The sequence below is a fragment of the Gymnogyps californianus genome, chromosome 14 (genome assembly GCF_018139145.2).
Source record: "Gymnogyps californianus isolate 813 chromosome 14, ASM1813914v2, whole genome shotgun sequence".
In the NCBI taxonomy this organism is placed as follows: Eukaryota; Metazoa; Chordata; class Aves; order Accipitriformes; family Cathartidae; genus Gymnogyps; species Gymnogyps californianus.
This window is the reverse complement of record NC_059484.1, coordinates 14,790,225-14,849,056: the sequence shown is the minus strand read 5'-3', so window position 1 is coordinate 14,849,056 and position 58,832 is coordinate 14,790,225. Positions and strand designations below refer to the sequence as shown.

The window sequence follows — 58,832 nt, the reverse complement described above, 5'->3', positions numbered from 1 at the left end:
ATACTTTCCAAAAATCAACAACAAAAAAGTTACATCAAACAACCAACCAAAGAAAACCTGTCACGAAGAAACAATAAATTTCCAAGCACAAGGACATACAGGCAAACCCACGCTCAGTAGCCTCGGTGCCCCATCTTGGGTCGGAGATGCCACATGGTGCTGGCCAGTCTTTCTGGGATACACCAGGGAGCCCCAGCTGGGTGGCAGGACCACGTACCGCTGCATTCAGCATGGGACCACGACAGCCACGGGGACACGTCTGCGCTCGCGTCCTCAGGGCAGGGTCTCCCTTATTCCCGCAAGTGCAGCCCAACTGGGCAGGGGTCTTGCTTTGCTGCTGGCTGCACTGGTTTGAGTCTGTGGGTGGTTCCTGGTGTGACAAAGGACGAAGCTTGTTGCTCGGTTTTTCTACAGAAATGGACTTTTTTTTTTTTTTTTTTTCTTTCTTCCCTTGGACTTCTGTTGGCCAAGTGAGGGATGTGCTGATGGGACCAGCTGCATTCCCTGATCTCTCTCCCTGCCTCGGGAAGCAGACATGGAAAAGGGTTTGCACCAGCTGATCCATTCCACTGGGCAAACTGTTGGCTTGATGCAAGCCCTCGGAGCCAGAGCTGGGGGCAGGGAGCCTCTGTTATCCCGCCTGGGGCACTCCTCGGCTGTGCATTGCTAGTCCTTTCGCACCTTCTCCACCACGACTGCTGCCATGCTTGCAGTGCTTGCCTTCTTCCTCCTCATCATCCCTGTGGCCAGGGAGCCCGGGGTGGGAGGAGGTGGCATGCTGCGGTCCTGCGCAGTGTCGGAGGAAATTCCCTTGGCAAGGAGGCAGGTTAGTCATTGGCATCCCAGGAGCATCCTCCGTGTCCCTGCAGTGGCTGGAGCATTTGCCCTCCATTTGCAGCAGGAGCACTGTGGAGGGCAGCGGGGGGAAAGATCCAGCCAAATTACAACCCAGCCGTGCAGGGGGAGATGCTGCAAGCTGGGGGGGGACACACACGTAAGCCTCCCTTTAGTGGCACGTGGCAGCCCCCCTGCACACTGTTCTGCGTGGAGATGCGCTTCTCTTCTCATCTTGAGAATGAGCCCCCCGTTAAAACATCACCTCCTCGCAGCTCCCGTAGTCACTCTCCACCATGTCGGAGCCCTCGTAGTTGGGGGGTGGAAGGGGCTGGGCTCGGATGCTGGGCTGGTGGCCCACCTCGCAGTCCGCATAGGAGGGCTGGGCCACGCTCAGGCGCATGCTCACCCGCTTGTAGCCGGGGTCGGGCTGGTACGGGACGCCCTCGCCCTGCACCAGCTGGGCTGGGTAGTAGCTGATGGCCGTATATTCGTTCTGGCACTGGGAGGCTCCCACGTCCACGGGGCCGAGCGGCAAGAAGTCCTCCAGGTTCTGGTTGCTGTAGCGGGGCGGGATGGGGGCCCGCTTGTTGCTCTGGTCCAGCGGGAAGGGAAAGCCCCCGTAAAGAGCGACTGACTCCGTGTCTGCCGGTGGAGGGGGTGGCGGGGGGAGAGGAGGGTGGGAGGAGGACGCAGGGGGCCCTTGAACGATCTCGTAGTGGGAATATTCCTGGACGTCTGATGACAGGTACCGGGGGGGCCAGTAGGTTGTTTCTGCTGGGTAGACTGGAACAAAACAGAGTTGTGTTAGCTGCAGTTCAAGCTGGTTTTTTCCCCTCCCTTGCCCTCCCACTAATTCCTTCTGTAGACTCTGAGCCTGCAGGAGATGTGGCAGACCAGGGAAGAGAGGAGACGTGGGGACAGGGGAGTTGTAGTTGCTGCTTTGGGAATTGAGGGGGCCTGAGGGCACCCCTGGCTGTGCTGAGGCAGTGTTCCCACCAGCCTTCAGGCGCCCACTACTCTAGCACCCAAAAGACGCATTTCATCATGCCATTCGGATGCAAGAAGCTTGCATGATGAAGGGATGGGAGCAGAGCAAGTGATCACTGGATCTCTCCCTTTCCCTGTAGTTACTCTTGTGAACTCTCTTCTAACAGTGTACTTTGGTGATGAACTTCTGCATGGAGAGAAAGCAGTAAGCTTGCTGTCTGGAGCCATGCAAGGTGTTTCCCTGAGGGTGTGATCCCTCTGCCTAGGAGCATTGATGCAAATGTCGTCACTAAAACTCACACTGACTTTTAGGATCCTAATTTTTTTCCCCTTAGCTTCTTTATTCTCTTTTATAGGGTCTTTTGACCCAGGATGTGTGGGAATCCAGGCTATGCATTAATGGTTTCCCTGCTGATTGTGTACAAGACTGAGCGGGTTAAAGCTGAAAGCTGGGATGTACTGGTGAGCAGGGAGGGAAAAGCCAACAAAGGACCTGCAGCAGGGCCCGTGGTTTGCTTGGCTTTAGCCAACACTGTTGGTCCCCCATGCTTGCAAGCCTTAGATCCACTTCACAAGGGGAAGGAGGGATGTGTAAGAGCAAGAAAAAGCTGTGGCTACTGACCCATCTCCTCCCTGGCCCATGTGCACTTGATGAAGGACTCGTTGTCAGAGTTGGAGGGGGGTGCAGCGGGGGGCAGGTTGGGTGCCACACTGCACACGATGGTGCCCCGGTGCTTTGGGGCATTGGCAGAGTTGAAGGTGACGAATTCAGGGGTGCTGGTGGGTTTGCACTGCTCCGGTGTGGCCCGGTCCAGGTTGTTGTGTGCTGCATCACTGAGGATGTTGAGCTCGATGGGTGGCACGGCTTGGGTGCCCACACCCACGCTCTTGGAGAACTCACTCTTGGTGAGCAGGTCGGGGTCCTCCCGAGCCACGGGCTTGTGTGCCTTGGCCCGGTGGCAGTAGCGCTTGCGGATGAGCACAAAGGCCGCGGCCAGGATGGCCACCCCCAGCACGCCGGCTACGATCTCCGCGATCTCCTCGGGGCCCACCGCCCACTGCGTGGGCACGATGGCGGGGGTAATGATGGGCTGTGTGCAGTAGTCCCCCTGGTAATCCGATGGGCAGATGCAGTGGATGGAGCCTTGGTTGCTCACGCAGCGCCCGGCGTTTCGACATGGGTTTTCTTTGCACTCCTCAGCCAGCTTCTCGCACCTGTGGGGAGGAAAGGAGGGAGACAACCACCGTTAGCCTGGGGATACAGCTAGAACTGCGTCATTCTATTCAGGGCACTGACTTATGCCAGCCAAGGATGCTCCATCCTGGTCTGCTCTCCCTCCCTTGCTAGACTAGTGCTACCTGCCTCTCCTGGCAGAGGGCCATGATCCTTGAGTATAAAATGACACTTTTCAGGAGACCACGTTTTACAGGACGGTCCTATTTCTCAGTCATAGGCAACAAATTAAAATGGGGGACCTCCTGCCTCAGAGGAGTATTTGGAGTTTCTAGGGCTAACACTGCATAGAGAGATGCTCCCACCCTGTTAAATTAGGGACCCCAGGATCACTCTGCAATGTGTCAACCTCTTATGAAGTCTCGTATGTCCTCCAGGCTCTGTGGGGTCTCAGGGTGACCTGTGGATGTCTGCAGGTTGCAGCAAGCATTTGGGGAACATCCAGCCTGAGAAGTGGTGAATGGGCATCCTTGCTGGAGAGGCTTTTCTGGCATTTTATGGAGCACCTGCAGAACTGAGACTGAATTTCTGTTTCTCTGTCTTGCTCCACCCCACACAAACTAAATGTTCCCCAACAGTACAGGGGACCTTTCCTTCCAACAGTAATGACCTCCTCGTGCTAGGGGGAATATGCAACGCTTTGCTGGCTTTCCTTTTTTTTCTTGTTGCAGAACAAACTCTGTGAGGTTTGGGCTCCTTTTGTTTCTTAGCCAGTGTTTTAGGATGTGTGACCTGGCGTGTGCAACATGCACCCACAGGCTCCGGCTGAACGACCGGTGATTTCGGATATTACACTGCCACCTAATGCTCAGCTACAGACTTTTATTCCAAGAGCTGCACGAATAGTTTCTGCCTTTGTATTGATTCAAATCGATGTTCATCCTGTGTTCATGCTGACTAAATGGCTAAGGCAGAAGGAGGAACTGGATGTGATGATGTTTGAGCCTGTGCTGGGCATCTCTCATCAGGCTGGGCTGGAGGCAGGGCAGGGGGCTTGGAGGGGGTGCGTGGCTGCGGCCGGTAACGCTGAGCAGCAGAGCAGCCTCTGGGCCTGGGTTAATTCTCTAGCTGAAGATATTTGGCAAGCGTGCACTGACACTTCATATATGGGAAATGTATGCAAGCTGTAACAGTGATGGTGAGAACTTCAAAGTGATACGAACCATAGGGTTTAGGGCCAAAGCCAAACACTCTGACGCCTCTTCATAACGGGGATCCGTAGGCCATCTGACAGGAGAGCGGGAATGGCATCCTGCCCCTGCTTTTCAGCGTAGCCCACTATCCTGAGCTGAGCTTTGAATTGGATGAATAGTGGCTGTGACCTGGGTCAGAAATTCCCCTTGAATGAGCCCTGCAGAGCTGGTCCTGGGCAGAAATAGCCCCTTCAGCACCCAGGGTGGGTGTCCCAGCTACTGAAGGAGGGGGCAGCTTGCAACTGTGCTAGCCAGCCTCCCCCCAGCCTTGGGGCATCCTCCTGCCACCCAGTGCAGTGCCTGCCCGCACCCTGATGCCAGGGTGCCCCCATCCCAGCCAAGCTCAGCTCACACGGCGGGGAGGAGCAGCGTGTGGGGAGAGACTCTCTCCTCGCAAGGAGAGGCTTTGAACCTGCACCAAGCATAGCATCTGCAGGCATTCAAAGCATCTGTAAGGAGAGGAGATTTTTTCTTTTTCCTCCTGCTCAGAGGAGATGGGCACAGAGGGGCAATGACCACATGATGGCGGAGCTATTTATGTCCTGGTCTGCTCAGCTCTGCCTTTGGACACTTCCCTGCTGTAATGCTCAGGCACATGCAATTTGCAATTAGTCCCAGAGTGTCTGGATCTGCTGAGCTCCAGAAATGTGCAATGCTCGTTGGTAGAGATCATGTTTTCAGCCCACCAGGGGAGATCACCAGTCCCGAAGCCTTCCTGGACCTTACCTTTCGCCCAGGTACCAGTCAGGGCAGTGGCAGGAGTAGCCGGTGGCGGAGAGGGTGCAGGTTCCCCCGTGCAGGCAGGGCTTGGACTCGCAGGGACTGTCCCCTAGCTCACAGCGCTCACCAGAAAACAGCCCGGGGCAGATGCAGGTGTAACCTGGAGAGGGTGAGAGAGTGTCATACAGAGACCGTATCTGTATGGAAGAACTAGCAAGAACAGGGAGGAGCAGTGCCTGGTGCTGATGGCACCCACAGAGGGCTCAATCCGGCTACCTAAGCATAGGTACTTGCTGCCGCAGCAGGTGCTGTGGGGCACCCAAGCCGTCCATGGAGGGCTGGTGGGTACGTTACAGGACCTGGAGCAGTTGCTGGAGGCTGGGTGGCCACTCTGGGGCAATGCAATGGCACTAGAGAGCTATTTAAGCAATAAGTCAAGCCTGTCCTTTCCTGATACAGACCCTCTCCTGCCAGGGATGCATTCAGGGCCCAGCTTTATTGCATGGAGAAGCTGGGGGACAAATTCAGGTTAAAGGAAGGGGAGCCTGGTGGGCTGATTCACAGCTTCTGACTCTGCTAAATGCAATCCTCTGTAACTTATTGTTCTCTGAAGTCTTTGGTCCTGTGAGTTCTCGCGGTATGAAGTGCCTGTCTCAACACGTCGGGTTTCTCTTGCCTACAGATGTCTGCTCACAGCCAGAGAGAAACCCAGCATAGGCAGGGACTCGGAGGGGGCTGCTGCTGTTCGCATTTTTGGCTGCTGTTTAGTGTAGCCCTAAGCATGGGAATGTCCCTGGCTGTGCCGTGCTCCTGCTAGTCACTCGGCTCGTGGTGCCATGCAAGAAGTTCAGAATTTCCACCTTGCAGCACGCTTGAAAAGCCTTTGCTACTCATCCACAAGCTAAACATCCCTGCTTTGGAGCACAGGGTGAACAAATGTAGACCTGTTTCCACATGCGTGTTAGTGGTTGTACAACAAGGACATGCTGACGCTTGTGCAGCAGGTGCTGGACATTGCCTGTAGGGCTGCGTGTGCCCAAACACACGTGTTCCTGGATGCGGGGGTTCACATGTGTTTGCACCTGTGGTCCTGAGTGCTGTGGTTGATGTGGTGGCTGGTCTGGCTTTGACCCTTTCCGCACAGATGCGTTCTCACACGGCCACGTGGCTTACCCGGGCTCACTTGCACAGACGTGTCTTTGCCTGTGCATGTAATCCCACGCCCGAGATCCCTGGGCAAAGCTTTGCATAAACTCGCGCTGCATGCCCGTGGTCTCCGGGACTGAGCCTGCAACGCTAAAGGAAGCCAAGCACCCAGGATAACCTCACAATCTAAATGTCCCTTGAACAACCCCTTCCCCACAGCAGTGTCCTGCGTTTTTCTGCCTGGGGCCATGTCCCACAGGCTCTTTCCTGGGCAGCTGGGCCATTTGCAGGAGAAGGTGATCACCTTGGAAGGAAACTATGGGAAGGGCACTGGATGATTACTAGATTATTAGTGAGGCAGTGATTTTCCTCCTCCTCCCTCCTATTGTATGCTCTCTGCAAAGCAAGCAGGTGATGCCTTGACTTAAAGCAGAGATGAGTTTTCACCTCGTGGGCTTTGAGCCCCTTCCAGCCCAGCCAGAGGGGTTTTCTGTGCGGAGGGCCTCAAGGGTAAGGCTGAGGTGTGAGTGCCAGCCAGGCTAACTGTTTGGTACAGATGCACCTCGTGTCAGACAAGTTCACCTGAACCAGGCAGCTGCTGAGTCGACAGGGCTGGGAATCTTGTTCCCAGAGGCTGCGGGTAGGGCAGGAGGAGGTGTGCTCTCTCCTCCGTCCTCGCTTGCTCGCCAGGCTGGGTGTGGGCTTTGGCAACGGCCCCAAAGAGCACAGAGCTGCAGGAGGAGCTTCTGCCCCACGCAGCAGCCTGGAAAGCACCCCTCTGTCCCAAGGAAGGGCCAAAGCGCAGACAGTATCTATCTTGGTAGATGGGGCGTTACGGGGTGCAGCCCTGCTGTGCTGGAAGCTAGGACATGGGTGTAGGGCAGTGACTCAAGGGTGGACATCACTGGGAGCAGTTCTTCTCCCCGAGGCCTCTGCAAACTAGCCCTGTCCCTGTGATACAGCTCGTTGCAGGGAGACCCTCTGATGGGAGGAATGGGGCTGTGGTGAGAGTGTCTTGGGCAGAGCCTGGTATCAAACCTCTGTTGAGCATGTGCACCCCGTGTTAGCCTGAGACTCTTGGATTTGAGCTTACGGTTTTCCCATATCCCTTCCCACAGCCCTGGGGAGTCACTGACTGCAGTGGGAATAGACTAAGATCTTGACTTGTTTCTGCCCAGATACCATCGCTGCATGATCCCATCTTGCCTGATTCCAGCCTTGCTAATGGCTCCTTAAGCAAAGAGGATGCAGAGGGGTGGGTGGAATTTCTATTTGCATTTGAGTTTTTGGCAGCGCTGTGCTCTTCTAGGTCATGCGCACTCCTTAGAAACACCTTCCTGCCCTCCAGGCCATGGTCTGCTGGTGAGAGCCAGGATGATGATCTCATAACCCCCCAGCTGCTGCTGCACTGAGTCAGCTATCACTTGAGGTCCCCCGGGACAGGGGACCTCTGATTCTCCTCTGGAGTAGCCCCTCGCATAGGGATGAATGAAGAGGTTGCATCTTTCCCTCCCCTCACTGCTTATTGCTCTCCTATTGCTCTGCGTGGGATGTTCACGTACCTCCTCCGTGAGTTTCGGAGCACATCCCATTGTTGAGGCACGGGTTGCTGCTGCAGGCGCCGGTGGGGGAGCAACACTGCTTTATCCCCACCTCCTCCACGACTTCCTTTGATTGCCCTTTCCCGGGCAGGAGAACCACTTCTCTGCCGTTGATTGCAACCACGTCCAGGCAGCCCCTGAACCCCCATGTGACTCTCTGGGACTGGAGCGGCTGCCGAAGTCCCCCAAAAAGCAGGTCTCGTCTGCCTCGGGAGATACTACACGTCCCTGGCAGCTGGAGAGAGGCGTTTCCCAGGCCATCGATGAGCAGGTGGACAGACGTATTCTTCACCTCCAGGAAGACTGAGTGCCACTCACCGTCGCTCACAAAACGTGAGGAGGAGAGGTTCCCGGTGTAGTTCTCCCGGCAGCTGTACCCAAGTTGAGGCACTCCATTAACCATCTGCAAAACACGTCCCAGAAGTCACGGTTAGCTGTGATACAGGCGGCTGCTGTTCATGGAGGCTTTCAACACTTCTCCTGCTGCTTGTTCCCTTCTCTCCCTGCCTAAGCATTGAGAGTCAAGATGAATCCCAACTTTCGGACTCCAAGAATTACCAGCTAGGCAAATGCAGCCCCTTTCACCCATATTAAGGTATGCATGGATCAATTAAAGCCTGTTTAAGTGACTGCAACCTCCTTTATTTGGCAAAACACCTTCATCTCTCTGGCGCAATTTCACCCGTGGTCCTTCCCTGCAACCTTTGACCAGTGTGCAGAGTGGGAAGCTCATCTTTCCATATAACAGGGTGCAGAGCCATGTGATCATGCTCCTGCAGCTGCTTGCCCCTTCTCCCCACTTCCTGAGCCTAATCAGAGCCCTGGTACTCAGACTATTCATAACTCCATCACCAGTCACAGATGGACTCTTGTTTTGGGCCACGTGGCCTTTATGCTGTTCTCACTGTCTCGTTAGTGGTGGGGAAGGTGCTGGAGCGGTTGCCACTTTGGCATGGGTGAGGGTGCTGAAAGGACCTCATTGAGGAGGAGCCCTGGCAGCTTTCTCTGGAGGAGGCAAGGAGGAGCTGGGAGGCAGAGAAAGGAATTACTGTTGTACCCAGCTCCTAACCAGCATGTTGGAAAGCCAGGCCAAAGCTGCTGATAGGTGTTGCAATCCAATCCTTGATCTCCAGCAGATGGGAGGGAGACAAGATATTGAGCTGCTAAAAATGAACCACACCAGTGTCTTCTACATTAAACTGGGATGTCAGAAATTCCTATTTGTGGTCCAAGATTCATCTTTAAAACTTATATGGAGGAAGGAGAAAGGAGAGGTTAGCTGTGTTGTGTCAAGGGTAAACCTCTCTTTCACTTTTTTTTCTCTCCAGTGCTTTGTTGATAAAACCTCTCTCTCACAGAAGCCAAGAGCCTATGGAGGAGAAAAGAGATGGAACAAAACATTCATGGGAAACCTGCAGAGCTTGCTACGTAACATCAAGCAATTCATCCCAGGCAAAAGAGATCTTCACGGGGGGCATTAGAGACAGCGAGGAGTGGTGGTGCTTGGAAGAGGCTAGAAGAGGAGGAGTGATTATGGGCTACACTGAACTCTAGAGGAACCTACATATGATATGATGGGGCTACTCTGGAGGGGTCAAAAGCAGAGCAAGACAACAGTTAACTCTTAGAGAAGCCCATGGTATAGATAAATCCTAGTGGGAGGAGAGAGCAACTGCTGAAGGAAGGAAGAACTAGATGCAGCTGGCACACGCCATGGAAGGGCCTCAGGGCAACATATGTGTGAATCTCTTTGCACAGTTGGCAAGCGCACCAGAGAACTTTGTCACTTCACTTTATCTGGAAGAACATGATTTCACTTCAGATGGGTCTGTAGATTGGGCTTATCAATTTCTGGGGCTGGGAGACAGCTGAGAACTCAATTCCCTGGAGCAAGAACTGACAGACTGCCAAATCTTTCCCAGCTTGCCTGGCTTGCCATCCTCTTGCTGCAACCTATTTCTGAACATCAGGAGAGCTTAGTGATTGGAAGGGTGATGATATGCATGCCCTTGGGAGAACTGACCCTCTTCACCAAATCTACAAACCATCGGTTATGATTCTTTCAAAGCTTTGGCTCATACCTAGAGTACTGCAGTTTACAAAGCTTAAAATCTTGAGGGATTCCTTCAGTTTTTTCAGGCCAGATGGTCTAGAAAAGGTTTGATCCCTGAGATATTGTTAATAAAGTGAGTCAGGGAAGAAATGATTCGCAGGCAACTTTATGGTGGAGGCTTTATGAATGTTTCCTATTGAAAAGCTTGTGGAGACATTTGGGTACAGGAGATCGTGGGCACACTGAACTCCATCAATAATGAGTCTTTTCTCCCTTGACTCTGTGTGTTAGGCCTGGCTTAGTAGAGCTTCCTGCCATCTCATCCTTTCTGAGCACCATCTGGAGTGCTGGAATGCTTCTGCTGAAGTACTTGGTGACTCTCCTTCCCAGAGAAGGGGTAGAAAGCTAGAGACCCTTCTTGAGAAGTTTTTCTCATCAGCCCTTTACAATGCAGATTAAAGTCACTCTCGGAGATGGGTACAGGACATATGGATGATGTTTCTGTGCTCTTGCTCTTAAGGAGCGATGGCTGTGGCAGCAGGAGCTTGCAATATGTACTTTGGGCAGGTCCCTGGGTGTTGGCTGCTGTGCAGCTCTCTGTCTGTGTGCGTCTTTTATAACAGCAGAAAGAAAAGTATTTCAAAATAGGAAGATGGGGTTGTGAAACCATGAGAAGGGATGAGGGAATTCAGGGACAGGATGAACACTTCCAGGCAGGTTACAGTGTGTAGATCTCAATGTGATTAGTCTTGGGGACAAACCTCTGTAAGCTGGTAAGTATGTCCTATGATCTTGGTCTCCTATTAGTCCGAACTTAATTGATGAGGAATATACAAAACCCCTATTCTTTAGTCATCTGCTGCTTTCCTTCTTTTGCCAAAGTGGAAGAGGGAGATAATCTTTGAATGCTGGGTCGATTCAGTGTGCAGCCAGAGGGAGGAGAGTGATCAGACTGAAATGTTCCTGGCTCTGCAGGTGTCTTAAACAGTGAAACCACCTGAAGAAAGTGGTTGAAAAGAATGGGGGGTTGAGAAACAGCATTTAAGACTCCTGTTTTGTCTGTTCTGTCCATTACTGTAAAGGACCTTTAATTTGACGTCCATTTGATTAGATGCATGACCCGACTGGTATATACTGTGATGCAGGTAAAGGCTGGTGATATCATTCCCAATCTCAGAGCTCACCTGTGCCCTCCTCATCTCTACCCTGTTACCCCAACCCTCTAGCCCAATGTGGCTGCCTCCTCTGTGTTGGACTGAGCCATAACGCGGTCTGGCAAATGGTTTGTTTGTTCAGTGGGAGACTGACCCCACTCCTAAGCTCTGGGGGGAAGTTTGCCCTTTGCTACAGTGGGAGCAGACTGGTCTGGGGAAAATTCCACCTGGTAAATTCTTTGCCCTGAGATATGTGATATAAGAGAGGGATGGAGAAGCAAGCTGTAAGGGAAGATGATGTAGATCTGATATGGGTGTGTGCTGCCTTCATACCAGAGACTAGCATGTGCATTCACAGATGTAAAAAAACGATTCACTAGCTGTGGTTGCAGCAATTGCCAAACTGTGCTTGGCTCTCACTTGGTCTTCCCAAGTCTTGTATTTTAGCTAGATGAATTACTAAGGGTACATATTATTCCATCTTCTTTCTGTGATTCCCTTCCCTGAAAGAGTAAGTCTTTTTTTTACGCTGGAAAGAAATCCCCATGCATTGCAATACATACCTCCAAAGTGGCATGGTCAGTCCCGTTAGCGTAGAACACGACAGCGTGCAGCTGGTGGGTCTTCAGGCGAAAGTGCATGTGCCAGGAGCCGCTCTGTGAGTGCTGGTACCAAATGTAGCTGTGGCCCCCAAACCTCACAGCCGTTCCTGGAAGGAGAATGAGCAAAAGGTCTCATCTTTGTCACGCTTTGAGACTATGGACTGTATCAAGCCTTGCCTCTTTTCCCAGCCTGACACCATAACTGTCCAGGAACAGTCTCATCCATGGCAATCCATGTACCGCTGCACTGCATCTCCCACAGCTCCCGTTTGGAGCTCCCAGTATTTCTTCTATGTACTCAACTGTAAAACAATCCTGCAATAGCAGCCTGGCTATTTCTGTCCTATAGCACCTTCAAGGTGCCTTCAGCGTGGTCTACAACACCCTTGAATTTCCTCATCCTTAATAAGTCTTTGTGTTATTCTATGGTATCCCTCTACCATTCCTGCCCAAGTGATGGTAACCTCTATCCCTGCTCCCTCCATTTATTTCTCGAAGTATTCTAGAGCGAGTATAACAAATATGCTTTATTCGGCTTTCCTCAAATTTATCAGTTAGTCTGTGCTTTGCTGAGTCTAGGATCAACACAGGAGCTCAGAGATTGAAATTCTGAACACTAAGCTTCATTACCTGCTAAGTATGAGTGACTTTTTCCAATGAGATAGATAGATGTTGCTGCTATTAACTGCTACAGGAGATTAATTAAAAAAAAAAAAAGAGCTTGAAAGTTTCACATAGTCTAAAGAGTCTAGATTTGGCTTTGAAATTGCAGGCAAAGTTGTTGGTCATTGGGCAACCCAATTCCATGGAAAGTCCAGGTGCTTTACAGTGTACTGAAGGAAAACACAATATGCCCAGGTTTATAGGGTGGGATGCTGCTAAGAAGGATTGCTCACCATTGCAAGAACAGATTTGCTCCAAGCTGTGCCGTGGGGTGAGAACACTGAGTCGGGCAGTGCTGTAAGTAGACATCATGCCTGGATCCAGCTGAATGGTTTCCTTGCAGACACGGTGGGCGCAATCTGACCCATGACACGGCACATGAATTGCTTTCTTCATCCGGAGACCGACGAGTTGATCCATCTCCCCAGCTGATACAGTGATCTTATTTGCGAGGACCCGAGGCTCATACAAGGAGCCGTGTGGCTCTCCAACAGCCAAGAGCAGGTCCACTCCGTCAGAGGTAGCTGCAGGCTGTAAGCTGGCCATGTGGATGTTTTGGCGCCGGGTGACAAGGATGTTTCCCAGAAATCTCTGTAAGTTGCGCCAATGGTCCCCCACAAACTCCTCAGGGGAGAGGTGGCGGAAGTGTAGCACCACCGCCTTGTCCAAGGCCTCCTGCGTGAAGCACCACACGTGGACGTTGACGCTGGTGGTGGCTGTGAACGTACCATCGCTGACTGTCACGTTCAGAGCATAGTGGCCATGGGGAAGCTTGTCCCCAGCAATGATCTTCCCATCCGCAGCCCCAACAGAGAAGAGCCCCTTCTTGGGCACTTCCGCCACCAAAGTGTACACCAGAGTGTCATGGGGGTCTCGGTCTGTGGCATGGATCTTGCCCAGAACGCCACCTCGGAAGGCTTCCTCGTTGGTGGTGATGAATATTTCCAGGGGAAGGGCTGAGGGGGCATACTGGCTTTGCTCAGTCACTTGGATATTTATGAATGCTGATGAGGACAGGGGAGGGATACCGCTGTCGGAGACCTGTCAATGAAAACAGAAGGATCTGTTATAGCCACATGCTGACTTACTGTCACCTCACCTGACTGGACGGGCTGATAAGGTCTTGCAAAGGAGAGTGCCTTGCGGGTAGCAATGGGTGGAAGCTGTCAGGCAGCGGGTCGGGAATGAAAAGGGAATGGGAAAAATTGGCAGAAGGGTTGGACCTCCGCCTGGAGATGGCCCCAGGGAAACGGCAGCATGCCTTCCAGCATGGAGACTGATTGAGACCTTCTGTTAGCGGTGGGGTCATGCTCATTTCCATGTGCGCTCATCAGCAGCTGAAGGACACCTGAGTGGCTCTGATTTCCTGAGGATTAATCATCTTTAGAGATGTTGCCAATCTTTGGGGTTCCATGCGTAACTGAGTGTACAAAGATATAAAGCAGTTACGCACGTCAACACATTTGCTCACCTTCCGGACTATTTAAGCCCATGTCCCACCTCTGACAATGTCTGTCTAGCATGAGTCAAGGAACCTCAAAATAGAAAAATGCGAATAATCAGATTATAGGATAAGTTTCTCCCTAATCTTAGGCAGTTAGTGGTTGAGGTTTATAATATAATAGTACCTAGCTTTTAGAACAACTACCATTACTGAAGAAGTATGTACTTTACGTGTTGTTATCCTTTTGTTTGTAATGGACTATCCTTACTGATAACATTAAAAAATAATAAATTTACTCTTCAAAGAGGATTTCTATTGTTGCAGAGGAACTTAAACCACTTCTTAAATGACAAGGATTCTTGGAGAAAGTTTGTAGGGCCAGATCCAGGTCTCACTTTAAACTGGAAGTCACTAGAATGGTGCTGGGAAAAGCATACGTCTAAGGAAACTGCTGACAGAGTATTTCTCATGATTGTATTATCTGATTTTATCAATGCAGAAGCTGGCCCCCTGCTTCTTGTGGGCAGACTGTGTAGAGAAAGGAGCTCTGGAACTGGCTCCAAGCTGCACAATTTGTGCCTGGATTGGATTTCTCCAAAGCCAGAGACGTTTCCATCCAGCTGTGCCATTCTAATCTCATTTTGTTGCTACTTAATCTGGCTGGGGAATTCAGATACCGGGACAGTAAGGCATGCTCTACCTGGACTTGTAATAGGTACTGTTCTTTCGTTCTTCTGTTCAGGATAGATGATGTCACTAGCAGACCATTTTGGGTGACATCAAAAGCCTTCCCGTCATTGCCCTGGGTGATCTGGAATGAATACGGCGGTCCATTTTCTGGGGAGTCTCTGTCACTCATAATCAGCTCCAGGACACTTGTACCCACGGGAGCATTCTCCTGAAATGGGGAAAGATGCTAGTGGAGAAAGGCAAGTAAAGAGAAAAGGCCCAGGGGAACCCACAGTGCCCCTAGAGCTACTGGATCAGGAACCGGGAAACAAATCCTACACCCCACGTGCATCTCTCTAGTACACACAGACTGAGACTCTTGCCAGCAATAGCAGAGATCCAGTGGTGGCAAGGGACTCCCTTTCATGGCATTACATATGCGGCAGCTAAGCGTAGACAGTTGAGCTGATGCCCTTGCTTTCCCCTTGAGTCATGCCAGCACAAGAGCAGATGAAAGCATGTTTTGTCTATGTTTCTTTCTGACTACGTATAGGGGTGCTGGGTCCAAGTGACAACTGGGCGGCATCCAGCAGACATGATGATGCTTGACCATGGGCTTGGGTCTGCTCTTTATGTTGTGGTGTAGACATGGATGATTGCAAGGGAGAAAGGGGCTGCAGGTCAGGCTTGGAAAGTGTGAAAACCTCTGCACTCTCTGTACTGAAAGGACAGCAGGTGCCTGAAGCTAATCGAAAGAGAAAATGGCATCTGTTGGCAGAATATCTGCCCCTGTAGATGCTACCAGTTCTTTGTGGCAATGAGCACAAAGCAGCAGCATGCTTCATCGCTGTCTTATCCCTCTGCTCCAACAGCAGCCCATGCATGAGTACCTTAGTACCCTGAGGCAGACTGGGAGAACAAACTGCCTCCTAGCTTACCTGCACCACCACGCTGTAGTTGAGCTGGAAGAACCGAGGAGGGTTGTCATTGACATCAGACACGTGGACACGCACGTCGACGTCACTGAACTGAGCAGGGTGGCCGTTGTCCATGGCTCGAACTGTCAGGGAATAACTGGGGATCTGGAGGATTTGTAGTGCATGATTACTTGGAGAAATGGAGGAATGGTGGCTTTTTCACATTGATGTTTTACTTTGCTGCAGCTTGTTGAAATGCTTGAGGCCATGGATTGCACTGTAACAAGAGCTTTGCCCTTGGCTAAGGCTCTCCATCCATAAATCTCAAAGCACATTGCTAAAGAAAATCAGCCTCACAATAGTTGCAGAGAAGGGAAACAACTTGCTAAAGATGGATGAGACTAAGCTGGGCAAACATCTGTCAACAGTGGTTTGAGCTGCTACTGTTTTATGAATGAGAGATTGTCCAGATGACCTTTCCATCTCCTCCCCATACCTGTTTTCCGTAATGCTCTGATGCAGAGAAGCAGAAACCAACCATGTTGGCTTCCAGTTTGGGGCTGACTCTCACCCAGCCAGCTTGAAGCACCAGTGGAGCAGACCAAAGCTCAGAGTTGTGACCACTGAAGGCTATATTGTCTTCCCTAAAGCCCAGCATTCCTACAGCCATATCTACGAGTCTAGAAAATGAATGAATGAAAGACTTGCCTTCTGCTTACAGTATTTTGAGTAGATCATTCAGAAAACAGGAGGTAGCTGAATATACTGTGCTCCCTCAGTCTTTTGGGGCACATCTGTTTTAGCCTTTCTGTTCCCATTTTCTTGAACTCACCTCCTCCCTGTCCAGATGCTTGGCGATGCTGATTTGTCCGCTTTTGGGTTGAATGGCGAAGTGTCCCAGCGGGTTCCCTCCCACGATTGAATATGTGATCTGATTGTTCATTGCTCCATCCAAGTCATCAGCTGACACCTGTTAGGAGAAAAAAAAGCTAGGACCCCGGCCCAAAAAGGCCTTGCCATGGAGGAATGGGGGCAGGACCTCCTTGTCATTTAAGGGTATTGGTTTGAGCTTGCCTCAAATGAGGAGGAGGAAGGAAGGTGGTTTACATAAGTGTCATTCATTAGTTTTTTCAAGATAAAACTCAACACAGCTACAACAATGGCTTTCTCCTTCTCCCTTTCCTGACTTTACCAACCCTGTGATGGTAACACGATGGTAACATGGCAGGGAACTCCACATGGAAATACCTTGGGCTCCGCTGTTCTGCCCAGGGAAGCCTCTGCCTTCCCCAGGTCACAAGGGTATTGGCCTTCTGCAGGCATTTTAGCTCTCTTGGGAGGTCCTCAAAGCTCCTGAGCCCCGCTTAGGTATCTCAAGCTTTCACTTAAAGATGTCTTATAAGACAAAGTGTTCTCCCTGTCTATGGAGTGTCAGGAATTCTGGCAATCATCCTTTTTTAAAGTCATGCTTAAATCTTAGATGTTGAATGTCACAAACCTACTGAATTGAGTAAATAATGCATAGCACAAGTAAAAGAATAGGTATAGACAGGTGGTCTGGTTCATAATCATACCGTGAGGATGATTTCTCCAACTGCAGCATCCTCCCGGATATCAGTGAAGTAAAGGTCTTGGATGAACTCTGGTGCATGGTCATTGATGTCGGTTATGTTGATCACCACCATGGTCACATCGCTGAGAGAAGCTGAGCCCTTCCTCGTGCCCTCGATGGATAAGTAATACTCGTGACTCGCTTCAAAGTCCAAGCTCCCATTTATGTATAAGGCACCTGCATTGGCAGACAGATAGAAAAGGACAGAAGATACTTTGAACGAATGGCACGTGAGGTTTCTTGGAATGCTGGAGATATACCGAGACGATTGCTGAACTGCCAGCTGAAAAGGTGCAGTTGACCTAACTTTGACCTTCTCTGGTTAAATCAGAATACTGAAGGTCATGGTATCACATAAAACAAACTATAATTGAATTGATTCTGCCATAACCTGCCTCATTCTGGTATTAAGTGTTTAAAGAGGTGAAATAAACTTTCATTTTGGAAGGTCTCCAGCAATCTTGATTGGAGGAGATCTGGAACAAAGTAGGATGAGAGTCCAACAGTGCTATTGAAAGCTGCGACCGAGGCAGTAGTAGAGCATCACTGAACTGTGTCATGGGCAGGATGAAAAGGTATGAGATGTAGATGCGGAGCTGTACAGGAGAAAAAGCTGTGCAGCAAGATGCTGTGATTTGTAAGTGAGGCTTGGGATGCAACACAGAAAGGAGGAGGCGGCGGCTGTTAATCTCAAAAAACAAGTGAGGAAAGCAGACTGAAGACATGAAGTGAAAGCGGAAAAAAAAAGGGGGGGGGCACGATAGAATGTGCCTGTGTACTTCAATGCTTTCCTGGGTTCAGCACTGAAACTGTCACAAAATTATTCCCTGGAAATGACACTGTTCTGTATCTTTTAAGACGTACAAACTAACAAGAAGATTGGTGTGGAAAAATTAGCGAGAGCCTTGGGGACAGAGAAGCTGAGGAAGGTGCCGTGGATGAGGATGTTACAGCCAAGGGCAGAAGGCCATTGATGACGAAGCCAAGGGCTTGTTTCAGGGAGTTAACATTGGCCTTCTGAAAACAGCTCGTATCAGATCACTGTGCAAACAGAGCAGCGCTTTATTTGGGTAGTAAACCTGGCTCAACACCTGCTTATGGTTAACAGATTGGTATTATCCACATTCACTGAGTGCTACCTAATAAAGCTGCCTGTAACGGTGGGCTGCAGGTTCCTTGTGGGATCAGGATGGAGAGACTTTTTAAATGAAACCACCTTCTCCTGCATTTTGAAGTGGTAAAATTTCTCCATCCTGTTCTCCGTGTATTTCTCATTCCCATGGACCTGTCTCAGGTCCCATACATATAACAGGAATCTTTCCATTAATTTCAGTAAGAATTGGATCACTCCTTAAGTGACTTGGCTGGCAAAATTTAGGGTAGAAGAGAAGACTGTATTCCCTACCCTTGTGCTGGCTAAAGACAGAGGGGAACAGAAGTGCAAGCCAAATGGAGAAGAACCAGAGAAGACACATACAAGGACAGCCTTTGATGCTGGGTCAACCTGGACCTGCTTGGGCATGAGATCGTCTTACCTGTGTTTGAGTTGAGCTGAAATTTCCCGTGGTCATTGCCATTCACAATTTCATACTTGATCTCCGTGTTTTCTGCATTGTCCCTTGTCAAGGCTGACAAATTGAGGACCTCCGTACCCACAGCCACATCTTCTTTTACCATGGCCACGTATTCAGGGGCCAGGAAAACAGGCAGATACTCATTTAGATCCACAACAGAGACAGTGACAGTGCCAAGAGCAGAGAGGGGCTCCGGGGTGCCCCGGTCAGTAGCACAGACTGTCAGCTCAAATGCTGAATGCTGAGAATCCTTCAGAGGCTTTTCCAGACGGATCACCCCTGTGGTTTCCTCAATTGAAAAGTGTCCATTGGCAGAGTCAGACAGAGAATAGACCACCTCAGCGTTGAGACCTGGAAGGATAAGGGACAGGCTGCATTAATTAATGGGTGGGAATGCTGCTGGTTTTTCTGGTTTTTTTTAATCTATTAGGACTGTGTACTTAATGACCTTAAATTCCTAGGGAAAATGGAGGCTGTATGAACACCAAGCGTGCCCCTGTCTATCTGTAGGTTTAGACATCTAGCCACCCTCACCATCATACATCAGCATCACCTGTCTGTATTTCCTGGTGCTTCCCATTTTTAATTCCCATGTTTTTAAACATAATTTCCTTTCATATCTGTTTCCAAAGCAGATAAATACGATCTTACTTCTCTGTCATTGTAAATTCAGTCTCTGCTGGAGAGGTTTATTGAAAGCTCCTTTCTTAGGAGCCTTACCTATGTTTCTGAGAATCTTCATGTCTTCAGAAGGACCTCTACATCCATATCATCTACCCTGTCCAGATTTAAAGCTCCTTTTTTCCTTGTTATGCTCATTTTCGATCTCCATCTTTGGTAAAGTTTCTGTTCAGTTTGGATCCCAGACAAACTGTGTGTCACAGTTTGCACTGTGCATCACGATTACAGTTACTGAGCGTGTCCTCAAAGTCTGTCTTTGTGTGATTCTACAGACTTTGCACTTCTTACAGGGTCACAATGCCAGCCTGCTAGTCAAGAACACGTCAGCGATGAGATCCAGGCACATCTTCGCCAAGATTCAATCACCTATACCCATCGCTGTAGCCCTTCCCTAGGTTTCAAAGGTTTCTATTCAAGATGAAAGATGAACTCTACTAAAAAGTAAATCCCATTCTGACTCACCTTCATCAAGGTCCCTGGCAGCAACCACGGCGATGGGTGTCTTTGTTGTGGTGTTGTCAAAAACAGCCACGGCGCAGTGACTGGGGAAGAATCTTGGTGCGTTGTCGTTCGTGTCTTCTATGATCAATGTTATATCTGCCTGGCAGGAACGGCCTCCGCCATCAGTCGCTTTGGCAACAAGATGGTACACAGGTTTCTGTTCACGGTCGAGAGGTGCAGATGTGGTCAGTTCCCCTGTTGGAAAGAACAGGAGATGGTCTTGTCTCCTGCAGCCGCAGCCTAGGAGAGCTCACAGAGGTTCAAGCACGCTGCCTTCCTGGATGAACCGTGGGAGACAACAGACTGGGTTTGAAAACCGTTTGTAATCCAGCTAATAGCGGTGATGTGTCCACACCGCATTGCTCGGGGCTATTCTTGGATCACTGCCAGCCAGTGCCCTGGCAGGGCTTGGCACGGGGAGTCCTGCAAGTCGGGCTGAACTTCATGCGAGACATGCCGTCACAGGATAAAAGTGCTTATAAATAAATTGTACTTCTAAACACCTTTATAAACCCCGCTGCATTAAGCTTTCTGCAAGGTAATGAACCCCAAGTGATCTCTAGAAAGATCATTTTGTCTGGGCAAATATACTGCCCAAGACTCGATAAGACGTTTTTTAGAGCTTAGAACTTGGGTCTTTGGCTCAACCCAAATACTTGCTGATCTCTCCTCTTTGAGGCCTGGCTGTTAGCAATAGTGTCTGCCCTTCGTTTTAACAATGCTAATGCCAACATTTGTAAAGAAAGCTAGCAGGAAGATGCAGAGTTCACTCTCCTCTATACTGCATTGCAATAAACCTGCCCGTTTGCCATTCCCTCCTAGCTTGGCAGACCTGGAATGAACAGTCCTTTCGTTTGCTCAAGAGGAGATAACTGTTGAGCCACGCCGGGAGCTGGCATTTCTTGGGAGTGGGTGAGGAAGAGGATAAAAGCATCCCATTGCCCAGCTCTCACCTGTATGTGGGCCCAGCCGGAACTCCTCTGCGCCAGGGCCGTGGAGGCTGTATGTTACCTGGGCGTTGCTGCCGATGTCGGGGTCGGTTGCTGATATTTTCAAAACGAAAAGACCCGGCAGAGCGTCTTCAGAGACTCTGCCAGTGTAGAATATCTGGCAAGGACAGAAGGTGTCATTGGCATCTGAGCTGTCTCCAAAATACCTTCATCCCGTATGGGGAGGAATGGACTACCAGAAGCTTTGTAGAGAAGGATAAACCATGTGGTTTATAGGGGAACACAATGTGCCTCACATTGCTGCCTGCCGGGGTGTGGACTGGGACCAGTGAGCTCATTTCACACAAGCCTTTGAATATCCTTTGGGAAGCAACCACCTCTGTTCTTTCTCACCATAGGTAACATCCATAACAGCGATCAGCTCTTTACAGTAACAAACCTCCTGATGGGAATCTCTCAGCTTAGCAGGATATAAAACTCGGTAATTTACATGCCCCTACCCAGGAGGCTTCCTGGCATTGTTTATCTCCAAAAATTATCCTTCATAATGCTTAGGTGCTCACTTACTGCTGGCAAACATGCTTGGAGGCTAGATTTAATGTTCTTGCTTGACGTGCAGCTTAATTAAAATTGCAAAGCATAATCAAAGCAACAGGATCGCGTGAGAAGAATTATGACAAGCCAAACCCTCTTAACATGCTCTTTCTGTTCATTCTTCCTTGCTATTGTGTTCTCTCCTTCCCAGACGCTCCCCTCATACCCCCAATGTCCCAGGACAGACATCTTACCTCGCCACACTCAGGGCTGTTGTCATTGATATCCAGAACAAAAATTTCCACTTCAGTAGTAGCCTGAAATTTCCCATCGGAAGCCATAACCTTGAGGAGATATTTCTCTGTATCTTCTCTGTCCAGAGGCTTCTTAGAAGAAATTGTCCATTTGCCCTCGATTTGGTTAACTGTGAACTGTCCCAGTACGTCTCCTTCTAGAAGGGGGCAGGAGGCAGGGAAAAAAGGCATTTACCAAGTGCTGAAAATCAGAAGTGATAAGGAAAGGAGATATAGGTGTGTCCACTGCCGGTCCCTTAGGAGAGCTGAAGAACTTGCAGTGGTGATGCAGAGAGGGCATTGGTGTCGTATCAGGCAGGTGAGAAGCATTTGGTCTACCTCACTGCACAGCTGAGAAATGCCCTGCCTGTTTCTGTTATTCACTGTCTGCATATTACACTGGAAGGAGGAAACAACTCCTGATTGCAAAAATGTCTCGGTAATGTTCTGCAGACGTGCATATTCATTGCCTCAAAACCACATTGTCTCACCTTCCTAAAGCATGTCAGTCTTTCTTGGTGCATGTTCCTAAAGGGATCTGAGAGTTGCAAATACCCTGCAGACATTGGTTGGGTCTTATTGTTACAGTACCATGTATAGTTGTACTTCCTTTTAACCTACAGAGGTATTTAATATATAGGTGTGCTTTCTGGGGCTACTTTTTGATTCTATAAGAGCCAAATGATGAGAGACAGGTAAATTCAGACTAGACAGGCTCTCCGGTCCACCATATTCATGCTGCTCCTGCTGATGTTACACAGAATAGATTTTAAATGGGGTGGATGCTGCCCCTGGAGAATCCTTCTCTTCTGGCAAGGAGCTGGTGTCCTCTGCTGAACCCATGCCGTTGGGCAGAAGGAGGGAGCACATTAGGTAATGGGAGGCAATGAAGAGAGCTGGCTGCGGGGCTTGTTTGCATTAGACTCTGAAGGGCCTCACACAGCTGGGTAAATCAAATTTACTCTCTTTCCACTTTCATTTGCGCTGTGGTGATGAGGTTGTGAATCTGAAGGCACAATGAGACCTCTGCTAGCCCTTCTGATGCTGGGAGACTCCAGCCCATGCTCAGATTTAGTTTCTGTGTGTTTGAAATCAATGTGCATTTGGACAACGGGAAGCTAGGCTCTGTGTTCACTTCCTCCTTTCTTTTGCTGCAGTGCTATACTGCAGTTGTATTTATACGTTTATGGGTAGAGTTTGACCTGTGCTTATAAGTATGTGTGCATTTTTTCAGGTTTAAAGTAGTTGGAAGTTACTACTACCTTTAAGATGGCAGAAATGTGAATACATACATGGATTGAATCTTTCCTCCCAAAGGCTTGCAAATACCTCGGCATGTCATAAACCAATTGAAAGTACCAGCATTCCTCCCCTGTTTTGGATGGTTACAATAATAGATAACAGGCTGCAGCATGATCTGGCTAAATGTTTTGACCCTGAAGGGACCTAATCTGAGTTCGAACAAACATTTTAATTTGAAGTATCTGTTCCAAGTCTGAGAAAGACCCTTTGGGGTCAAAAAGTACCGTAAAATCAAGCTTCTACTTGTGCCGATGCACAACAAACATTCCAGTATAACTTTTTTGTTGTTTTACAGCAGTGGTTAATTTTAGCTGGCACAACTGATGTTGCAGGGATGCAAGAGTCATCTTTAGTATTTCTTGTTAGCCAAAACCCTCACTAAGTTGACATGACAGTCTCAAATATCCACCAGTCTGCAGAGTGGTTAACTGCAGCCTTGTGAGGTCTACTTGTTTGTTAAGTCAGAGTCATGGTGGCTTCATAGGAAAGACATTTAATACCAGAAAGTTATACGCATCCTATGTGCATATATATAGTTATTAAAAAATGCAGGCTACACATATGTGTGACGTGTAAACTGACTGCACTGTTTGCAGGAGAAAAAGCTGGGCCAAAGACCTTAAATACAGATCATAGTATCTATGTAAGAAAAACATTCCTTCCTGCTGTACCACCGCTTCTGTCCTTCCAATAGGTATTACAATTACACTGTCTTAATTATTCCTCTGTTAAGAAAGTGTAAATAAATATATCTGCAGTACTGTGTAATTACTTTTATTTATTTATTTATTTGTTTCCAACTAAATAGGACAATTCAGTGGTGAGATAGTTATTATAATGATAATTCCACCCACTGCAGTTAGTTACTAAGAGTTTTGGATACCCCAGACTCATTTAACTGAAGAGTACAGCTCATGACAGAGCTCAGGCTTCATCTCGTGCTTCTGATAGGCCTGTCAGTATAACGCTATTTCTGTATTAATATTCTGTAAGACAAGGTATCAAATCCTCACTTTGAGATGATACTCTATTCTTGCTCACTGAAGGTTTAAAGTCAGGAAAAACTCACCAGTTATGTAGCATGTGACCCGCCGGTTCTGCTCAGAGATGTCTGCATCAATGGTACTCAGTGTGACAACAACCTGCCCTGGCTCCGCATTCTCAATTACTGATCCTTTATAGAAATCTGAGGTGAACTGTGGAGCATTATCATTTTCATCAGAGACAGTGACCTCCACCAGAGTTTGGGAAGAGAGCTGGACTTTCCTGCCATGGTCAGTGGCCACCACATAAAACCGATAGATCTCCTGATCTTCGCAGTCCAGCTCTTTTAGTGTGGTGATCCACCCACTCTCACCATCAATGGTGAAGAGTCCTCGGAGGTTGCCAGATTCTGCTTCCAGACTGTAGGTCACCTGTCCATCACTTCCCATGTCCTGGTCGTTAGCTGTCACTTGAATGACTGTGGTTCCTGATGGCATGTTTTCCATGACAAAAGCTTTGTAGGGATCTGCCTCAAAAACAGGTCTGTTGTCATTGACGTCCTGCACTTGGATATTCACAGAGACCAGAGAGACCAGCTCAGTCTCCTGATGTGAGCAGTGAGCCATAACATCAATCTGGTACCACTTGGTGGTCTCATGATCCATGGCCTTTTTGATTTTCAAAGCCCCCGTTTGTTCGTCCAGTGTGAACACCTCATCCTTGTTACTTTCTGTAGTGGTTCCCTTCACCAGGCTGTATATGATGGGATCCTCTGCAAAAGCTTTGACTGATCCTATTTCTGATCCCTCTGGAAGATCCTCAGATGCAGAGAACGTATAAAGGGGCTCAGAAAACCTTGGCAATGTCACCTCCCTGGGGACAATCTGAAGATTCACTGGGACAAGGGAGTTCCAGTGAGGGGGTCTGCCATCTTCAGCTTTCACTTTGAAGTTAAAGGCTCTGTTTTCTAAACCAACAAGGCTCTCCTTGACCTTAACAACCCCAGTGGCAGCATTGATCTCCACAAGGTCTTCTGCCACATCTTCCACAGAGTCAACGGAGTAAATGACATCTGCATTTGCACCTTCATCAGCATCATAAGCCAGTACCTGGATGACGGGGGAGCCTTTGCTTACGTTGGACTGGATGGACAGCGTGTATTCAGAGGCTTTGAACCGAGGTGGGTTGTCATTCTCGTCTGTAAGGATTATTTTGACAGTGCAGAATGCCACCTTCCCACCCCCGTCCTTGGCCATGACTTTAATGGCAATGACTCTCTCTGTTGAATTTTCCCTGTCCAGTTTTTGCAGTGTGGCAATACGGCCTTTATTGTCTATGGAGAACTTCTCATGGGCGAGTTTATTTATGATGGTATAGTCTATGGTGCCATACGGGCCACCATCTGGGTCAATAGCCAGCAACTCAATCACTTTGGTACCTATCTCAGCATTTTCTGCCAGCTCTGCCTCGTACACATTCTGCTGAAAAGAAGGGCTGTATTTGTTGGCATTTGTGGTGTTGATATACACAGGCACAGTGCTCTTGAAAACTCCATCTGAAGCAGAAACTCTGAGATTGTAAGATGACTCCAAGTCCTTTTTGCAGCGGTTGAACATGGATATTATTCCAGAAGTGCTGTTGATAGTGAAATGCCTATTGTCATTGCCTGAGAGTATCACGTATTCCAGTCGGGTGGTGTCTCCGCTATCGGGGTCCAGGGCCTGGACTTTTATCACGATGTGCCCACACGTAGCCATTTCGCTTACCTTGGCTTCATACTGAAGCTGGCTGAACTCAGGGGGATTGTCATTGATGTCTGTCACATCTACGATTACCAGGGCATCACTGCTAAGTGGAGGCATCCCATGATCTGCAGCTCTTACTTTCATGCGAAACTGTTGATTTTTTTCATAATCAAGTGCTTGAGCCGTTGTTATTTGCCCTGTGCTGGCATCAATATTAAAGAACTTGGTAGCATCTGAACCATCATCCAAGATCTGATAGGAGAGCACTTTGTTTCTGCCTGAATCCTTGTCAGAAGCAAAGAGCTGGACAACAGGGGTCTGCGCTGGCAAACTCTCCGAGACAGACGCCGTGTAGATGATCTGAGAAAATATGGGGGGGTTGTCATTAATGTCCTCTACCTCCACCTCTACTCTGGCTTCTGAAAAGGATCCTAGTGCTGTGTCTGTGGCTCTAACGGTGAATGTGTGTTTTGTCTCTAGCTCGTAGTCCAGCTGGCCTGTGACAGTAAGGACACCAGTTTTGAAGTCAGTGCTGAACAGCTTCAGGGAGTCTTCTTCCACAATGTTGTAGATGAGGCGCAAGCCTTCGGGGCTGCGAGCCTGTATGTGGAGGATAGATGTGTACAGGGGGATGTTTTCTGGCACCTTCACTCGGTAGTACAAACTTTGGAACAGAGGGTTGGATTTGTTCCTCACACTGATCACAACCTCCTCTTCAGCACAGAGGGGAGGCTTGCCTTTGTCCTTAGCAATGACTCGGAGGTTGTATTTATTTAAAGCTTGATAATCAAGAGGCTTCTTAAGTGAGATGTCTCCTAGGTAGGGGTCAATCCAAAAGTATTTGTAGTCCTCTGCAAATGAGTAGGTAATGGCTCCGTTATCCCCTATGTCTTTGTCTGTTGCTGACACCTGAAAAAGTACGTCACCTGGCTCTGTGCCATCCTGCACCGAGGTGTAATATGGCACATTCTCAAACTGCGGTGGATTGTCATTGACATCCTCTACATAAACCTTGACTGTGGCTTGGGACGCTCTTGGTGGTTTCCTATTGTCCTTCACTTCCACAGCTACCTCGTGCATGTCTTGTGTTTCGCGGTCAAATTTCACACCCTTGGTCTGGAGTACTCCAGATGCCTGGATCATTTTGAATCTTTCCTTTCCATTCAAAAGTGAATAGAAAAGTGGTTCATTTAGCTGATATCCCTTGACACCAAGAATAGTGAGAGTCTTCTCATCTGTAGAGTTCTCCATCACAGTTGCTGTATATACATCTTGATCAAATTTTAGGCCAGTACCTTGTGCTTGAGTTAAATTTAGCTTAACCAGAGCAGTACTCTTATATAAGCCATCACCGGCTCTGACTGTGAGTTCACGATAGCTTCCCAGGCCAGTAGCATTAAGAATGGAGATGAGACCTGTGAGTGGATGAATACAGAAAGCATTATCAAGGTTCCCTTCCACGATGCTGTAGGTCACCTCCGAATCTGCATCTTTTGCCTGCACTGACAAAAGCTCCATCCCTGGGTGGGCAGGTAGCAAGACAGAAAGCTCATAAATGTCTTTGAAAAAGCCTGGAGGTGAATCATTCACATCTTTAACATAGATTGTGACCTTGGCTGGCTTGGATGCAAATAAGCTGGGACTTCCACTGTCATGTGCATGTACACTGAAGTGGAAAACTGGGGTGAGCTCATAGTCTATATCAGCACGACTGGTCAGTGTCCCTGTACTGGGATCTACTGTGAAATATTTCAGTGCCTCTGGTTCCAAAATCTCATAGACCAGCAGAGCATTGGAGTCTTGATCAGCATCTGTCGCATGGGTCACGAGGGGAGCATTGCTTTCATCCAGAACCATGCTTTGTGATGGAGCGTTCTCCATGATCCAGCCAATGAAGGAAGGCTTAATGAAGACGGGCACATTGTCATTCTCATCTATGACATAGATAAGCACCATTGTGTCCATAAATGCTCCAGCCATGTTGGTGCCACGGACTTTCAACTGGTAAAAAGATACCTGCTCAAAATCTAAGCTCTTCTGAGTGGAAATAAGGCCTGACTGATAGTTCATGGAGAACACTCCATCTCCATTTCCATCTTTTATTTCATAGCTGACTGGTGACAAGCTTGTGGCTGAAACCTGGATCAGAGGAGAGCCAACAGCAGTGGATTCGCTGATCTCTGTGATGTATTCGGCCTCTGGAAATTTTGGGGGGGTTCGATCAGAGGGTCTAATGCGGACATGTACTGTAGCAGAATCTTTAAGCTGGGGGAACCCCTGATCTTCTGCCTTCACAATAAGAGTAAATCGCTCCTGCCTAGATGGGTCCAGCTTCTGGGCAACTGTAATAATTCCAGAATATGGGTCGATGCTAAAGAAACCTTCCCCATTACCTGCAAGAAGAAAAATTACAGAGTGAAGAATGCAGACACCCTATTGGTTTTGATTTTCTGAACCTCTTTTCCACAGATGCTCCTGATTTCAGACCTAATTAACATTTGTTTCTTTCACTGGGAGACAACAATATTCATGAATTTCTAAATAATTTTCATTCTAAGAAAATTAACCCATTGAGATCTATGAGCTAACTTTTAAATCAATCAAAATGTGAGTTAGAGATAAATACCCTTCTAATTTGAGCATATTTAGTGGTGGCAGAGCATGTGCTTGAAGCTTTTGCCTCGTGTGCAGAACATGGTAGCACAGACTGTACTAATTCCTTCAAGCCCTGTCATGCTTATAATTACCAATACTTCAGGAGCAATTAAATTCCTCAGTCCTTGATCCTAAATTGCAGTGAGAAAGATGGAGCAAAGGATGGCTTGTCTCCTGAAAAGAATTTACCTGCTAAATAGGCAGTGTGGCACAGCCATAAATACTTTAGTTTTAACCTTTAGAGTGAATGATAAAATACTTGCCCACTGAGCTTGTATGACCCAAACCCACCATCAACCAACGCTGAGAGGGTGCTCACCATTCCTCAAGGATGTATTTCTTGGTAGAAATGGTGGAATTGATGATGACTGTTGTGGGAACTGGAGTACTTTTGCCTAACAACTGAACAGGGATCCCTCCCTCGGTTTCCATGGATGAGAAGAGCAGATTTTAAGTTGTTCTAACTCATCCAGTCATATTTTTTCTTAGACCGGTGACTCAACATTGAACTGTCTTCTTACGGAAGGATGCCACTATTCCATAATATGGAAATTACCTGCTTGGTCTAGATTTTTTCTGGATAGGACGGAAATCACATTTTAGAACTGTGCAGCCATTTACTGTTCTTTGCAACACCTAGAGAAAGCTGGTCAACTGTCTGGCCACCAGCTAGAGCATGGAAATGCAGGCATGTTCATAGCCTAAACTGTCTTGTTGCATGGCTCTCACCTGCCTGAAGGGAGTAGCGGATTTCAGCGTTGGCTCCTTGGTCCTGATCAAGGGCTCTGACTTGTATAACCTCTGCGCCCACCACTGCTGAGTCCAGCACTTCTGCTTCGTAATGGATGCTGCTGAACTGTGGAGGGTGAAGGTTGCAGTTCTCTACGTGGATGATGACTCGAACAAAGTTCCTCTTGATGGGGACCTCCTGGTCTCGTACCTGAATGACAGAGGAAGAGCAGGTACGGTCATCCTCAGGGAGTAGGCAGCCTTGCCTGCACCAGGCTTCCAAGTAGCTCATCAGGACTCTTACAGAGGGTGGTGTTTTTCAGGGGTACCAACCCGTTGGGTGGGAATGAGTCTGTACGTTTCAGCACCAGAGCTCAGCCTTGAACTTGAAACCAAACATTAACAATTATTCACTGTGCTTTTTTGTATAAGAATTCAGTGGCCCTCCAATGAAATTAGCAGGTGATGGGCTCAGCAGATGGTTAGAGGAAAGCAGGGTGTTACCTAAATTTATCCAGGATGGTTATATAGTGAAGGTTAACACCCTGCTTTCCTCTTCCCTGTTGTTCTAGACAAATCCTCCCTCAAAGACTAGAACCAGTTTTAATTTCTCCAGTGACCCATATATCCCGGCCAAGCTGATGGACTCAGCAGGGTTTGGCTAGGACTCACCATCACTGTTAGAGTGTGCTGAGGCATGGGCTGGGAACTGAAGCCTTCTGCTGTTGTGAGGGCCCCGCTGCTTGGATCCAACTGGAAAAGTCTTGTGCTTTTGGGGTCCACGCTGCCATGGATGGTGTAGATGAGCCCCTTGCCTTTGTCCTTGTCTGTTGCACTGACTTGAAGGATTTCCCTCCCCGAGGGGGTATCTTCAGGAATCCTCACCTCGTAATGGCTCTCCAGGAACTGGGGACGGTGCTGGTTGATGTCAATCACGTGGATAAATGCCTGTGGGGGAGACAGCACAGTGAGGGCAGCAGAGACATGGGAGCAACCTGACTTATGTAGCCATGTAATATCTCAGCTACCAGCCTCTCTTGGGTGTAGCTGTGCTCTGAGCCTTTTAACCATCACAGCTTTCCAACTCTTGGGGCTTTGCCATCCATGGTGACTAGGAGCCCTTTTGTCCTTCTCCCCAGGGAACTCCCGCTGTGCCTTCTCTTAGTGATTTTCAGTTTGCTTCCTCTCTTTTTTTTTTTAATCTCTCCAGTCTGGCAAGCCATTCAGAGTGAACATGCCTGCACTTGGCACATGGGGAAACCGTCACAGCCTGCCATGAAAAGTAGCAGTTGCTCAGCCGTGGTGCCAGCTTTGCTGGCTGGTGCCTCCACACCAGCCCTCATTAATTACACACCAGAAAGCTGACAGAGGGGGAGGGATGTTTGGTAAAGGAAGAGAGGGGGTAGCCTATCTTAAGAGCAGCACATGTGCGGAGAAGGTATGCAGAAGCAAAGTTTGTGGTCTACGATTTTTAGCCAAATCTTCCCCTCTGCATTTAACAGCAAACCCCCGTGAATGGCCTGCCTGAATCCTGCCTGCAAAGTCACCTAGTTTCTTCTGTTTGGTCTCCTTCCCTGACTGTCCTCACCCCCCTACTGATGCATCTTAGGAAGTCCCAACCAAGTGTAATAATTTGCTTCCTTTAGCAAACCTGAACATGCCATGGGTGTTATGCACAAGCAGGTTTTTTGACATCTGCTAGCGGCTGTGAGTGCCAAAATAAACGTAGGGATGAGATGCAAGGTGGCAGGGAATGCACACGAGGCAAGGTGGGGCTTTGTTTGTTTATTTGGAACAATATTTGAAGATAGTTGACATTGCATTTCACAGGAATGGTAGTGTTCCTCACTCATCATCCCCCGCAAACTTCCGCAGTGAATTTCCCACGATAAGCGTTGCTGACGGGTGACTCACGTTCTAGGTCTTCCCGTGCAGCGAGGGCTGGATTTTGGGCTGCTTCTTATGTGTGGAGAAAACGGTTGGTGAAAGATCAAGCCCTGAATACCCTTCCTGAAGGTAGGTAAAGATGGGCAAATCTCAGCAGCCATTTTAACTGGGGCTCGGGGACATGCCTGAGAGCAAAGTGCCTCCTTTCACCAGCACTTGCTTTTCATGTGGCCACTCAGAGGACACAGCATCTCTGCAGTTGCCCCACCCGCCCCCTGGACCTCAGTTCTGACATGTTATCAATGCTCCACGCACTTGGAGCAGTACAGGGCAGAGCCTGACCTGACCTCACCTCTTGCAGATGCGTCTGTGCTGGCTTTACATAGGCTAGCAAGTCCCAGGAACACCTTTTGACATGTTACCATGGACCCAAGCCTGATCTAACTGCATATGCATTTCCCTTATGTCTTGGCATGTTGTCCCAGCCATGTTGTAGTTCAGCCTGAGCAGCTGAGAGCAAGTTGAGGTCTGAGAGTGGGAACTGCCACCCCAGCTTGGCTGGTGGTGTAGATGTGTCCTTGTGTGCTGGCTGTGATCAACAGGAAAGGCCCAGGCTTTCCTAGACCATTTGTTTTTCCAACAACATAAAAAAAATCTTAACTTGGTACTTAGGAAGACTTGGGTCACTGTGTAATGTAAGATCACAGTGTAAGGAGATTCTTGCGGCTGGCACGTGATCCAGAGCTCAGCGGAGTCAGAAGAAAGATTCCCTTTGGGATATACTCACTCTAGATGGGGTCTCTACTAAAGAAAAAAACATTACCTGGGTTTTAATGGTAGTGGACCCATCAGTGACTTCTACTGTCAGGTTATAGCTTGACTTCTTCCTTGCATCGAGGGCTCTTGCAATGACCATGCTGCCTGTACTCTTTTCAATGTCAAAATCCATGTCATCATCGCCACCTGGGATAAGGGAGAGAGGAGAAAAGGAAATGGGGGGACAGTTACAGCTAGATTTCTGTCTGGAGCAAGCTGCAGGTGCTGGCAGCCTCTGCAGGGGAAGGGATTCTAGGAGCTGCCTGGGGATCCAAAGGACGAGGATCTCCCCTCCAGACACCATACGCAAACCACACAAGGAGCTCATGCCCAGCCACAGATATGCGGCATGCCAGGGAATATACCTTGAATGGGGATGTGTAGGCATTCATTCTAGCTGTACCTCTTTGGCCACCGCTAGCCTGGGGACAGTGCCATAGGTGAGGTTTCCCTCAAATCTGGAAACTCAATACAAAATGTGATAGATGGACACAGGAGACAGGGAGGACATGGAGAAGCTGGACAAAGAGGTAGTCACAGATGGTGACAAAGGAGTATGAAAGGGAAGGTGAAGGGAATTAGAGAAAATGAGGAGGAGGAGAGAAGGAGAAAGGATGTACGTATGCATATGATGTCCTGGCTAGATTTGCAACAGGCACATTTGAGCATTGATTTATTTGCACAAGGTCTCCAGCTATGCAGCACCACAGGCTTAGCATGGATCAGGGACCTGCAGGGCTGAACAACGCTCTTGTTGGCTTCCAATTCAAGGTCACACTGTGGGCATATCAGTGATGGTCTTCGTTGCCACGGTTGGGAGCCTGTGAGCTACCTGAAGAAGCCCAGTACTTGAACAGTTGGGGAGGCAGACGGTGCTTCCAGGGTGAGCAGAGCCTGTTGCCTCCAACCCAGATGGCTGCGTAGCGCAGGGAACCGCAGGCCTGAGCAGCTCAGCAGCAGAAGGCTGTCCCTCACGCTGTTGCTGTTCAGCCCTGGCATGGCAGCTCCTTTCTCATGCCTCGCTTGCTGGTGGCCTGTTAGTTCTCTATTGCACGTGAAACACCGCTCTGCTGCTCTGAGACATGGAGAGGTAGAAGCAGTTTTCTGCTATTTATCCCAGGTCTCAACTTCTCCCTTCCCAGCTACTGGATGCTCTGGATTCTGCTTTATTCTCTTACCAGCTGGGAAAATCTTGGCTGGTTGTTAAATTACGCATCTTCCCTTGTGGGAGAAATGCAGTGGTTGCCAGCCATCTGGGCCACCATTTTCCTGCTGGGAAGGAGACAGAAAGAAGCAGAGACGTAGGAACAGAGAGACCCATGGATGCCTTTCCCTGAGAAAAGAGGGAAGGGCTCCCTTTGCATGGTGCCAAAGGGCAAGAGGAAGCCCAGGAAACGAAACAGATGAAGAAAGATGCTGCTTTGTCAGAGTTTTTGCAGACACCATCAACCGCAGTGACAGAGCCTTTGTGGACCAGGAAAGGCGAGTTTTTGAATGAGGTGCTGAAGGCTCCTGGATCTCTGCATCACCTGCTTGGTTGCCAGCTACCGTGATGCTTTGCTTCCCTAGCAGGGAAAATGAAATCCTGTCCTCTTGCACCAGTATAGAAACCAAGAGAGCCCTGAGTAGCACTTGGTGCGCTAGGAACTGGCAAAGATGAGGTTGAGCATACAGGCAAGCACTCAGCAGGGAAACGATGGGATAACATTCAGAGGAATTACCGTTAATTCTACAAACCCAAGCAGACACTACTAATACCAGATAAGCCTTGCACTGATATTGTCTGCTCCTTGTAGCGTTGCATCTCTTGTTGCTTAATTGTATTTATACACCATTATCCCTGCCCTAACATAGTAACGGGGAAAACTATTCACTCGCCCAATTAAGGCTTTGTCTGACGAGGGCAAGCCCTGCAGGCAGTGTCAGGGAAAGGCTGTGCAAGGCAGATTGGGGCACCACTTCAAAACACCAAATTACATGAGCGCAATTGGCCCTCGTTCGTAGGACCAGTTCTGCACACACGCTGCCTGATGAGTCCCCTGGGGTGACAGCCCACGTCCCCTCTGCCCTAGCATCGTGAGTCTTAGAGGAGGCCCCAGAGCTTCTTCACGTATCATGTCTGTCATCCCTGGGATGCCATGAGGTGAAAGGGAGAGCCCCACCAGTTAGGTCAGACCAGCTCTTTGAGGAATCCTTCCCTCTCAGCTCCCTGTCGAGACTATGGGCTCAGCAGGGAGGGAGAGACCGGGGGTGTCTGCAAGACCCAGCCAGACGCCTGGATCCTTGCAGGCTGTTTTACCACAACCAACAGCGTCATTTGATTCCCAGGAGGAGCTGGGACTGGCATGCCCTGCCTTTCACGCGACATCGGAGAACACCTCAAACACTGGCAAGTCCCAGAATGTCATTAAAAAAGTGTGTTAGATAATTGCACTTGGCACTGGAGCCCTTGGACGGGCAGCTTTGTCTATGGCTGTTTAAGCCTTTTGGTGTCTGTGAGAAAGCTTTCCCTGTAGCTCACCTACACCTAAAGCAAACAACTTCATTAGCTCAGGCATGTGAGTGCTGAAAGCCAAGGGAGCTGGGGCAAACGCTCCCAGACACCGCTGCTCTGGTTTAATTTCTGTGTCTCACCTGTGATATTAAACCACACTTGGCTGGGGCCCATTTCAATGCTGATCACTCCTACCATATGGTTTACAGGATCTGTTTCCATCACGGCAAAGTTAAAATGGGGTTCATCGAAAGCTAGTGGCTCCGAGGAAGGGCCGGGCCGGGCGACCCAGCTGATGTGAAGCCGCACGTGGGAGGAAAGTGGTGGGCTGCCGCCGTCTGTTGCCTTGACCTGCCGCGAAATGCACATGCAGTCAGGGAGAAGGCTGGTTTAGCCCATGGGGGCCCCATGGGAAGCTGCTTCTCCCACCCACCAAGAGTTTCAGGTCCGAGTGCGCCCAAAATCCCACAAAACAAATCTTGACCCAGTGGCCCGTGCTCTGTCTGCTTCCAAGGTAGAGCCATGCAACCCAAATTCCTCTTGACCATCAAGGAAATCTGCCAAGCTCAATCCACAGCAGAGACCTGGATCACAAGCCTTGTTGCAAGGACCCACAGAGTGTGGGAGAGCTTTAAACCTATATCTAAGCCCCATGGCCTGATCAGACTGCCAAATGCAGGTACTGCTGAAAGCCAAAGACTGCTTAGGTTCGGGTCCACATCCATATGGGATTGTGGATCACTGTGTTAATCTCTGAGAGTGGGTTGGACAGTTAATTTTAAATTTATCCTCCATTTTTAATAGCTTCTTACCTTCTGCATTTCCCGTCATTCCCTCCCAGTTTCTCTTCCCGTAACTCAAGTCTGTCTCATTCAAGCTCTCCTCCCACTGCTGCATTTTCTCCATCTCTCTCCTTCTTTTATCTTTTCTGCTTCTGCAGCCTTTACTCTCTTTCCCTCTCTACCCATCTCTTCCCATTGGCTCTCTCTGTTTCCCTCTCCTCTCACCGTGAGTATGTTGTATTCGGAGGCAGGAAAAGCTTTCCTGGAGAACACCATGCCAGTTGTGGGGTTGATGGTGAAAATCCCTTCCTCCTCCTCCTCGATGGTGTAGGTGATCTGGCTGTTCTGGCCCTGGTCACGGTCTGAAGCGATCAGCCTGTAGACCGGCAGCGGTGTCTCTGAGGCGTCTCTCTCAGGGAGCTGCACCATGAAGAGCTTGTGGGGGAAACTGGGAGGACTGTCGTTGGCATCCAGGACTTGTATCACGACTCTGCTTGTGGACTTCAGGGCTGGCTCTCCGTTGTCAGAAACAGCCACCTGCCAGCAAGCAAAGGGAGTAGGTGACAGAGCTCTTTCTTTGTCGTGACCTAGGACATGAGCAGCCAGCCTTCATCCTGATGGGCAATGACGAAACTAGGGTTTTTGTGTGGATCTGCATTTGTATCTCGACATTTTCAGAGGCATTGCTCCTCTCTGCAGGGTAAAATCTGGTGGCTGTAGCTGGCAACGTGCAAGGCTTGTGCATGCACGGGGAGATGCATCTGCAGGGCTCGTGCTTGCAGTTGCTCTGGGCAGTGGGTCAAACCGATCATTAGGGGTCACACAACTGAAAACGTTTGTATTGCAATGGCTTGGCATGTTATCACCTATCCTCCCTTTGCTATGCCTGTGCACGCTCCCAGCATGTTGCATTGCAGAGAGAAATGTATTATCCTCATTCACCCTGATAGACTGAAACACCTCAACATCCCTCTAATGTAAATACGCATAGCTCGGAGCAGCTAAGGATGGGGGCTGGTAACACAAAGCTACACAATAACGTCTGATACAATGAGATAAATGAGGGTGGATTTCTCTGGCTTGCTCTTTCCCCCATAACTTATTATCCATCCTGCTAGAGGACAATTCCAGTCCTCTTCCTGCATTCCCACAGCTTCCAGAACAGGCCTTTTGCTCCAGTCTTCAGTAAGGAAATAATAAACCCTGCAGTAGTGCTGCAGCTGTCTCTTAGGGCAACACACACCATTTAATTAAGTTTCCCAGCAGTTGGGAGCTGATGGGATGAGATTCTTTCTCTGTGCTCCAACTTGCAAGGAAAGCTCTTTGAGGACTTAATACACTTGTAGGTAAATAAAGCTAATTACAATCATCATTACCCACCTCTAGGATATGTTCAGCCTTGTATTCTCGATCCAGCTGCCGCGAAGTCGTAGAAATCAGGCCTGCCAAGAAAGAAACCCTTTGAGCTCCAAGACTCAGCGTCCGAGGAAAGCCAGGGCTGATCAAATCCCTGCGTGCCTCACATCAGCCTGCCCGCCCGTCCTGTTTCAGGTTCCCTTTGTGATCAGAAGAGAGAGACAGATACCCCCAGAGGGCAAGCTGTCCACTTCCAGTGAGAATCCCTGTGTGGAGGTGCTGCTCTCACTCCTCTGATTACAGAGACCATGGAGGAGGGGGGACACCTACCAGATGCCTACATCAGTTGAGGGTTGTCAAGTCATTTGGTGAGAAAGGCTGCAGGACTGTGAAAGCAAAACTTTTCTTATGCCTCTAAGTAAGAAACATTCTGCATGTGCTGGCACAAGTTTGGCCTCTTAACAAGTCTTGACTCCTATTTTCCCTGTGCTGAACCTTGCTCTTTGTAATTTACAGTGTTTTGACAAAAGTTTGTTTTCTGTCCCAGGAAATACCCTCTATTCTACTGCTAGAACAAATGCGTTCAGGCTAAAAGTAAGGCACACAGTCGATAATAAAGTCGGTATATTATTTAAGCCTTGCTGAGAGACAGGATGAATCCTCTAACAATTGCAAGATTTGAGGGATTTCTAAAAAATACACGCTAGTTTAACAGCAGGGAATAGGTTGGATGCAGGAGGGAGGAATTGTGGCTATAATAAACTAGAGTTTAAACAAAATCATCATAATTGCCTCTTTTTGGCCTGTCAATGACTGAGTAGATGCAAGTGTGGAAACGATGGAGTCGAGGCTTGTGTTTCCACATCTGGTTTAATAATAGTCCTTATCGAGTGCCTTGACTCTTCACCTTTGGGGAAAAGCAGCTCTAGACCATTTTCACAACTGCTTTACAGATGATGGAAATTGTATATATAATGCATGATTTTCTGACAGTCATCAATCTGACACTTGTGAGTGTTTTTTTCTGTTCCCCGCATCTCCTGCTCCCAGCGGTCACTGTTATCGTGGTGTTTATTCCTCGCGAAGGCAAGTCCTGCTTCCTCACACAAACAAAAGGCAGGGTGAATTTTCCTGACCACCGCAAGCAGTGATACAGGCTCATGCTACTCTGGGAAATGCTTTGCATGGGAGGCAGTGTGCATTTGCAGTGGTGTGAACGCGTGCGCTTGTGCATCCTGAAAGACTTGTAAATCAGTTGCGTGAACCCATCTCAACTCTCATTTCTGGTCCAAAGCCAAAAAGTTTTAATTAATAGTATTTTTTTCAGTTGTATCATACTTTGGTGTATTGCTGTCTGAGCATGATAGTCAGGAGAAAATTTCAAATGACTGCAGGAAACACCGGGCAGCTGAAGGAGAGAGCAAGGAACAGCTGCTTGGAACAAGACTATTGTTAACTGTTTCCACTTGTTCTCTGGGATTATTCGTATTTGGCACCAGCCGCTGCACTAAACATTTATTTGATGCCTTGACAATCATAAATCAACACTCCTTAATGTGTTATGACAAGATGATTTGAAAGACTCTGTTTGCATGTATGTCATCGGTATTTTTTCTTCTCCCTAATCTTCCTTTTGACATCTCGGCAGGTGAAGAGGACTCAGCAGTGGCCTGAGAGCACACTGGCTGAGGAGCTTTTGAACCTCTCCCAGGCTCGTGGGAGGCTGTAGGGCTCCAATAGCAGCAAAACTCTTGATATGCATGGAAATGCTGTCTTAATGGGGGCCTAAAGAAGGAATTGCAGCAGCGGTTCACTGAGATCTCTGATGCTCCTGTCCACACTGCCAATAGCTTGGCTAGGACAGCGGAGGAAAACCTAAAACTCCAGCTGCCTCAGGGGATAGTTCATAATTTTGGCGTAACAAGCCCATAGGACACACAGCTAGATATTGACAAAGGAGCCGCCCGATACTTGTATGCACACTGGGGATATTTCTAGTCTATCGGATTGCAAAATTCAGTTGCAACAGACTAATACCTTGTTTGCACTTGGTTACTGCGTGCTAGCTGATGGAAGGTAACTTAAACCACTCTGAAGTGATTATTTGGATTTGCCTGGCCACACCCTGAAATTCTTTCATGACCTAATGATAAAAATGAAAGAAAACAGGATCGTAGCTGAGCTTTCTAGAGCTGGAGAAGGAGGACTGTAGTGAAGGCAGATGAACTGGAACTTAATGACTGTCTTGAATGTCTGTACCACTGAAGATGCTCAGATCTCCTGGGGAGTACTCTCTATCACAGACCTGTACCGTATCCTAGCTGGGAGTCTTAATGGATGGCATTTTTGGGTTTAGCTTCATATCTGTTGAGTCACAAGTCAAAGGGTTGGCTTCTCCTCCTGACACCAGGCAAACTCCCTCTGTCCCTTACCCTGTGCTCAATCGCGGCTCCCAGTTCCCCTCTCCAGAGCCAGTTACCACTCTGCCTTGAGATCAGAAAGCTCTTGTGGTTACTGGTTATATCACTCTAATTCCCGTAAAGAGCCATGGTGCTGTGCGGCTGCTAAGATGCACAAACTGCCAGCAGTGTTCACACGGCTGCTGAGCACCCAGAGACAGGGAGACAGGGATCGGACGTGGTACTTGAGAGAAGCCAGCTGGAATTAACGTGTATTTTTATTTGTTGCTACTTGGTTATACACCCTGTGAAGCCAGAGGGCTAAAATGGAAGTGGAAACTGTTATTAAAGGGGAACTGCCGTCAGCTTTCATGGCCTGGGGAAACAGTTCCTCGGTTCTTTCTGCTGCCCCCCACAAGGACTTGGGAAGTGCACGTGTAGTTTTTAATGAAAGTGTTTTGTGTGTGCATGTGCACATGTGCGAGTTATCAGTGCAGTCCCTGCGGAAAACACTGGCTAGCCTGTCCCACAGGACTTGCGATCGAGTGAGTGTCCTGTATTTGTGTTCTTGTATGTGGCCCTGAAGGTTTCTGCTGAGTCCTACAGAGACTGAACAAAACTGTCAAAGGCCCTAATTGCGCTTGGCCAATTAGCCAAGCTCTGCATTCACCTGAAGGTCCAGAAACAATCCCTTCTGTTGCTTGTATGCAGGCAGGCACAGCTCTGCTCTGGCAGCCTATCTACACACAGCAATGGGAAAGGATCGTCTGCAATTCTCCCGCTTGCTGCCTGGAAAGGGGAGAGAGGAAAGCTGGTCGTGTTGGAACAGGAGCAGCAAAATTAACAGTGCATTGTTGTCAGGGAACAAAAAATAATAATAACTTCTGCTGGCAAGAGCAGGGCTGGGGTGGAGGTTGCTGGCCCCCTGCCCTCGCTGCAGGGAGGAAAATCTAAGATAGTTAAAATAGCCAGAATCAGGTTTGCAGGCATTGGGGCTTTCACAGGAGCCTGAGAAGGGAAGTGGTTGCTCTCCTGAAATCCTCTTTCTGTTGTCTCACTCTTGCTTCCATTTCACCTTCTCTTCTCTTTTCTTCTCCTCCTACCGTCTCCCCTCTTGTTCTGACCCTGCTTTGCACTACTCCATGCTCAGCTGGAGCCTGTGGTACGTTGGCTTGGGGAGCAGCAGTGCAACCATCCCTCAGATTTAAAGAGCAGGCTGTGTCTGGATGTCCTTCCATGCAGAGAAATGCAGGTAACCACAGGCATCCTGGGGAAGCCCATGGACACTGATGCAGCAGAAGCACCAGAAGAACAAGCACTAGATAAGAGCTGGAGATGAACAGTTCCAGGTGAAAGGATTCTTCAAACAGCCTTTCAGTGGGATGAATGGCTTCGTCCTGACTCTTCCTGCCACAGCCTCCCAATTCCTCCCGATCCTGTCTGGACTGGAACCCCCTTCACATCAGGGACTTGCAAACCCTGCACAAAACAAGCTGAAAACCTTTCCAGCAAAAGAATACCCCAAACCCTACTATCTCCCCATCTCTCCGTGTGTCTAACTATCTCTCTGTCTCCCACAAACACTGCTCTGCACCAGCTGCCAGGCTGGGCTGGAAAGATTCCATTGCCGATGGCAGAAACCTTTAATCTCACTGCGCTGTTTTATTCCCTCTTCTCATTAGCCTTTCATTTATTTTCCCTCTTTTTCTCCACCCTCTTTAGGGAACCGAGAGCTGGAAGAGCTGAGAGCCCTTCTGTGGTAGTTCAGAGATGCTGGAGGAGCCAAGCCCTGCCGAGGGACAGTTATCATGGCTGTTTCTGTCTCCCTGCAAGGCCTCAGGAGGAGAAGTCAAGGGGCCTTGCTGGTTATGTCTCCACTGGCCAATCCACCCCCGTGTCGAGATACTGGATCAAATGCAGAACAAGCTGGCTCCAGGATCAGAAATAGGTTGCTTGCAGTAGTGTGGCACGGTGCCCTGAATAATTATCCAGGGCTATTCTGCAGGGTTATTCTGGGTGTAGACGTGCCTGTTGTAACAGTAAATCAGGACCTTAATTCCCATTAGCACACAGGATGAGAACAAGCTTCCTCCTCCTCTCCCTCTGCCAAGGGGCTCCTACCAGGAGTGCCCTGCCTAGGAGGGACCCAGACTGACCTCTGGCCCTCCCGTGCTCTGGCTTATTTCGGTGCCAATGTGACTTATTTGTCCTTTGTGACAGTGTGGGATAGGAGAAGAGGAGAAGTCTCGAGCACAGTCTTCTCCGCATGTAGGAGCCTCTCTTCTGATCCAGGTGCTGGAGGAACTCCTGACACGTGCAGATTATCCTGTCCTTTGCTCAAATTGTGTGACTAAGAACAGCAGCCTCTGTGGCTTCCTCTTGAAACTTCAATGTTTATCATTGAATAATGCGACAGAGATTCGGCTTCATCACAGATAAGCAACTCTGCCTCTTTTGCTGTTATAGGATTTGGGATTGACCATGGAAGGAGTATTGGCAATATGGATCATATAGATCTCTGGCATTTCAAGAACTGAAATGTTTCTGGGTCTTTTTGTGATCGTTTCCTCTAGGTAGTGAAAGAAGAGATGCATTTATTGCATTTGAAAAACAAAGGACATGTCCTAACTAAAAATCCAGAATAAACATTAGTGGTCTAGTAGCACTATAGTGCTCAGATACTTGCAGTGTTTTCTCTCTTCTCCTGTTCAAATGTAAGTAATTTGATTTGCACTGCACTGGGATAACCCTTTTTTTGAATACAACCCTGCACTGATGTGAATGACCAGGAACTGAAAGATCAGCAGTTCATCTTCCAATGCTGCTCTACCAGGCTAACCAAGGACTATTTCTGGCCAAATATCATTATCGTAATAATGATTTTTATTCTACTTAACGGAGCAACTAGCATGCCCTTGTCTGCAGAATGAAAATATCACAGGGCTTCCAATAAGCTGCCTACAGCCCTGAAATTTATTCAAGCTTTGATATTCTTTCTGGCAGTAGTAGCAGATGACTTCTCTTTAGATACTGTAAGCATGAGGATATAAACTGATCAGTTTATGCCAATGTTTGCAGGTAATTATTTGTTCTTTTGGGTGACAGGCAAGTAAAACAACGGATAACTGAATCCTCATTGGGCTTGAAAGCAGGTCCTTAAACAATCTCCAAGCACAGGGTTTAAAGAAGAGACCTCCAGCGACTGTCCAAGAGATAAGATCAGCTCATGGGTTTCTTACAGGAATGACAAACTTATCACTCTTCACATGCAAATTACTTGACTGTAGAGAGAGATGGATGGGAGATGACTCATACCCGAGAGAGCTTTTTTTGTCTAAGATGGGAATTATAGGGTTGGCTTAGAGGTGAGGTGTCTCAGTAGCAAACGTTCAGATTTTGCCAGTGTCATTTATTTTACCATAAAACATGACAGCCTTGGAGCCTGGCTTTGTAGGCCTGCACTCACACTGGGGTGAAAGTTTTGCCTGTTGCCTGCAGCATAAAGAAGGCTGAATTTCCTGCAAGGTGCATGGGTGCAACCTGGAGCTCAGCAGATGAGGGGAGCTAGCCTGGTGTCCTGATAGCTGTTTCTGGTCCACAGCCCATCGAAAAGGCAGTGGTCTTCTAAAACAGGGCCTCTGAAGGCACCTGTCCATGGAACCCTGCATTTGTGCAAGCTGTCCGTGGGGCTGAGTTGTGCATAGTTGTTTGGACTACTGTGGGAAAGCTGAATGCAGACCAATGCCCTGACCTGGCTAAAAAGCTTCTGATAGCGGAGATAGCTACAACTGGGGGTAGCAGTGGTCACAGTTAGCTGACATCTCCAGGTGTATCTATATGGTGCCACGTAGAGACACCCTATGAATCTCTTGCAGCCAGAAGGATTTCAGTGTTTCAGCGTAACAATTTCTTTCTAAACTTCCCCCTCCTAGCCAGCTGTAGAGGACTGCCAGAGAGCCATTACACCACAGGTAACACGTAATTGAGAGCCGCACTAGCCTTTTCAATACATCCAGCTCCTTTCTCATCTGAGAGCAGGCTTCTATCCTGCTGCAGTACGTGAACTGCTTTTATCATCTGCAGGAGATCAAAGTCATGCAATTAATCCTCTCCCATACTCAGGCTCTGTGCCCTCCCTTCCCTCTTCTCCCAGGAGCTGATGGCGTGAAGGGCTTGGCACAGCTTTCCTTGCCAGACTGGCCCAATGTCAGCTCTGCTGGGATAGTTTGAGGAAGCTGTTTACACAAAACATCAGCGGGTTTTTGATGGCTCTGAAAGATCTGGTAATGAATCCTCAGATGAAAGATACAGTCTAGGAAGATGGCAGAAGAGGCTTACTACACTTACTACATTAATAGCGCCGGAGAATGGGTGGAGCCTTTAAATGCAGTGGGATTCATTTTTATTAATCCTGCCTTGGTCTGTCTCAGGAACAGATAGTCACCTCCAGAAGGGTGTTTCCTGGCTCAGGCTGTGCAATAGGGCAGTTGTTTATAAGGGGGAAGATTAAAAGCAACTGCTTCGTTCTGTTTAGGGCTTTGAAAATAGCACATTTGTGTCATTCTAAGATCCATCTGGATGCAAATAGCAGCCCTCAGGTTGACGGTTTCAATCCTTAGCATCCCCACACAGTGTATTTGGAGACTGGGACTTTTGCTGCAGAAGGAAGGCGTGACAAAGGCAGCTGAGTGGGCTGTTTATATTGAATATGTATCATCCTCTGGGCACTTGGAAGCCTCAAAAACAGATGCTGAGTTGGGTCAGTCTTACCTGTAATGAGGTTAATGGCGAAGAGTCCTTGAGGATTTCCAGTTAGGATGTGAAAAGTCAGTTTTCCCTCTGAGCTAGAGTCTGGATCTAAGGCATCAAGCTGAAGGACAGACGTGTTTGGTGGGGAATTCTCCATCACAGAGGCATAGAAGACAGGTCTGGACATCTGAGGTGGGTTGTCATTGGTATCAGTGACTTCAATATAAATTTCAGTCACAGAAGACAGAGGAATTGTTCCCAGGTCAAGAGCTAGCACTGTCAGCCAGTAGTGAGACGTTCCTTCTCGGTCAAGTGGTCCTATGGTCCGGATGGTGCCTAGAAGAATGACAGAAAGTGCTTGTGAGGGATTTAAGGAACTCAGACCACTTTGTCCTTAATGCCAGACCAGTCTGTGTCTCTAGTCTCCTTCCCGGTCTTTGCTGCAGATATAAACTCTGGTACCAACCTTGTATGGCTGTGAGATTGTATGGAAGGTGAGGGCTTGCTTGTGCTGAGGGTAGTTTGGTACACAAGTGAAAGGGAAGACCTTGGTATTTTGGGGGAGGACAGACATTGATTTTCCATTATTTTAAGGAGACAAACCCTGCTTGCTCCTCCCCAGATACAGGGATGCACATTGTACATCCCAGCACAAGCAAGAAAGATTTGAATGCATGGAACTTTGTAAATAGAGAGAATATGGGAATGTCCTATTGAGTCAAAAAGTCAGGCCAAACACAGCACATATAGTTTAAGCCTTTAAGGTACATCATTAAGCTAAGCTGTCATTACCTGTGTCCTTTTCAATGCGGAAGACGGACAGGCCAGTGCCCTCTCGGAGGAAATATTGAACCTCTCCATCTTTCCCCTTATCGATATCTTTTGCTGTGACCATCATCACTGATGTGCCCTCAGGGCTGTTCTCCTGCACCCAGCCTTTGAAGACAAAGGAGGCAAAGCGTGGTGGGTGCAAGTTCTCGTTGACATCAAGGATGTTCACTTCCAGGTGGCAGAGGGAAGAGCGAGAGAAGGGCTTCCCACCATCACTGACCTGCACAGTTAGATTGTAAGAGTCCTTCTTCTCATAGTCCAGCTCCTTCTCCAACCGGAGTGCCCCAGTCAGCTTATCCACAAGAAACATCATCTCCTCGTCATTAATGAGGCTGTACCTCACCTCACCCCCAGAGCCAGCGTCTGGGTCAAAAGCCTCCAGAAACAGGAGAATGGTTCCCACGGGCAGGTCCTCTGGGACCTTCACACTGTTGAGGGCTGGGAGGCATTGCGGGGTGTTGTCATTTACATCCTCCAGAGTCACAATGAGATCCATAAGGGAGAACAGCTGGTAGCCTGTTTTGGGCTGGTCCCTAGCTTCTACTTTCAGCAAGTAGCAAGGCCACAATTCTCTATCCAGGGCACCTGTAACTGTCACTTCTCCAGTGACACTGTTAATGGCAAACTTGTCAGTGGGGGTTAGGAGAGAATATTTTACTCTCCCATTGTCATCTGTATCAGCATCTTCTGCTTTCAGTTGAGCTATTGTTGTCCCTGTTGCTACATGTTCTGGTATCGCCACCCAGTAGGCACCTTGTGGGAATTTAGGAGTGTTATCATTGGTATCCAACACATTCACAGCCAGGAGCTTCCAAGATGATTTTTGTGGTGTGCCAAGGTCATACACAGTAATGTTAAGAATGTAGAAGCTGGTTCGTTCATGGTCTAGAGGAGAAAGGACTTGAAGGAGACCCAGTTCCAGGTCAATGGTAAAGCAACTGTCATCATTTCCATCTGAGATCACATAGACCAATTTTCCATTAAAACCAGTATCAGGATCAATAGCTGAAAGGTCAGCAATAGTTGAGTTGATGGGAACATTCTCTATGATATCAATAGATCGTGGAAAGCTGTCATCAAACTTTGGAGCGTTATGGTTTATAAGGTGCAAGTTCAGAGATGTTTCATCATCCTGCCCGTGGCCTTGAGACTGAGACTCAATGGAGTGTATGATAGTTTCTGTCAGTTGTTTCAAGACTCCTGTTTCCTCACACTGCATTTTGACAGGGAGACCTTGGCTGACCACAGTGATATTTACAGATGTTGGCACAGCATAGTTCTCTCCATCTGTTGCAGTTATTTTCAAAGAGTAGAAAAGTGGCTGCTCAGAAGGAAGATCTCGCAGAGATATTCTAAGGGATATTACTCCAGAGATGGGATTCAGTTCAAAATGCCGTAACTCATTGCCAGACTTGATTTCGTATTTGATATGCTGCAGCTCATCACTGTCGATTGCAGAGACCGTGGCCACGGGGTTCCCAACAGGAAAGTCCTGTGGGATGGTGCCGCTGCAGCTTGCCTTCTCAAACACAGGAGCATTGTCATTGACATTGCTCAGCATGAGGGAGACGTACACCTCCGTTTCATGGCGGAAGGGTGAGCCCCAATCTGATGCCCACACTCGCAGATGATACCATCTCTGCATCAACTCATAGTCCATTGACTTGGAGGTGGAAATGATGCCAGAATAGGGGTCAATGACAAAGGGAACTGATTTCTGGTTGGCTATGGTGTAGGTGACAAAGCCATTGTCTCCTTCATCTTCATCTGTAGCCCTTACTGTTAAGACACTGGTACCAGGAGGAACATTTTCATCAAAGGCTCCGCGGTATGAAGACTGACTAAAACTTGGAGCGTGATTGTTGCAGTCAGTGATGTCAATGACAACAGTTGTGGACGTGTGACTGTTAACAGTTGTAACTTCAAGTTCAAAATGAGACTGCTCATGGAAGTCCATTGCTCTGACTGTAGTTATCAGTCCAGTGTGAGGATTGATTTTAAAGCTTGTGCTGTCAGGAGTAGGTCTCAAAATATATTTAAGATTTGGGAAGACTGGTGTGATCTTCACCATAACAACTTGGCTTCCAGGTGGGGAAAATTCACTGAGCTGGACCCGGTACACTTCTTTCTCAAACCTGGCAGAGACATACTTGGAGGGAGGTATATGGATAACTCTAATAGGAGAGAACAGTGGTGGCTTGCTCTTGTCCTTGGCTTGCAGACTGAGGTTGAAACCAAATGGGTAGAGTAGCCAGTTGATCTCTTTGGTTGACACAATCATGAACTCAGTGCTCCCAAAGTAGGATTTAATGGCTTTGAAATGTCTTCCCGGATCTCCATCCACAAAGTCAACTGAATCTATCCCTGCTTCTGAGTCACCACTTTCTACAGAGAGAGTTGCATAGAGAAAGTCTTCGGCTGAGTCAGGTGGTGTCACCTTCACCAAGGAGATAGAGGGGGGTTTCCTGGCAGATGGCTCCACCTGGATCATGAGACTAGCCAAGTTCCCAAAGCCATTCCCCTCCGTGATCTTTCTCATTCTGTCCACAGCCAAAACCTGCAGGTGGTGCCTGCCTCGATGGGTGCTGTTCAGCCTACCTGTGGTCATAACTGCTCCCGTGGTGGGGTGGACGGTGAATAGGTCGGACTTGGTGTTGAGGGCATAGTAGAACTCGGCATTCTGGCCAGCATCAGCGTCAGTGGCACTGAGCGTGCTGACCACTGTTTTCAGAGGAGTGTCTTCTCTGATGGACACTTTGTAGGAGGGGGGTGAAAAGAGAGGTTTCAAGTCATTTCTGTCCAGAATGTGGATCAAGACTTTGGCCCAGGCTTCGTAGGCAAAGGTGCTCTCTGTGGCCTTGATTATTAACATATAACTGTCTTTGACCTCCCGGTTTAAAAGTGCTGTGTTGCTGCTCCTGGTTCTTATTCTCAAGAAGCAGAAATCCCCGATCACGTGCTCCTCTGTTTTAAAGAGACCAGTGTTGTCTCCAGAGGCTATTCTGTATCTGATGTCCCACTCGGGATCTGTCTTGTAAATACCCATTTTGACGTAGCTCTCCACATAGGTCTTGGGGGCTGAATTCTCATAGATGGTGGCGTTGTAGAAGAAGTGGGTGAAGTGCAGAGGGGAAGTGTTGCCTTTCTCACAGCTCGCCTTGCGGACCACACAGTGCATCAGGAAGACAGCAAAACGCAGGAAGTGCCTCCTGATAGTGACTTCCATGGTGTGGTGTCTCCTTGGGTCCTGCAGGTGTCAAAGGAAGAGCATTGGCAATTTTTATTAAGGCCAGTGTGTTAGAGAAAAAGTCCCCATGGGCTCAGCCTCACCTCCCTGCTCTCTGTCTAGCCCGACCTTTGCTGAAGCGGTTGTTAGCTCAGGTCTTCTTCCCTCTGTCCCAGGAGAGACCTGTCCTCCCACATCCCCATGCTGGCTGAGATCCATTCACTTTCTCTCCTTCAGTTTTTGCCCTTGTAGAGGGCAAAATGTGAAAAGCCATGCAAAATGCTCTGGGCAGGCTGACTTCCTATTCTGCGAACGATCTCTTGCTCCCTTCATTCTGCCTTCTCCCTAGTCAAACAACATATCTGAACTCTCCACTCCCAATCCAAACCTCACTTCTGTTTTGTTTCTCCATCCTCACTTCTCCATCTTAACTTCTCTCTCCACACAAGTTCTTGCAAAGTATTTTCAAGAGTCAATATACAAACTGTGATTTGATGTCTCTCCTCACGGCTTGTCTTCCCTTTCCTCTCCCCAGATTGCTACAGCAATCTGTTCTCCTTCCCCAGCAGAGGTGCCCTGCTGCGTTGTGCAAATTCCTTCTGAATGGCCAGCTCTACAATGTGGCCTTTTCGACAGCTTTAGCTCAGGTCCTAGTCAAGTTGTATCTCAGTTACCGCCAAGTTCTTAATTCGCAGGTCTGACCCTGGCTGCCTCCTCTGTGTTGCTTGAGAGAGCAGATTTCTAGCAAGACACTTTGACCATGTCACCCTCAGCCGTTGAGTAATCTCTCTGGTTCCTTCCTTCTCACGGCAAAGCCCCAGGGTCAGGATTCCTGCGGAGGATCTGCCATCCATGACCACCCGCCATCAACTTCCTTCTCTAACAACTCCTGAACATCTGTGGCTCCGTGATTTATCTCTGTGAACAAGGCATATGAAAGAAGGAACTGGGGAGCACATATGCGATTAACAAGGCTGTAACTTTATTAGTGAGCTTTGCGGAGCTTGTTAAAGGATCAAGGCCTGTTCTTTTCAAAAACTAAGTGCGTGCTGCTGTGTGTGCATTTAGGGGTTGAAACCAGGGATAAGCTAAATATAGGTGCATATATTTCCCTTAGATATCCCAGGAGATCTTTATCTAGAAATGTTTCTTCCTCTTTTAAATTTAAATTATATATCAAGTACCTGCCAGTCATTTGGCACATTCCTAATTTAAACAGGGAAGACTTGTTTTTCCAGACACTTTTTCGAGACTCATCTCTTTAAAAGCCAGAACTAGTTCAATTTATAAGTCAAGTTGAATGTTAGGAACAAATTATCAGAGTCTAACTAACAATATGTGTCATATTCTCTCACTGAGATACCTAATTACCAATAAATACAAAGCTGTAAATCTCATACTTCCTTCAAATCCCTTTTTCCTTGGTAAATAGATGCCAACCATCCAGCAATCTCCTTGCTGTGGTCATTCCTTTTTGAAACAAACGGTCTGAAGCTGAAGTGAGACTACCAGAATTTGTAGAGAAGTCAACACAATTTGGATTTGGCAAAATTCAGGCTAATTTTTTTTATGACATCATTTCACTTCTAGAAAATACAACATAGTCCCAAATGCACAGCAAATGAAAGAAAATCTTGGAGGACAGGACTAGGTGATCCAGAAAGGCATGTGGTTCCTTCTGAGAAGTTGAAAACCACATTCTTAAAAGCTCTGCTTGTTACTTAACAACACTTAAGGAGTTTTGCAGCATGTAGGGACTTGCCCAGAGCTGCTCCCTTCCAACATTTTCAACTGCTGAACCTGGAAAGAAGATGTATGCGTGCTGCATGCGCGTGTGTCTACTAGGACTGCGGAGCAGGAAAAGTCACATACAATTCAGAGTAGAATAAGACAGCAGAATAAAACAGCAACAAAAAACAGTGCTGTTCCATGAACAGTAGAATTAATGAAGCCGATCGCTTTGTATCTGGGCTAATTGACTTTTTAATTGAATTGTACTGAAATGGCAATGTGAACTCATCTCTTGTAAGACATCAGAGAACCCACAAGGCAGAGACGTTATGAACTCCACAACCACAAGAAAAGCTGGAGCTAGAGCACATGCCTTCTTGGGCACCAGCAATTCAATATGGGAGGATAACCTTGAGCAAGGAGTGGGTTTTCTGGCATTTAACAAGATGCAAACTTTCTTCTGAATCTCTCCTGGAATGTCCTTAACCTCACTCTTGCCTGTAGATTTCCTGACATCTAAGAAGGGCTTCACTTACATTGCTGTTTTTTCCTCTGTGGGGACATTAGCAGGGTTTTACTTCTCTGTCCAGCTAATTATTTTGCAAAACCTGTCATGACCTCATATTTCTGAGAGCTTTGCTCTCAATTACAAGCTGGGCTGAAAGCAATCAATGGCTTCAGCAGTTATTATGAGGGATGGAGAGTAACTACGCACATGGGGCATGAGGCAGAAGCCTCATTTCGTCTGGAAACAATCTGAAACTTTGAAAGGCACAGCCAAAACTTAGGGAGAATTTTCTAGGAGGCATCACTATCAGCTTTTGAAGTCTAATAGTTTCTCTTTGTGGCAGGACCCATGCCCAAAGCCCCAACATTAGCACAGAGAGCCCATTGTGTCCCCTGACAGCAACTGCCTGTGCTCTGAGATGTGCTATTGCATCACCTTTATTACTGCATGTGTGTCTGCTTGGACAATTTCTATACCAATATTGCTGGGAAATCCTATCACTGTTTGAGCAGTTCCATACAAGCCCATGTTTGTCCTCTCTTATTTTACGCTTTGGTAAAAGAATGAGATGGAGAGGGTTGGTGACACTAGTGTCCTTCAAGAGCTGGCCTATTCAAGTTGAGTGTCCTGGGGCTCGCAGGAGAGCTCACAACTTCCCACCCTGGGACTGGAAACCATCACTTACTACTTGTAGCCTGGAGTTTCTTCTTTAGTAGGTTGCACTGGGAAACATTGACGCACTGGATGTCTTGTTTCTCTTTCTCCAGCGTGGTTTTAATGTAATTTGAAGAGTAATAGATCTCCCTGGAGATAACTCTGCAGCCCCTGCTCTTTATCCTGCTGCTGGGATCATTTAGACCACATGCACAATGCAAAACCATCCAGAAGTGGGACTGGGACATTTCCAAAGGCCGTGGTGAAGCTCAACAGAAAAATGGGGCACAGTGCTCTGAACAGAGGGCAAATCTGGTTAACTATTGCCTTGGCTCAGCTCCAGGGAAAGCCCCGTTGGAACCGTCCCTGGAAGATGTCGGTAACGAACTAGCAGAAACAAGGCGGGTTTCTGTGACTCTTGTACTGCGGGAGGGAAAGCTGTGTATAACGTGAAAACGGCATAAAATCAATTTACTAGACCTTAAAATCCCAGATGTAGGTGGCTGCCAAGGAGGGGCAGCGCTGCCAAGCTCAAGGGTCCTTGCAATGGAGTTCAAGGATCTCCATGTTGAAACTGGGTGAAATCAACTGTGCCTGCGACAGATTTTTCATGTAGATTAGGAGGAAATTTCTTCCTGTTTTTCTGAGCTGTGCTACCCCATGTCCTTGTGCTGACAGTAATTAGTGCATGATCCATGGGACCTGTGGCAAGGGCCATACTCACTTCAGGGATGCCAGATCAGCTGCAAGCATTAAACACTTAAACACCCTCACTTGCCTCTGGTCCCTCATCTCATGGGATCACTTATTTCTACTCCTGAAAGCTCTCTGCTTCTCTCTTTCATGGCTCCCCTGGGCACAGATGCCCTCCTGGAGCTGGATGCACATGGGGAGGCAGATGTGTTGGAGAAAGCCCATCGGGGGGAGTAAGGAAGGTAAGGCACGTTCCTGACTGAGGGAAATACCAGGGCATCATTATGTGGTGATTCAGCCTCCTCTCCTAGTCACCAGGCAAGGATCAGAGAGCCTCGAGGGGCTTCGCCCTCAGCCCTGTAGATGCAAACTCCCTGCAGAGCGAGTAAACACTCTGTGTATCTCTAATCAGAGCCTAAGCGTGCGTCTAAATTTAACATCCAAATTGTGATCCTCTGTCAAAGACATGCCCAAATCTGTTGGTTTGAAATGAAGGAATAAACACAGCACTGAGGTTCAAAGCGTGTGCGTGGGGAGGCCGTGGAGATGGGTGCTTTGGGGGGATCAGTGCAGGGCATGGCTACTCTGGCCGGCTGGGGCATGGCCTGGGGGGGGGTCCTCTGGGGGTCCTCCTGGGGTTCTCCTGTGATGTGCGTGCTGCTGTGTCTGTCGGCCATATCATAGAAAAGTGCTGCAGCCTGCCAGGAAGCAGGTGTGGCCCCAGCCCCACCTTTCAATTCCCTTCAAGAGGAGCGTTTAAAAGCAATAAAAACCCAAAACACAAAACAAGGTGAGTGCTGAGTGCACCAAGAGCAGCATTCCCTTTGCTAGCTGTGGTGGGGGCTTGGCCCAAAGTTTTGAGATCAGAAGATTAGAGAAAAATCATCATTTTCATGGGGAAATAAGGACAAATCTTCCCTTACTGCTCTTTTGCTAGCACACATCCCAAACTCTCTTTCTTCCTCCCTCTTTCTTGCTCTCCTTCCCCCCCACCTTCTCTCTCCCTTTTTTCCTTCACTACAAGAAACAGCATCCACCCCTGGACAGGTACCGATCAAAACCATCACCAAGCACATGAGTGTCTGTCTTTGTTGGAGGCTACAAGCACTAGGAGCTGGGGGGGAGAAGGGAGACGTGCTTGGTTGTTCGAATAATCAATGATGGGGCAGTTTAATGGTAGGTCAGAATTTCAATGGTCATTGGGGAATAGAGACAGAGAGCAAAGGAAGTAAATCACATAAGATGGTGGGTATGAGGCTTTGGGAAAGTGAATAGGAGTTGGGACTCTGTCTTCTCCTGGCTTGGGTGGTAGCTGAGCAGAAGGCGTTCAGCTACAGTTGGGGCAATATTGTTACAGCTGCCTGCCAAATAGGATCAACCAGAAAGCAGTCCCTGGGTTTTTAGTGTTGGAAAGTCATAGATTAAAAAGTACGCTTCTTGTACAGGTGTTGAGCTATGTCTGTGAGATGTTTTGATTCCCAGCACTGAAATAACACATGTACACCCTGCGCGGGGGCTGGGCTGCTTGGTTAATGTTTGCCCTCTCCTCTGCCACAGCAGTGCTGATGGGAATTAGATCCTTTTCCATTTGGTGCCTTGCTCAGTTTTGGTGAGTTCCCTGCCAGTCGCTCACAAAGCCGGGCCTGTGGGGTTTGAATTCTGTGGGGAGACGGGTATTTTTTGAACTGTTTTCTTGGACTTTGAAAAACAAACAAACCCATCCCCTCCCAAGCCATGGCACAGAGCCGTTCCCATGATCTCGTCAGCGTTTCTCTGAATGGGATGCTGAATCCAAGCTAGCGGCCGGTGCTGTCCTTGGAGAGCCTGCTCCTGCATTCGGTTGTGCAGTCTCTGCTTGGTTATGCAGTGAAGCAGAAGAAATACATCCTGGAGGTACTACACAAAGCCAGAAAACTAATGAAAAGAGCCCCTGAAGTTATGGTGTTTCCTTCCTCAATGTATCTCAGGGTCCTGCAGTGCCTGTGGATGGCTTTCTTAGGGCTGATGTTTGCAGAGCTGTTTTGCACCAGGCTGCTTGGGGGCTGTGTTAGTGTGGGTACAGCTTTTTGCTGGACTTGCAGATTCCACCAGGGCGCAGTTGGGCTGCTCCTTCCCCATCTTGACTTTCCAATCTCCGAATGGCTTGGACAGACCTTTGGAAATTGTTTCCAGATTGCTAGACAGCCTGGAGCAAGACGGCTGATCGTTTAAAACCTGGTGTGCGTGCCTTTTACAACCGAGGTCTGCCCTTGCTCGGAGTCACCTGTGAAACACTGCTCCTGTTGCACAGTGAGTGGCCCGTGGGCAGTGCCCAGACCCTGCACCATAACGATTTCATGGTTCAGCTCCGTTCCTGGTGGTAAAGTGGCTGCGTGCTGACAGGGTGGGCTGTACCAGGGGCTTCTCAGCTGCAGAGCCATGAAAAGCCATGGGATTAGTGAGTGTCATACTGGTGCGTGAAGCAGTGACTCTCACTTGGGCTGCTCAGCATGGCAGGGTGTCACACACAGGTCCCTGAGCAGAACAGATACAGTCCTAGGAGCAAAACGGAGATGCTCCTCCCATCATCTGCCAGCTGGGCCAGGCAGGTGCTTTAACCCTGTGGAGTTTGGGTACTCTGGGGAGCTTGGACCAGCAGCCTCTAAAGGGTGTTGGAGGAACAGAGACTCTCTTGAAGGACTTTGGGGGAAGCCTGTGAGTCAGTGACTTGTGTGGGGCAATCTGGGCCCCAGGTTGGTAGACTGGCATGGTGCTGGGACACCCTTTTTCTCTAGTCAGCCTGCATAGCTGCAGGGGTTGGTAAAAAATGCTTTGTTCTGAGACAGCGCTGCCTTCCCTGGGTCTAGGTCTAGTCTGCTGCAGCCAGTGGACCTGCGAAGGGTCCTGCTAGCACCGCCGTTCAGGGCTGACAGCGGGAGCATGGTGAGATGCTGTCCCTGGAGCAGTGAAGGCAGATGTGCAAGACACGGGTTAGTTGAACAGGAGAGGAGAAAGCAGGATGATCTTCCACATTGGAAGGGTGGCTGGGAAGTGTTTAGTTACTCTGATGTCCAACTCCTCCTTCCCCCATACAGCTGAAGGCTTTTGTCACCGTGCCAGTTGTTCACAAGTTGGATGCTCAGATCCAGACTGGCTCTAAAGGCACCTTCCTCCATGACATCTTACTGTGGCCTCCTCCAGCCAGCCGCTCACCCCTTCCCCCTTGGACATCTCGCCCATTGCCCCATTCTTGTGGCTTTGACTGTGCCCTGCTGCTCTACCTGCTGCCCTGGTTTGCTCCTCCACCTGAGCAACCAGGCGCTACGTGTCTTTGCCTCCAAGCCATCCTCTGTCCATGAGCAAGGCATCACCTTGTACGTAAAGCTGAAGGCTTTCTCTTGTCACCTTTCCACCTGCGATGTGCCTTTCTGTCCAATGCCCTGTGAGGAACCCAGAGAGCGCCTGATTTTGTACTGCTGCCAACACCTAAGCCTGGCTCAGATACGTCACATAGCTGAGGTTTCTCTGTCATTGTTGTAAGCCTCCAGGAGCTCATCTGTTAGGCACAGGAGAACTTGAACAGGCTTGAACTCCCCGTAGAGTTATAAGGGTCAGTGATCTTTATCTGTCTTGGCATTGCAACATCATTCTAGAGCAAGAGTTAATCAGGCAGCACCAGAGCCGTGGAGCCCTCAATGGGGGTCTGGGGTCGCTGGAGGAGGCCTGGGGGGTGAGGGAACCTTGCAGTGCCAACTGCCTTGCTGCTGGCTCCTGTCCCAGAAAAAGCATGACATCAGGGAGGTTGACTTGCTTGTGCCAAGGGCAGGGGGAAGCATCCTTATGCATTATTCCTAATCCCCTTCCTCTGCTCTCCCCTGAAAAGATCAGCTGCTTTTCCCTCCTCACTGATCGCTTCCTGCCCTCCCCAGTTATAGGCAGCAGGAGGGTAAATCCTGCCTGTGGTCCAGAAGCTGCCATTGCACAGATAACCAGGGAGGTGTTGGGGGGTGGTGACTATCTCCTTGGCCAAGGTCAGCAGCTAGGACAGCCAGGAAACAGGGAGGAAACAGCAGATCCCACTGGTGGCTCTGATGGGAACGGGGTACCTGATGCCTGTGAAGAGAAACAGCCCTGGGGCCAGAGACGGGCAGTGCCGGTGGGAAGGGGGCTCGGTGGGAGCTGCTCACCAGGCAGGGTGCGAGGGGCCCAGGGGCTGGGCACTGCGGTGCAGCAGCCCAAACATGTTGGCACAAGAGGCAGCTGCAGCATGCTAGGTACTCACGTGAGCGTGCCCCAACTCTGCTGCTGCTGGGACTGTGCACCTCTCTCTCCGGGATTCAGCTCCCACGGAGGCTGTTAGTGCCAAGGGCCACATACCTCGGTCACTGCAAACTAGCTGGCCCAGCAGGCGTGCCGTGACCATCAGCACAGGCTGCGAGAGCCCACAAGGGATCCTGGGCTCTTTCTTGATTGTTTTCTCCTGCCAAAACTCATACTGAGCCTTTCACATTTTCCTCGTGGTTGGGATGCAAATTATCTTGCGCTGATAATCATTCCCCTGTCTGCAGACCGCTGAGGGAAGCTGGTTTGTGGGACCACATGGTCAGTCCTTCTGACCAAAAGGTCTGCTACCTTTTGGATCCACTGGCCAGTTTCAGCCAAATTTAACCAGATAGGTAAAGACTTGAAAGGAGTTAGGTTTGCACAAGCTTGTGAAAAACAGCAGGAGAGAGGAGAGAAATCCAAATTAGGACTCCCAGCTGGAAGAAAAGGCTCTAATGTGAGCCCAACCCGATTATTAGACATCAGAGAATCCACACAAGAGAGAGCGCCCCAGGCAACCAAGCTTCATGAATTCTGCTGCTCGCAAAACAGCTGTTTATTTAGGTGCTGCAAAGCCTGTGAAATCCTTTCTGGGATCCCAGCACACAACTCCCATCTGACCCACCAGAGCTGTGAATCCAGACTGGGCTCAGCTCCCACCCCAGCCTGGAGGAGCAGCTCTGCCCAGTGTTTGAAGGGGCTCTAACCCTGAGCTGTTTGACCCTGTGAGTCCTCATCTGCACCTTAACTCAACCTGGATGTTTGCAACGAGGACACTGGCTACATCACCTGAGTGCCAGTAGTCCTCCGATGCCCTTTCTGTGATTCCCTGTGGGGAACATACATGTTATCCTACAATCAGTAAAATTTGTTGGGAAGGAGTCCAAGAGCATCTTGGCATGCAGAGCTGGGTGAGGGACTGCGTGCCGCGCTGGATGCAGGTGAGGAGCCCTGGCGCTCAGCAGGACGCGGACTGCTCGACTTCTATCTGCCCTGCAGCGCAACCCTGGCCACCGTGCCCCCTCCCTCACCTTTTTCTCTCCTACCAGGCAATTCTCATTCACCCGCAGACCTGTCCCTGCACTGATATGAAGATCTTCTCACTCCCCTGCCCAGCACCCTGCTGGTCTTCCCCTTCTGGTGCCTGAAGGTGAGCACGGAGAGCAGCTTTCTGCTCTGCCTGCAGCCTCTTTCACTCTGTTGCCATCTGTCTGCCTTGCACTGCTCCTTCCCATCCCTCTCCTTTGTTCAGAGGCTGTGTAAGGACACAGGACAGAGAATGAATGAGATGATCAGGGCATGATCCTCCCTCGTAAAATGATGGCTGGCCAGGATGCCAGTAGCTGTGCCACAGAAATTCCCTGCAGCAGACATTTATTGAATGCAAAGAGATACCTGCAAGCTGATAGAAAACCTTCAGCTCCCAGATCTGCCTGCCCTCAGGAAACCTGCCTACAGCAGCCCACCTTCTCTGCTGTACCCACAGTGCCATACAAGCTGATGCAAAGCCAGCCCCTGGCCTGGGGAACTCGGGGTTTCACCGGAGAAAAGATTAACCCCTGAGACAGGCATGTTTGCTCAGGCTGGTCTCATTGCCACCGCGTGTCCTTGTCAGCTCTCATTACGCTCCCAGCACAAGGCGCTACCTCCTGCTCTGGACTGTCTGCTGGAAACGCATTTCTGAAAGCTCTCACCATTGCAACACCTCTGCAGAGCAGGCAGCGGACGCTGCTTGCAGCACCTGTGGCAACCAGATACCAGGCTGGGCACACAATGTCCCTGTCAACCTGAGCCCTATGGAGTATCTACTCACGGCATAACCAGCCTGTCCTGGGCTGTCTGAGTCACAGCATCTATCCAAGGTACAACCTGGTCAGTCCAAAATAGTCCCACAACATAAGAACATCAAAATAGCCACGCTTGGCCCTCTCTCTCCCAAAATGGCCATTTTTGATTGCTTAGTGGAGGAGCATAAGAAACAAGGCACGTGTAATGTGCGCCTTCTCCTGCTTTCCAGCATCAGTGCAAGTAAACGGTTGTTCTTGGGCTGTTGTGTTTAATAACCTCCACTGGAGCTATCCAACCCAAATGGATCGAAACCTTGTTTGAAGCCAAGTACACTTTTGGCCTCTGCAATATCCTGTGGCAATGTGTTCCAGAATTAAATTATGCCCTCTGTGTGAAAAAATAAAACAACTTCCTTTGGTTTGTTTCAAACCTGCTGCTCGTTCATTTCTGAGCTACAAACCTTCCTAACAACCCTTGCAGCCTGCCCCTCCCTGGAGCTTCTTCTTCCAAGAATTAGGAAAGAAAGTTTCTTTGCTAATAAACCAGTACCTGCTCCATTGCCAAGGAGAAAGTGTGGCTGAGAGAAAAATTGCTTGCTCAGCAAATCAGCTTGCTAATAGACAATGGAGCATCGGTGTTGCCAACCTAGTTTAAAAAAAAAAAAAAAAAGGGCTGAGGGTATTTAATCCTCAGATGCTTGCACATGATACAGAAGGAAGCCCACTACTGCTCGAGGTGCAGCTGCACTTGCATACTCCACACGTGGCAAAAAACAAAGCGAGGTGCGCGGAGCAGGGAATGCCATTTCTGTAGCATGGAGGTAGCTGGAACGATCCTCTAGGACTTGCCTTGGAGCAGTTGGCAGGAGCGTAGGATGCAAAATGCATTAGTTTCTAACAGATGTTTGATTCCAGGTGTTACGCCTCCTTTGAACTCTCCCTTCGTACATGAATGATGCTTGTTTGTTTGGAGGGCTGGGAGACGCACTGGTTTCTGAGAGCATTAGGATTTGAACTATGTTCATGGTGCAAGCTATAGCTAAGGAAAAGGCTCAGGAGAGGAGCAGATCCTGCTGTGCTCTCCCCTCCACGGGCAGGGTGGTTGGGCTCACTTTTGCAACGTTACGGAACACGTTAGAGCACAACAAGCAGAAGGGGAGAAGCAGAGAAACTGAAGCCCCTGGCTGGGTTGGAAACCTCTTGCCTGCTCAGTTCCTCAGGAACCCCAGCCACTTATCAGACAGGCGGATGTCCCTGAACTGTTCCTGATAAGGTGAGGTGCGCTGCGTATTAGGAGATGATAAGTGTGCACAATACCAAGCCCGGTGATTTTGCCTCCCCGAATACCGAGGCAGCCCAGCCTTCCTCAGGAGCCCGATACAGACTGTTTGCTTTCCGTCCCAAGGCTCCGATAACCTCCCAGGTCTCTCTAGCCGACAGCCTGGAGAGCCGTGGCAGCTCCCTACGTGTCCCATGCCCACTCTTTGCCCCCCTGAGTGCCAGGGCAGAGGACGCAGTGGGCTCTGTGCCCTCCTGCCTGGATCCAGGACACCCTGGGCGAAGCCGGAGCCTGTCAGCCCCAGCCCTGCCTGCCCCGCAAAGCCTGCCCAGCTCTGCCCACCGCACAGCCCGAGTTCCCATGCGTCCTGGAAACTCTCAGCCCTTCGCAGCAGCAAACCCAAATGAGCAATAGCTTTTTTAAGAGTTTTGTCCGAAGCAACCCCTGTCGTGTGACAGCTGATCTTTGCCCCTCTGGAGTGCTGCACTCCACCAAGTCCGCCTTTAATTCCCCCCGGAGGCTGATTAGCTGATAACTGCTGTTTGGAAGGGCCCCGTT

General features: G+C 48.8%; 1 protein-coding gene across 1 annotated transcript; it reads right to left on the bottom strand.

The window, feature by feature from the left end:
* Positions 1-1,087: 1,087 nt before the first annotated feature.
* On the bottom strand, positions 1,088-47,320 carry FAT2 (FAT atypical cadherin 2). Its single transcript, XM_050905139.1, has 23 exons — positions 44,056-47,320; positions 43,285-43,599; positions 36,140-36,201; positions 34,985-35,296; positions 34,118-34,328; positions 31,491-31,630; positions 29,453-29,728; positions 28,781-28,991; positions 23,737-27,789; positions 21,327-21,523; positions 20,542-20,695; positions 19,550-19,783; positions 18,368-18,757; positions 16,795-17,009; positions 16,053-16,190; positions 15,242-15,385; positions 14,335-14,532; positions 12,424-13,231; positions 11,489-11,634; positions 7,680-8,121; positions 4,978-5,131; positions 2,447-3,039; positions 1,088-1,620 (listed from the first exon to the last, which is right to left on the bottom strand). Exons 1-23 carry the CDS (start codon positions 47,318-47,320, stop codon positions 1,088-1,090), a joined length of 13,191 nt encoding a protein of 4,396 aa, XP_050761096.1.
* Positions 47,321-58,832: the final 11,512 nt, after the last annotated feature.

Bases quoted from the DNA above. Each gene is read 5' to 3' on its own strand.
- FAT2 (XM_050905139.1), bottom strand. From the start codon at position 47,320: ATGGAAGTCACTATCAGGAGGCACTTCCTGCGTTTTGCTGTCTTCCTG. The intron at 31,631-34,117 runs GTGAGACACAGA...CCCTTATCCCAG, and splicing joins AGTGTGGTTTAATATCACAG to GTGGCGATGATGACATGGAT. The intron at 28,992-29,452 runs GTGAGTCCTAGC...TCTGTCATTCAG, and splicing joins AGCACACTCTAACAGTGATG to GTACGAGACCAGGAGGTCCC.